Consider the following 72,089-nt stretch of genomic DNA (forward strand, 5'->3'; position numbering starts at 1 on the left):
ACGCGACCTATCTTTAACTTGAAGATTAAACCCCAACAAAGAGAGACATGGAAACATAAAAATATATGAAGAGCTCATGAGTAATGACATAGTCGGGCTTCATGATTGGAACAATTTGATTAGAGGTTTGACAATTACAGCAGAGAAAACATAGATGTAATAAGGTAGATAGATTTTTATGTGCTTCATGCGACATCAAAGGATCGTAGCCAAGGAACTTGTCAACGAAAATTCAGGAAATGAGGATTGGAATGCAAACTAATATCAACGAGATTATGACATTGCATGTGTTTAAAGACAATTTTGTTATGTTGTCTTGATCCAAAAACTTGCCGATAAAAGGTTTCAACCCTCCAACAAGTTCTAATTATTATGTTTAATAAGGACAAATTGCAAAAAAAACATTAGGTTTTTAGAAAAGTTGATTTTGATACTATGTTTCTTTTCAATTAAGTCACTTTATTTTATTTTAATTTTCACTTTTGACACTCTAAAAAATGTCAAATCATTATCTCATGTCAATACCACGTCATCAAAGACCGACACGTCACCGTGTCACGTTAGTTAGCAACTGGGTTGATCAGTCAAATTGTTAACATTGAAACACATTAGGCATATAGTGTCAAAATTATTATTTTTAAAAAATTTAGTGTCTTAATTTAAAAAAATACTAATAATGCAGTGTCAAAATCGAATTTTTATATAAACTTAATGTCTTTTATGCATTTTACTCTATATCTCGTAATAAAATCTTTGATGAGTTCTAGTGACAAAACATCTTTTTTAAAGAGACAAAAAAGCGAAGATTATCAATTTCATGTCATCAAGACAATAGCAGATCTACATAGTGAGCAATGGCACAAATGTGATTCATGTTTCTTAATTAACCGACCCATCTTTCATTATCAACTAGAAGGGAATCATGCGCGCCGTTGGCGCTGTGTTCGTTTTTTTTTTCTCTTGTTAGCAAAAAACCTCCTCTGATAACAGTCAAAACATTAGTCAACAGAAGGTTCTAATTGTGGAAAAATGTTTGAATTTTATTATTACCTTGAGTACCGGTTGGACTCAAAACGCGGTTCGAAACAACTTTTTTCCATCTTTATGATGTTTTAAAGGCTCTAAAACCACTAATGACCTATCTTCTCCAATGTAATCAATCACGTTCTTTGTGTAAGTTCTAAATGAAATGTAGGTCTAATCCTGCAGTAAACCCGAATGTTTCCTGAAAATTTAATGAAAATTTAAAGATTGTGGAAGGTAAAGACAACATTTTAGTAATGTTTAAATTCTCCCAGAATCATCTTCAGACCCACTTGAACAACACTCAATCAGGTTTTCATGTTTTGAAGTAAGAAGATATAAACTTTATCATAAGCCCAAAGTCTTTAAAAAAATAGTTAAGGGGTATTTGTGTAATTTACCGAATTTGGTAGACTGGGTTTTTGATATTCTGTTGGGCATTGAAAGATAAAAGGTACTTGAATGGCTTTACCAAAATCCACACCATGTTCTTGAACAGAGTTAGTGATTATTTGATGTAGACAAAAAGGGGTTAATTCCATTCTGGTTTGTGCAAACTGGGGTGGGACGTTCCCTTCTTCATCTTCCTCGTCTATGAAAGATTTTGAAAAATCTTTAAATTTATCTACGGTTTCAACTCGGTTCCAAAAGTGTTGCCAAAGAAGTAATTTTGCCATTCGGATTTCGGAATGGAATCCGTTGGTGAATTTTGTATTCCGAAATTACCCTTTATCACTGAAAAAGAAACGAAAATGTATTGCTTAAATTGTTAAAACTTGCTCAAATTTATAAACAATAGAAAAAATATTATACCTGTAGTGGTTGGAAGATGAATGGTTTGTATGAATTGCTTCGTCCTTTACCATAAAATCCTACATATAAATCCTTTTTTATAGAAAATTAAAAAATAAAAAAAATTAATCATTATAAATTTACAAAATATAGTCTCACCTGAGTTGCAAGGCTATAGGTTTTAGCATTTGTCTTGGTTTGCATAGTTCTTTATCACAAGGCGTTTGTTCAATTCTGTGCAATGGTGTTTTTAGTGTTTTTCCATGAAATTGGGGTGAATTCCATGGCCTATGTCTGCTGAAACTGCAATAAAATAAAACAAAAAACTTTTAGAATATACAAATTATTTTTGACACAAAAGCTTTAAAATTTATGCAAACCAAGAAATCGTTGACGAATTGCATGCTGAAAAACACCCTCTCTGACATATTTATTAGCCAAACAATCAATTATCGCCTCATAGCATCAACATAAGATGAATATGAGACCATGTGTTTTAGCGTATACGATTGCCACTAAAAGTCAAAGAGCGTTGCACAATCAATCAATTTTTCTTTCTACGACAAAAATATGAACCTAAAAAACAACATAAAATTAAAAACGTTGAAAAAAACTTTTAAATGACCAGGGGCATAATATAATTAGTTTTTTTTTGCTACTAAAGCTCATTTCTAATTTCGTCAATTTACTTAAAAAATACTTCTTACCTGCTGAAAAGTTGCAACTCAAACCTTCATCTCAAATAGTTGCAAAAAGAAGGCAAATAATGTATAAAGTATAAACATAAAAACATCTATTCATCTGATGCATAAAAAAAATTCACGTTTTCCATCTTTTCCTTAACATCAAAAAGAAAAAAGAAAAAAAATGCAATATTTACAAATGATAAATATCAAAAAAAAAAAAAAAAGAAGGAAAAACTCATGTTTGACCTGCATAACAATGTATGTGGAAGCCTCGTTCACATCCACCTATAACCAAGGGTTGTAAGATGAATTCAAGGTTATTAATTTCATAGTCATCCGATTAATTTCATAAAGTCATCCTGTCTGGATAAGCATATCCAAGAATTCACCCACTTAAATTTTTCACAGGGTAGAAACAAATATAAGTTTAATGTAAAAGAAGAGATAGATGATACAGTTTACCAAGTAGAAACACAATCTTGACCAGATTTTTCATTGAGGAGTTTTGTCAAGCAGTTGGTGTTCAAAACTTAAAAACCCATCACAACCATCCTTTTATTATCTTACACGTATCTTCAAGCATCTTCTTTCAATATGCTGAAGAAATAGTTCGTTTCACAAACGAATCTGAATATAGATAATGTTCAGGGGAGATGTAAGCTGATTTGGGGAACCAAGCAATGAAATAACGCACACCATTACAACCCTATTTTGTTAGTTTTGTTGTTGCAAAATGGATTTAAACTTCAAAACTCAAACTGTTTATACTATATATGTATATATATATATATATATATATATATATATATATATATATATATATATATATTAAAATGTTTTGATAATCAAATTGTAACTTGGTTTGGTTCAAATCGGAATGGAATTTGGTTGACTGATTTAACCATTCATAAATCAATTTGAACAGCAAAAAAACTGTAATGAGGATCGAGGATAGATAGAGGAGTGATTTGATTTGAGGAAACATCATATTCATATACTTGTGTACAAAAAAGACCAAAATATAGTAGCTTTTATGTATTTTGCCATCAAAATAGATTGTTATTTCTTGTGTCCAAAAGTAATTTGGAATGTTTATTTTGAAAGAAGCAGAAACCATGATTTTATAGAAACAATTGCAGTCCCTTGTCATCATGGATAATCATTTTTTCATTGTTTCTTCGGGTTTTGTTGCATGATGAATCGTAAAACCTGCAGAAGGAAATAGTAACATACTTTCATTAGTAACATATTATGTGATATCAATAAGAAAAAATACGTAAAAACGTGATGAAAAGCTGAAAAGGTATCCAAAAAAACACAATTATAAAAATAATATCAAATAGTAGTAAGCAACAGATAACAATGCAGCTTATAAATTCTACATAAGTATATAACATTAGTCAGATCAGGAATAACCTATTAAGTTGAACTTATGAGATAAACTATCAAAGAAATGAAGAATAAACAAATCATAATGTGCCAAAAAGCATACTGTTAGATAAGTATATAATTGACAGCCTAAACAATAGAGTGACAACATTATATAACAAAGGTAAGACAAAAATTAGAAATTGTGCCAACAGAGTAAAAACCATTTAATGATATAAATTACGGATTTACCTACCTGTCCAAATCAATATAAACAATAACAACCTGGTGAAAAAAGTTAGCCTTTAGAGACTTTGAGCATAAACTGAAATTAAACATTTCCAAAATAAATCTCACTTATATCATTCACTAACTTAACAAACAACTGATTGCCGATTCATTCGCATTTGCAGGGACTTTAAGTTTTTGTCCCCATAAAAGGTATTAACCTTGTTAAGCTCCTGAAGTATTTTATCCCCCCAAATTTCATGCCACTGGTAGAGCACTATACATAGAAGAAAGTGATTTTCCACAAAAAAAAAAGCAAGAAAGGAAATTTATGTAAATATAGTCTGGTTACAATACCTCACCGTCATTTTTAATGCTAAACATAGTGGTATATTGAAAAAAAACATAAGTTTCTCTTAAGCATTTCATCGAGCAGGTGGTAGACAAACTTCGAAGTAGAAATTCTGAAAAAAAATCACCTACATGTAATTTGTGTATAACACCATTACATAAAGATATACTTGAAGCAAAGAAATTTAAAAGGAAATTAGTATTTTGGTCTCAATTAGGCAAAGAAAGCTTATACAAAGAGGAGATTCATATATCAAATTCACAATGGCAGAGAAATTATGAAATTACACACAGATGTTGTTAGAAAGATATGATCAAAAGTGAAAAAAAATAAAGAAATAAACTTACTAAAGTATCTTACCAAGGCTTAGTGTTTGTTATGGGCGATGGCGAGAGAAGTGTGTTGGTATTGTGGAAGCTCTCTCATTTCTAATCATACAGTCTTTTTTCTGATCCTGAATTCACATGAACCTAATGATACTGCAACAATTACCAAATCAAAGACCGAAACAAATTGTAGAAGTGGTGAAATTGGAAATCTAAATCAAACCCAAATCGAAAGAAAATCACACCTATACGAGTGAAATTGAAAAGCAATTAGGATTCGTGTAGTTGGTGGCATACCTGATGCTTCTCCCATAAACTGATGTGGTTGTGGACCGGTGGAACACTGGTAGTTCGATGCTGGCAAGCGATTTCTGGAGGTTTGGAAGAAAACATCGACAGCGGCGGAATAAATCCATCAACGACAGCACCACGTCTTCCGGTTCCCAAATTGATGATACATGGCATGCGTTATGGTGAATTCGCAGATGCAAGATAAGAAAGAGAGGGCAGAAACAGAATACGTAAACGTTTTGTTGGTTATTGTGGAAGCGGTGGGTTTTGGAAGAATCGAGCCAGGAATACCCACCGATCGGTGGAAGAATGAAGCAGAAGAAGCCGATGAGGCGGCGGTACCGTCTAGGTGAGCAGGGGCCGTAATCGGTGGTGAGGAGGTGGGGCGATGAATCGGAGCACCAGTCGCTCATCGCAGGAAAGTTAAGGAAATAGAGAAAAACGAACGAATTTGTATTGAGGGGGCAAGGCGGAGAAGGAAAGGGAAGAAGAGAAGAATTGGGGGTTTTTTATGAAAAGGTAAAGTTCAGTGGCAGCAGAAGAAAGAGAAAAAAAGTCACTGCTCCCAACATTTTAAGCTTTTATGAAAGGTAAAGTTCAGTGGCAACAGAAAAAAGAGAAAAAAAGTCACTGCTCCCCAACATTTTAAGCTTTTATGTTATATATAATTTGATTGAGCCACATTTCTTACTCAACTCACCTTTCCTTAACATTTTAAACTTTTATGTTATATATAATTTGATTGAGCCACATTTCTTACTCGACTCACCTTTCCTTAGGTAGTATAATATTTGTTATGTTTGTTCCTCGGTACATAAGGAATAAATATAATGCATACAAAAGATTCAAAAAAGAATGCTAAATTATATCAAAAATATTAAATGATCAGAATCATGGTGACACGACTGTAAATTATAATATAACAAATGGACAATTGAATTCAGTGGCAAATTAGTCAAAAAAAGAACGTATACATATAATTAGATTCAATCTTCCTTAATACATGATAATACATTATATTTCGTTTTTTTTTCTTTTTTTAAACAACAAACGAATTAAAGGGAAGCCTACTCGCAATATTTCAACCAGCGACGGTCCTGAGGATTCAAATACTCAGGACGAGCCGGAAAAAAAGGCCCTTAAGCCCTAACGTGTAACAAATTAAATTATAAACTAAAGCTTTTTTTTAAACGACGATAAACTTTTTAGAAACGATTTTTAAAGTCTAAGGACCAAAATAGAAATGAAGTGAAAGTATCTTACTATTTGTTGCAATTTGCCCTTGAGCTAGTCAGTGTAATACTCTGTCATATTTTCAACAAACAAAGCTCTTAGACTAGATGTTTTTCTATATATCCAATCATGATGACATAGAACAATTAAAAGTTGTTAAAGGTGTTGATATAGAGTTTAAAGACTAAAAAAAGAGTTTTTAGGCTGAAAAAATAGAAAGTTTAAAGGTTGATTTTAATGCTGAAAAAACAGATTAAATATTATAAAAAAAGGCTTAAAATGTTGTAAAAATCGGGTTTAAAATGGTGTCAAAATTTTGGCTTATACTGTAGTTAAAATTCTGTTACAGAATATAGCTTACTTTTGGTTCAATACATGTGTCTCAAGTGAGATTTATCTCCATTTAAAACAATTGTTTAATACCTTGATAGCCATGTTGGTAAGAATTCAACTGCCAAAAACAATTACAACCGAAGAGATCATTACATTGTACAGAAGTGCCATAATCAAAGAAATAGTACACACATAAACAACAATACATAAACAAATGTTACATAAGGCTTGATACATTACCAAGTACCAAAATTTAAAAACAATTGTAATTTCCATCATCATATCATCTTAATTATCTAAACACAAATATGTTAGCATTAAATCTACATATACTCTTTCCCCCGGAAAAAAAAAAACTGCAAATTATTCTTTAGGCTAATAGCTCCAAATCCATAACCAATTCAAACAATATTGATACAAATTTGATGTATCATCAATCACGATTTGATCCAAATATACAATCAACTTCTTATTTAATATTTTCATTATGAACCTGTGAAGATGGTTGAAAATCTCCCAGAACATATATCTCCCCACCAATCATCTCTTTTTCTTGTAAAATTATTGTTCTTCATTGTATTTTTAATTAAACCTAGTTTAAGGGAGCTACGGTTTAAAAAATTCCCAAATAAAATGTCTAGAAAAGACCTAGGGTTTAAAATTTCAAGAACCCTAACCTGATTATGCAGTGGTAATGGTGAATCAATGGTGGTGGTAGTCGATGATCGCTATAGAGCTTCTTTGTGGCGATGGTGATTTGGTGGGCGTGTACATAGATGGTGACGGTTGACATACGGAGGCCGTAATTTGCAAACGCATAGAAGGGCCTCTGAAAAAACAGGTCCTGTGCACATGCCCATATTGCCCCTGCCTATAACCGACCCTGATTTCAACGAACACCACGCATTCGAGCTCATTTACATGGCAAACCCAATTTCCATATAGATTTCCTTTATGTTATATTTCATTTATTCTATATTTTTTCAAAACTTTATTTTAATTAAATTATTTGGAAAATATCATTGTAGCACAATAAAGTTTTGACTTTGTCCCGCATTGGTCACTAATGTTTTTTTTTTCTTGCACAATAGGTCACTAAGGTGTTGTTTTACCTATTAAATAGAGGAATAATGCAATATTATTTCGGTTTAACGGTTAAACTTAGTCTATATGGCCTTTTTATTTTTATTTTAAAATTAAAACTAATACTTGGCATATGTGGCTTTTTTCCTTTATTAAAACCTAGATTAAAACAAAGTTTTTCTTCTTCTCAAAGGGAAAAAAAATTCGGTGAAAAGAAGACCTTGAAATAATGACGACGACATCTTCTTCGGCTACCCCCATTGGGGGGTTTTAGGCAATCCGCTCACCAATTTTTTAAATAAAGAAAATGAAAATTAAATGATTAATTGTGAACTAGGCCACCACTACAACCCCAACTCACACTTGCTCACTTCATTTCATTTCTTTTTTTCTTTTATATGTCATATTCTATTTTTTATTGATTTGTAATTTAGAGCATATAGTATGGGCAACAAGAAATGATATTTTTGCTGATGTGACATCTCATAACATGGTCATAACACCATGAACACCATTTCCCCCTTGGTGTTATGACATATCTTGTTGGCGTTATGACATATTGAAACGGGAACATTGATTGGCTGCACATTTATTCTCTCTTTATTTTTCTCCTCTTAACCTTCTCATAACATGGTCATAACACCATGAACATCATTTCCCCCTTGGTGTTATAAGGTGTTATAACACCACCTCAACGGGCTCATATATAATGTTCTTATATATTAAATATTATCTAAATAAAATTAGCAAAAAGTACTAAATTTTATAAAAAAAAGTTCTCTTTAAATAGAATATAATATCGATATATTTTCTATTTAATTTTAATTTTTTATTTATAATAAATAGTTGGTTTGGGTTGGATTGCTGAGGTGAAAATTTTGTTGGATTGAGTTGAATAGGTGCAAGGAAGAAAAAAAAAATTTAATAGAAAATTTGGGTTGGGTTGGGTTGATGATTGGGATAGTCTTCTAAAATTAAACTCTTTAAATAAACCCTAAAAATCCTCTGAGTTGTTGGTTTTCGAAGAAGCACCCTCGCCATAAGGAGGCTCGAAATTGTGGTCGAGCTCTTCCTACTGATCCTCTGGCATATGCAAAATCTATCGAGCTTGTTTCTGATCGTGGATTCAACAGTGTAGATCTTCCTTCAGTTTCATCTTCTTTAATTTGATGACCACATGATCACAGATTTCAGCCTCGAAAGTTTCAAGCTCTAGGGTTTGGAGGTCGACGGGGTTTACAACATCTAAGTCGTCACTCGTCCGAGATCATCAATCCAGGATAGGTGGTTGTTGAGATTTTATCGATGAAGTGAAGGGGAGGAGGGATGAAACGCAAGAGAGAGAGAGAGAGAGAGAGAGAGAGAGAGAGAGAGAGAACCATGGCTTCTTCTAGTTGGAGGCGGAACGCTAGGTCCAGGTCGGACACGAAGATTCGAGCCACCGCTAACTCCCGGTGTTGTTCAGTGGCGACTATGTTCAGTTCCACTTTTTCCTCGTCCATCTTCGTCGCCATTAAGAGCGAATTTTACTATCCGTAACTGGTATATGAAATTCTTTAGGGTTAATCACCAAATTATACCTTTTTCTCTAGTGAATCCTAGCAATACAAAATTTCCAATTGAAGCAACTGAAGATCTCTTTTTGCTTCGAAGGACCCCTTATTCCCCTCTATATCAACTTAAAGCTATTCGATTGCCCTGCTCTTCTAAAGCCTGCAATGTTGTATTCAACAGTGGTAATATACTGTCTTTTGGAAGATGGTGGTGTTGGTGGGAGGTGGAAGGTGGTTGTAATGGTGATGGTTGGGCTGGAGTGGACAATGGTTGTAATTGTGATGGTGGACCTGTGTCGCCGGAGATGGAGGTTATTGTTGGAGTTTGAGGCAATCGGGATGGTCGAAGTCATTGAGGGAGGGGTATTTTGACTTTATGTAAACATATTAAACATAAAAGCCACATGGATGCTATATGGCCCATGTTAGCACCACTTGGCTATGTTTTGTTGACCAACATGTCATGTGCAGTGCCATATGTTATCTTTGTTACTGGCTGACCGCTTCAATCTTTGCAAAATAAGTAAAACAACATTTTAGTGACTTATTGTGAAAAAAAACATTAGTTAGCAATCCTGAACAAAACCAAAACTTTATTGTGTTATAATGTCATTTCCCTTAAATTATATCAAAATGTATATTTTTCATATTATCAATCAATATCGATATCTCTATGTATAATTCTAATATTTTTTATTTTCTATTACAACTACTTGGTCATTTATTTATAAATGACTAATGTATCCTCTCATATTTATATTTCATTGTTTTGTTAATTTTTTTTTCAAAAGATATTAAATTATTAAGGATTAAAGCTATAAGATTGTTTATATATATATATATATATATATATATATATATATATATATATTCTTCTTTCCTTTTCACTTGGATATTCTCTCTGGCAACCACCCCTTTCTATCGTATCTCCTAATTTCATAGATTACGAAACATTTTCCCCTGCTGCATCAAGCTACTAGCTGGCCCACGTGATGATTGAAGTGTTCAAAGGCAAGGTTCAGCTACCGAGGATTTCAATTTCCACTATAGAGAAAAATTTTAAGAAAGGAGAGGAATCGTTGAAGAAGGCTAGCAGCAACAGTTAAAAAATCTAATTACTAAAGTGGGTGATTATACATGGGTTAAATTCTCAAGCCTCATTGGTGCAAATCATACACCTCTTTTTCTGCCCGCCAGGTGTTCGATAAAATGTCTAAAGGAATTTTTTCAAGTGTTGCAGCCATTTTAGGATCCAAAAAGATGTAGAGTCTCTTCGGGTGTGGTTTTTCATTGTGCACTCCAACCTTTTGTTGGAGTGTCACATTTTACTTTGGATTTCTTCTTCTCACTCCAAGCCTCCCCTTGAGGCTTTAATAAGATTTGTGTATGTGTTTATGGCGTATTCTCATACATATGCAAGCTGAACTTAGCCGTATCCTTTTCGGGGGTTTCATTGCTGCCCGAACGGTGAAGTGGGTGGTAAGGGGATATCTCGTATGATTTCTCATATCAAGAGCTTGCACCTCTCTATGGATGAGCGTAGAGTTGTGTTGCGAGAGGCAATTTCTTTAGACCTTGGACTGTTTATGTCAGTGGCAGCAACATTGAAGGAGTTTGCTCAATGAATATGTGGGGATTGTATGAGTTTACATGCCCTAAGCCGCTGGTGTCGTCACTTAGGTAGTCTTGTTAAATTTAATGGTGATGTTGATGACATGAGCGGACATATTGTTGGTATTTAAAAGCTGCCACCCAATGAACCGGATGCCAACCTCAATGAGGGGTTGGTGTTGGATGCTCAGCTCCTTGATCTTGTGTTTAAGCTACCTATCACCACAGTCAAAATCATCCCTCATAATTGTCGTATGGCTTTCTCTTAGGATTTGAAAGAAGCCCTCTCCAAGGTGGCTGCTCATCCTGGGTCCATTGAAGCGTGGGTTACATTGTGAATTCTTCCTAGGTGTACTCTTCAGGTGTTCAAGCCCAAGAATAGGCAAGAAAGCAGGTCTGGGAACAGGAAGTCATTGCAACATCGTAACATCTTAAGCGCATTAGCTACTTGGGGTACAGAAGATGGTATAGCCAAGCTTGTTAAAAACTTGGTTGACAATGCAAGGATGGAGCAACAAGGCAAAAAAGAAGAGTACATTCAGGAGGATAGAACACAGGGCAACACTAACATCAGACAATGTCTCCGTAAGGTTGCTGATGGGCATTTCACAGCAGCAGTGAAAGTATTATGTTCCTCGGGGTTTTCTCCATACGGGGATGCTACCACGAATGCATTGGAGGACAAGCATCCACACAAGTCACCACCATCCATGCCGAGTACCATATGTTTAGTACCTTCCCTTGTGGTTGATATTGACATTGTCCTTGGGCATTAAATCATTCCCTAAAGGAACCTTGTGTGGGAGAGATGAGTTGAGGGCTTGTCACACCCCCGAACCAGACGGCGGAAACGTTGGCCTTGTTCGACATTTTGTGATATTGACTATTTTTTTTGTATAAATGTGAGTTGGGCCTAGATTTGGGCTAGAGTAATAAGAATGAAATGATTTGGGCCTAACCTTGGCCTTGTTCGACATTTTGTGAAGCTCCAAGCATTTTTCGGCCCATTGGGCCCTTAAGAAGGTTCACGGCCCACTAGGGCAAATGGAACCATTTATGGCCCATCAAGACCTATTAGAGATAAAAATGGATTATTTTAGGCCTACATGGCCCGAAATGCTAAAGTTTTATGAATGTGGTCCATTTGGAATCCAATTAGGGTTCCTAGTACCAAAATAGTCAAATTGAAAATGTATTGGTCCATTAGGCCCAATAAGGGGATCCTAGTCCATAACAAACTTGAACCGGGATTTTTAGGGTTTACAATCCATATGAGATGTATTGTATTAGGTTTTGACTTTAAATCAAGAGTTTTGAATTCAAACGAATGGTTTTGATTAAGCATAGAGTATGATATTCACTTAGAGTACAAACCTTACAATAGATGATGTTTTCATGAGAGTAGAATTTCCTAGCAAAAATGCCAGTTGTGACATCATCCCCCCGTTAGAGGGAATTTCGTCCCGAAATTCTTTCGAAAGGTAGAATCATGAATGAGAGAATAGGTGAGGGTACTTCTACTTCATCTGATCTTCGCGTTCCCATGTGAATTCCGATCTACGCTTGGCGTTCCATCGAACCTTCACAATCAGAATGCGGCTTTGTTTTGTACACTTTACTTCCCTATCCAATACCTCGACTGGTTCTTCGACGAACAGGAGATTCTCGTTTATTTCGATCTCTTCTAAAGGTATGACGAGAGTTTCATCAGATCAGCACTTTTTCAAATTTGGAATGTGGAACACGGGGTGTACGTTGCTGAGCTCTACAGGCAGTTGCAGCCTATAAGTCTTTGGACCAATTCGGGCAAGAATCTCGAACGGTCCAATGTATTGCGGGTTCAGTTTTCCTGTTTCCTAAAACGAATCATTCCTTTCGAGGAAAGACTTTCGATAGTACCCGGCCTCCGACTTGGAATTCCAGAGGTTTTCGTCATTTGTCAGCATAACTCTTCTGTCTGTCTCGTGATGTTTGAAGTCGAGTTCCGATTTGGATTATCTTCTCTGTCGTTTCGCGAATGGTTTCTGGTCTCGTGAGAGTACTGGCGAGTGATCTGTATTTTCGACCATAAGAGTCTCGAAAAGAGCATCCTTGATGCTCGTGCGATGCCTGTTATTGCGTGAGAATTCAATCGGGGTCGGGGTGTCGGGTGGTGCTGAAGCCGTATTACATAGTGCTAACAGGGTGTTGAGTGAACGCCACAATGATGGGTCTCTTTCCATGCTTACTGTGGACTTCTCCAATGCCTTTAACCTTGTTGACAGATCTGCATTACTTCATGAGGTCAGATTGAGGTGCCCTTCTATATGCTTGTGGGTAGAGTTTCTATATGGTCAAGCAGCGAGGTTATATCTACGAGACACACATATTTGGTCTACTACTGGAGTTCAACAAGGAGACCCCTTGGGACCACTTCTCTTTGCCCTTGTGTTGCACCCGCTCTTGCATAATATTATAGACAATTACAAGCTTCTTCTCCATGCATGGTACCTGGATGATGGCACACTTATTGGAGATTCCGACGAGGTGGCCAAAGCCTTAGACATCATTAAGGCTATTGGCCCAAAATTGGGCCTTTAGTTATCAAGAAAACCGAGCTCTTTTGGCCCTTGTGTGATGGAAAGAAGTTGTGTGAGGGGATATTCCCAGTTGGCATCGGGAGGCCGCCATTGGGGGTGAAACTTCTCGGGGGAGCTGTTAGCAGAGATGCTAGTTTCATTAGCAACTTAGCCATAAAGAGAGCTGAAAGCGTTGTGAATTTGATGCGCCTTATTCCACTATTGTCCGACCCGCAGAGTGAGCTCCTTCTACTTCGGTCTTGTATGGGTATTGCTAAACTTTTCTTTAGGCTGAGACGTGCCAACCCGTTCACATGGAGGATGCGGCGTTGTTCTTCGATAATGGGTTACGCAGGGCGATTGAGGACATTATGGTTTGTGGCGGCCCCTTCTTTGGCGACTTACAGTGGCGACTTGCTTCCCTACCCATTCGGTTTGGTGTTTTGGGTTTATACTCGGCAGTAGAGGCTACCTCATATGCTTTTGTTGCCTCAAGGGCCCAATCTTGGGTATTGCAAGACCACATCTTACGGGATAGTGACATTTATGGTATGGATTCTGATTATGCTGGTGCCTTAGATTCTCTTCGTAACAAGTTTCCTGACATTGACCTTACCAATTTTACTACTAAGGACACCGCCCCCCTAAATCCCAGAATACACTGGTGAGTGCCCTTTTTAGTAAAATTGTCCAAGATATGGAAGTGAATCTCAATATGACGGCTCGACAAAAAGCAGTTTTCCAGTGTTTACGTGCACCACATGCTCAAGATTTTTTTCTAGCTATCCCTATAGATAGGCTTGGCCAACATATCTCTCCTATGGAGTACCGTATCATCCTCAAATATCGATTCATGATTCCAATATTCTCAGCCGATGGGATATGTCTGGTGTCCCGCAAGGCATGTTTGGACTCTTTCGGTGAGCATGCAGTTCATTGCAAAGAACTCCTGGGGTTCAAATACAGACACGATATGGTTAGGGACGTTTTGGTCGACATATGTAAGCGTGTCGGGGTTTCCGTTAAGAAAGAGGCTCCTATAAATTTCCTGACTTACCCGACAGAAGGAAGGTCAACCCTTAGACCGGCTGGCGTTTCGATTTTTGGATGGATTGGAGGGAAACACGCATGTGTGGACCTTACACGGGTATCCCCTCTCGTAAGTTTGAGGGCCGGGGGTTTCACGGCGGGACAGGCTGCATTAAAAGCTGCTACGTGCAAGGTCACCAAACATGAGAAACCATGCATGGAAAATCACCACGCGTTCATACCATTTGCATTTGGTTTCTTTGCGCCGGATGCGGTGGAGCTTCTTAGTAGAGTACAACGGATCATGCATAGCAATGTTATATCCCCTAGATCTATGGATGTAGTCTTCAAAAGAATTGGCTTTATCGTACAAAAGGGCTTAGCGGCGCAACTTGTTGCCCGTTTGCCTTCTCATTCGTTGTACGATGATAACTAAAATGTTTTAATATGTATGTTGTATATATATATATATATATATATATATATATATATATATATATATATATATATATATATATATATATAGAGAGAGAGAGAGAGGTAGGTATGATTCATTGACATTATAAAAAAAAGATCTTGAGATTCAACATCAACCACATGTTTTTCATTTGGCTCTAACCATCTGGCGTACCGACACGATCAGAGAGTTTATAATAATAAATAATTATGCAGTGTCGTCGGTTCCTTTTTCCTCCACCGCCTTCCCCACCACCACAACCGCCACCGCCACCACCACCCTGCCTCTAACTAACCATACTACTGCCACCTCCGTCAACTATACCACCACCACATCGACCACTACCACTTCCTCCCCCACCAACCACCATAATCATATATGATTAAATACTTTCTGAACAGACATATATGTATAATCATTTATGATTAGACATACCTCGCTACTACCGGTACATTGGAGCTTTAGAGCGGTAAATGAAAAATACGTGGCTGAGGTTGAATTTCAAGATCTCTATTTTTTTTTAGAATCTCAAGTGAACCGTCCCATATATATATATATATATATATATATATATATATATATATATATATAATTTTAATGATATTCATAAAAATAGTTAACAATATCTTAGATGAGATCGGTATGTTTGGCAAAATTAGACGGTGGTTGGTTACTGGTAGCTAGTAGCTGAAAGCTGGTAACGAGTATTTGGTGTGATTAAATTAATCTTCCACGGTAGTTGTAAGTTGTTTTATTAATATACGAGTGTTTGTTAAAAGTAGTTGAATACTTTTGAAATGTATAAAATTACATAAAAGAACAACTGTTTAAAACATATAAGTATATAAATATATTTTGAAGGGAAATTTTGGAAATTAATCCAAAAACTCAATAACTTTTTTATTAAACGTTACGTGTGATAACTTTTATATTTGAAACGTTTTGTTTAAAGTAAATGCTAAAAACAATACTGACAAACAAAACATTTTTTTTAAATCGAGCTTTTAATTAAATGCTAAAATTTAAAAGCTCTGCCAAACAATTTTTTTGTTTAAATCGAGCTTTTAATTAATAACTAAAAATTAAAAGCTCTCGAAAATTCCTTTCGACAAATGTCATTCACATTTCTTTATTAACCGACCTATTTTCCGTTATCAATTTGATTGAGCTACCTTTCTTAATCAATCACCTTTCCCTTTCCTTAGGTATAAAACTTGTTATGTTTGTTCCTTAATGTAAAAGAAATAGTTAATATAAGGCATGCAAAAGATTCTAAGAAGTAATACTAAATCTTTCAAGCATGAATGTCAATCATCATATCAAAAATGTTAAATGATGAGAATCATGTTGACATGACTATAAGTTATATATACCATAACAAATAGACATTAGATAATCGATGTTGCATGAACTTGAGGACAAATCCATCAAAAAAAAGTATAAATGTTATTTCAATCTTCCATAATTTATGATTATATATATATATATATATATATATATATATATATATATATATATATATATGGTATATGTTTTTGGACATATGAAAATATTAGTTTCAATAGTTAGATGAATAGTTTGAAACTTGTAACAAAATAAATGTAATTGACTTTTGATGATTAAATGATAGAGATTATTTATAAGTTTGTTTATTGCCTTTTTCAATTGTTTATTCTTGTGTTTCATTTAGCATGTTTTATTTCCCAAATAATTTAATTATTTAAATTCCACAGTCACTCATACTTTGGGATGTAAGTAGTGAATTAAGACAGTCATGAATTGGATTGTAGATTGTCTAATAAGGTCAGACATAGCAGTTGTGTTGTTACAACATTCATGGGTACTTAAAAATGGAGATTTAAGTATTGGATAAACTCACGCTCAGAGAATTACTTCATGGATTATATCATGAGTAATTCTGAAACGATATTATCATATATTCTTGAAATAGAGATATATGAGTTGTAATTTACAAGTCAGTTATGCATTGGTGTTGCGAAAACACATCAGTAACATGATTTTATAAAACGCAGTGTCATGTATGATTTGGTGAGTAAAGGATACAAGCATATAAATCAAAGTTTATTCGTTCCTTTTGTCCTTACAGGAAAAGCGATATCTTTAGGCCCCTCAGTGATTTGGTGTTGACTTATAGTGTTGGGCCCAGCCAGGACTCAATTGATGTGTTCAATTTGAAGTCTTATGTCATCATCACAAATCAGGAAATCGGGAAACAAAACTTGGACAATGATATTGATTCTAATCCATGTCTCATGTCTGTATGATAGAACGGATGAATATTTGATCACTTGTCTTAGGACCAAATGTGTGTTTAGTTCAGAGTTCGACAGTTTCTATGGAAGCACTCTTTGTTGGGGTGCAAAATTTTCCATGTATGACTTTGTAATGTGTTGACTTTTGTAAAACCCACTTGCATGTTGTGCATTAGCCTTTTGACTCATGAGATAGAGAGTGAGAGAGAGACATGTAAAACACCTCTATATAAGGTGGGTTTAGTCCACTTGTAGAGGTGTGCTTGAGAGGTGTAAAAGTTGAGTGTGTGAGTGTGTGTTATTTATGTAGATGTAGATCTATGTCCCTTTTTGTAACACCATACATATTCAATACATCTCTTAAACACCCAAATCACCATGTTCATTGTGTATTCTTTAATTCCGCATGCCAAACCATGTTCATAATTCGCATCAATTGGTATCAGAGCGGGTCTTCGAAGATCAACGTGATTTTTTGAAGAACGATTCTCTGTTTGGCAAAATCTGTCACAATTGGAGCAATTTTGGTGAGTCTCTCTCTATGATCTCTCTTAATTTCATTGAATTCGTGCGTTGCGTTTTTGATTTGTGATCGTTTGACTCGTTGGATCAAATTTTTTCTTGAAAAACCCATTTGTTATGATCCAATAATTCTTTTGTCGATCAAGGTCCGATCCCATCAAGTTTTAATCAGATCATTATTCTTTTTCAAATGATTGAGCCCAAATCAAAAGAATTCGTTACTGTTCATCAGATCTAAGAGCCCAAATTCAACTTTGTACAAATCAAATCTAAATATCGATTTTCACTTTTCATATTCAATATCTTCATTGTTTTTGAGCCCATGGATCAATATCTTAACAGAACAAGCCCAAATAGTCATTAAATCAGATATGAGGCGTGTTTACTTTGTTGATTCAGTCATTCATAATCATACGTATAAAGTGATTGTACGATTCACTGTTCTTGACTCGTATTCGGTTTCATATTCTCGTGTCTTTTAAATCGTTTCTTCACTCATGCTTATAATTGATTTTTTTGTTTGTTCTAAACGATAATCAATCATATTCTATCACCGATTTGATTTATTTGGTCATTGTTGAGTCTGATTATGACTTAACAAGTGAAGAATTGGAAATTTTATTTGATTTTCAATGACGATGTTGATGAACAAATTGATGAACACAATGAGTATGTGCGGTGATTCTTTCTGCTAAATGGTCAAGAACTGATGAACGAATAGGGTGAATTTGTTGAATTAGTGAGTTTAATCCAAAAATTGATTTGACAAAAAGGATTTTGGTGTTTGTCGATAATCGATTTTGAAAGTCAACTGCCAGAAAGTCAAAATTGGGATTTTGATGAACTGATCGAATGTGTTGGAATCGAAAATCAACTGGAATGGGTTGGGTTCTATCGATTGAATTGGGTTCTTGAATGAAAAGCAAAGTTAATTTGGAGTCGATCGATCGAAGTCTTTGGTGTGATGATCGATAATTTTGATTTGGGAAGGCTAACGAATTCGATTTTGGAGGCGATAGTCTACATTATTTGTTGAAAGTGAATTTTCTGATTTCGAATGGTTGGAGTCAATTTTTGATGGTCGACGACTGATGTATAAGAAACGAAGGCTGTAAAATTCTTTGAAGAAAGTCGATTGATAAATGGAAAACGAAAGTTTGTGTTGGAGATTTTCGTATCTATGAGTTTGATTTTGGGACTAAAGCACGAATGTTCAAATTACTTGATGTTGAGTTGCTGTTGAACAAACGAAAAGTTTTTTTTATTTGGATCTTGATTCAGTGGTTGAATGATTCAGACAAGATTCAGAGGCTTCGTGTGCCTTCGTTTTCGTTAAAATGGCAGTGGAAAAATTTTCGTTGGTTTGGTGCTATGATTGAATCTAACGAAGAGGAGAGAGAAAAACTTTCGTTAAAATCGTGCTCAAAAGTTTCGTTCAGATGGGCAGATGATTTCGTACGAAGGGATGAAATTTCATACGTTTGCATGAAGTTTCGTACGTTGCTGTGAATTTTTTCGTTTGATTGGGGAAGATGAAGTTTTGTATGAATTGAAGAAAATTTCGACAAATTAATACAAAAGACAAATGATATGAAAATGGCCCCTAAACTTACGAAAGTTTAACATCTTTTACAACTCTTCGAATGTTGGGACAATTTTTCGTATGTTTGGAATGAAAAAGAAGAGTTTCGTAAGCAGTCCCTACACTTTTGAATGTTTGGCAGTTTTTGTCCAACTTCGTCAATTGGGGTATTTTTCGTATGTTTGGTGGGCAAAAGGCAGAATTTTCGAAATCAGTCATTGAAGCTTCGAAAGTTTGGCAGTTTTTGCCCAAATTCGAAAATGGACTGATTTTTTGAGAAATTGAAGATTGTGCATTTCAGGCCCTTACAGTTTATGTAAATTGACGCTTTCTACCCAGCTTTGGAAAAGGGGGAGAGTTTTGCATTTTTGGCTGTTTTGGGCGCACCGGGTCACTGCAGAATTTTGAAATTGACAATTTCTACCCATTTTTGAGAAATTTTGTCAAAGGCGGTCCGTGAACGAAGATAAAAATTGAAGATTTTTTGGGTTTTCCGGATTAAAGCACAAAGTTTAGGCCACATGTTAAGGGGGAGTTTTGACACGAAAAATTCCGAATAGAGCACGTTCTCTTTCCTTGAAGGTTTTATAATCAAATTTCGATTATAAAAAGGGGGAGAAATTTATATGGAAATTCGAACTTGAATTTTTCATATTACGCGGATTTGAAGACTAAAGTGACCTTGAATTTTTGAAGTACACGAAATGATGCAATTGGAAGTTTGGAACTGATTTCGTTTCGAAATGAGTTTGGTTTTATTGAAGATTTTCGGGGTGTGTTTTTATGCTCAACTTTTGGGTGATTATTTGGAGTTTGAGAAGCTATTGATCATTCGTTGATGCTTGGTTTGTATGGTCTCACATCCTAGAACCCAAATTGAAGAATCATGGAAGAATTGAATATTTGAAGTTAATTTCGACATGTGTCACCCTTGAGGCTCGGATCGCGTAGTTGCTCGATTTTGGAAGAATTGAAGTGAGTCATCCATTCCTAACTTTGAGGGGAGAATGTTGGGGTGCAAAGTTTTCCATGTATGACTTTGTAATGTGTTGACTTTTGTAAAACCCACTTGCATGTTATGCATTAGCCTTTTGACTCATGAGATAGAGAGTGAGAGAGAGACATGTAAACACCTCTATATAAGGTGGGTTTAGTCCACTTGTAGAGGTGTGCTTGAGAGGTGTAAAAGTTGAGTGTGTGAGTGTGTGTTATTTATGTAGATGTAGATCTATGTCCCTTTTTGTAACACCATACATATTCATTACATCTCTTAAACACCCAAATCACCATGTTCATTGTGTATTCTTTAATTTCGCATGCCAAACCATGTTCATAATTCACATCACTCTTTGCTGTCTAATTTATAAATTATATTGGTAATTGCAGTTATAGACTTATCCAAGTGGGAGACTATTGGATTATGTGTCTAAGCCAATAACTGAATTAGTATATACTTGAACTATTAGCAAAGTCCTTTTGGGTTGCCCTCAAACCTAGTATTCAAATAAGATTAGTTTTAGAGAGAGAGACTGATTTATTAAATTATTATATGACTAATAAATTAATTAGAAATAAAAGTAAGTAATTAATTAATATATTAAGAGAATAATATATTAATTTGAAATAGTATTATTTAATTATAAATTAATCAGTATTAATTTTGGGATTAATTGAAATAATTAAAAGCGGAAAGACTAAAGGTGACAATGTTAAAAGTTGAACATTGACCAATTCTAGAACCTCCCTAAGAGGAGGGACGAATTCTAGAAGGGTTCTAGGGTATCCTTGGCCATTAAGGGAGCCTTGGATACCTTAGGGAATAAGGAAAGGGGATAAGGTTTATCTAAGGAAACATGCATTATCCTGGTTCCCTTAGTCACCTATATAAATCCTCCATGGGGTTCATAATTTCGGCCATCTTATTCCCATAAGGCATAGCCGAAATTTCTCCATCCCCTCTCCTCTCTCTTTAAGCCTTCTTGTTGCTAGGGTTGGGTGTGAGCTATCAGAGACATGTGATTTCTGGTGCTAGCTTCCAAGTGACTACAAGAAGGATTTTGTTTGATTATTTACTAGCATAATCAAGAGGCATGTTTTTCTAAACCCTTTAATAATTTTTGAAAATACCAGGGTTCTTCTAGGGTTCTTGATGTTCAATTGGTTACTGCATTCAATAGTGAAAACATAGATCCTCTTAGGTTGAATGCAAACTTAGGGTTTAAGTTTTTCCGCCAAAATATGATTTTTGTAACTTATAAATCCCATCAATATATACCAAGAGACCCCAAGACAATAGAAACCAATACAGAGTGACCACCAATTGAAAGCATATTAGCTTTCCATCTAGACAACCTATTATTAAATTTCTCAATTATAGGATCCCAACTTTTGAGCCTCGACATATTATTGCTAACAGGGAGACCCAAGTAGAAATTGGAAGTTGATCCACCTTATATCCAGTAATTCCATCAAAAATTTTGACCTCTTCAAAATCTACACATACACCATACAAATTAGATTTATGCATATTAAGCTTTAGGCCAGAGACAAGTAGAAACATTGCAATAAATGAACATCTCACATATATTGGTGCGATCCCAATCACTCAAGAATAACACGTCATCATGTTTCTTTATAAACTGACCTATTTTTCATTATCAATTTGATTGAGCCACCTTTCGTAATCATTCGCCTTTCCTTAGGTATAAAACTTGTTATGTTTGTTCCTTAGTGTAAAAGAAATAGTTAATATACCGCATGCAAAAGATTCTAAGAAATAATACTAAATATTTCAAGCATGAATGTCAATCATCATATCAAAAATGTTAAATGATGAGAATCATGTTGTCATGACTATAAATTATATATAAGATAACAAATAGATATTATATAATCGAGATTATGCATGAACTTGAGGACAAATCCGTCACAAAAAAAGTATAAATGTTATTTCAATATATATATATATATATATATATATATATATTTGGACATTTTATTTTAATCAAAGAGAAATTAAATATCCTCATACTTTTGTTTCTACAAATCCTCATACTCAATTACATAGTGATATGTGTAACATTTAATGTTAATTTAATGATATTTTAGTATACTAATATGACACATGTTATCATTTAAATGGGTAGGAGGATTTGTAGGAACAAAAAATAGAGGAATATTTAATTTCTCTTAATCAAAATATACCACAATAAACATGTTTCATATTATCCATAAATAGAAACAAAATATATGTTTTTTTATGTATAATCCTATTTTTTTTTGTTTTATATCGTTTCTAGTCGATCATTCACCTATAAATAACAAATGTATCATGTTAGATTGCATTACGTTTAACATTTGCTATCGTAAGTGAATTAACATGACCGTTAGAGCTAGGTTGTTATTCCCATATAAATTACCATTTTATCTCATAAGCATTTTTTACAAAACTTCATTTTCTGCATTAGATAAAATAATCTAAATATTTTTTTAAAGTTCCATTTTAACACTGAATAAATTAATAAATATTTTTTTTACAAAAACATATAAGTTGTTATAAATTAACAATTTCAAACAACTTATACGATTAAAATTTATTGTTATATAAACTTGATTGTTAAAACAAGTAGGGAAAAATAACCTATCCTCTAGCAACTCAACATATAGGATGATATTATCAAAGTTGGTTAGCATAAACAATTACTTGTATTTAAATAATTTTCTTTGTTATATCTAATATCTTTATATATAATAAAATTATAAAATATATCTATTTTGAGTTATATTTTATTAAAAATATTGAATAATAATTAAACATATTAAATAGGTCTAAACGCATTCTTTCAACATTAACAAAAAAAATTATTAATATTAATAAAAAATAACACATGGTTTTTATGGATTATTTAAAACTAGAATAAAAAATTCTAGATGTCAAAATTCTATTTGTTTCTTGCGAAGGAGGCTCCATTTATTTTAAGCGGTTGCGACATAATAAATTAATATAAAAAGAATTAATGGTCCACTCGGTTTCCTTCTTCTGGAGGTTTTCATAGATGACGTCTTGCACTTCGTTTCTTCTCCTCATTAAGACTTTGCCTTCTTCTATTTATACTATTCCCAATTTCAACTTGCAGAATTCCGCCTTTGTAAATTCTATTTCCTTCATAACTTTTACATCAAATCATTACGAATGGATCAAACTGTTCAATATCAAGATCCAGACTACCTTATAGTAGAAGACAATGAAGTTACAAAGCCTGATAATGATTCCGATTCCGATTCTGGTTCAAATACCCAAGTGGTTGTTCCGAATTACTGGCAATCAGGGATTTTCAGAAAGAATAACAAATTGATGGTGCATAGAATTGAAGAAGGAACTAATGATTACGTGAATGTGAAGAGGAGTTTTGTAAATGGAATGAAGAATTTCGAGAAGAATGTCGAATTTGTTGGGATTCACAGGAAGAATTATGAATGGAGTGTGATCGATGAAGCTCGGGTGGACGCGTTTAGGGTTTTCGCAGCGGCAGTTGCGAGTAGAAACGGTGGAGATCCGAACATCAAGTATGGTTGGTATGGTGGTTCTCGTGAAGAGATTCGTGAGATTTTGTGTCATGGATTTCGTCGATTTGAAAATAGATCGTCATCGTATGGCCATGGTATTTACTTCTCTCCGGCGAACAATCCAATGGCGAGGTTAGTAAAAATTTCTCAACTCAACCAATATCGATTTATTTTGATCAATTCATATCTTCAATTTCCTGTTAATTTGTTCCGATTGTGTTCATTCGTGCTTCAATTTTCAAGTTCAAACCAACTACATTCCAAAGCTGTGGATTTTGCTACAGATTTTAACAGAAACAATCGTTGTAAAGATATATCTATTCAAGTTCTCGAATTGTTACTCATTTGATTTAATTAATTCCTTGCAGTGCAAGAACATCAATGGCTGATTCCGATGGCCTAATGCATATATTATTATGTCGATTGATTTTGGGAAAACCTGAAGCAATTCCTTTTGGTTCACGAATAGATCAACCGACTTCAACAGAATTCAACTCGGGTGTTGATGATATTTCATCACCCACAAAATACATCATTTGGGAACCTTACATGAACACTCTCGTTCTTCCAGTTTTCATCGTCACTTTCAAAGCAGATTCATCAAAAACAGGTGATCAGCAATCTGTAAGGATGAAAAGGAAACCCCATTTGAGATTCGATGTGCTCATGAAGCACCTTGCGAATTATTTAAGTTCTTCAAATATGGCCTTAATCAACAGACAACGTGAAGCGTTTTATGTAAGTTTTTCACTTGGATTTTTCTTCTTCATCGCTTATGCATCTTAGAGATTGATGAGTTTTAACTTGTTATTTGGCAGAAAAACAAAATTTCAAGACACGCATTTATAAGAAGCTTGAGGATGATTGCTGGAGATGAGGTTCTTAGGCCAATAATGAAGATGTTTTATGGCCCACAATGAAGTATAATTTATTCCTGTTAAATGATCTGAAGAATAGACGATTGTTTGCAAAATGTATACTTACATGGATTATTTAGTTGTATACGAAAGTAGTTTCTAGTGGATAATTTTTATTGTAATAGTATTTTTGAGTATACATGTTAATAGCAAAAAGGTTTACCAATTTGCATACCCATTACATGAACAATCGACTTTAGAGTTCAATAACGTTAAAACAATTGACAACATAGTTAAGCTAATTAAGGTCACGTATTATGATATTACAAAAGCATATATTGAAGCATTCATCGTAGTTGCAATGGGGAGCTTGATGTGGTGAACTAAATGGAATAATTTGGTTAAAATCAAGTTGAATGTGATGGTTTGGAGTAAGAGCGGGTGTTTGGACCATTAAACCGCTACAATACTTTGAGACCATTAAACTGGTACAATACTTTGACCGATACCGCTTTATAAGAAGAGGCCCGCTTATCGGTTCTTAGTAAACTTAATATTCATTTTCTTTTTTATTTATGTATTTTGTGGAAATTTTAAAACATATATATCCGATTCCGTTCAAATCGGATTGACAATGCGGTTTTTTCAGCACATGGTTTAGGATTTGTATATTTTTAGACAATAGTTTTGTCATTTTTGATTTCCTCAGGTTGGGATATCAAATATGAAAATATTTAACTTTTCAACAATTTTTTTGTATTTTGTATTCTGTCAAATTTTAAAACATGTACATCTAATTTGTTTGAAGTTTCAATGACATGTAGGATTTTTTTTTTTTTTTTACGACTTGTAGTTTGGAGTTCGTAAATGATTTTGGACTATAATTTTGTCATTTTCGATTTCATATTCAATGACTTATAGTCCCCGAAGTTGAGATAAGTATCCACAAATTTTTTTTATCTAAAACGAACAATTAAACAAAAAAATGTATTTTTAATATAAAACGAAAAATCAAACCAAAAAGCGTATTCATTTTAAGAAAAAAAAAACAATCTTTGGTATGGCTACAATGACTTGTACAATATAGATCTGACCCATTCCAATGGGTACAAGAACCGGAAAACCCATATCACGAACCGAAACCGGTAGATCTCAATAGGTCCAGTCCATAGTCTACCCACTTCTGCAAAACCGGTTCCAGTCGAGTCCGACCGGTTCTGTCCAAATGCTCAACCATAGCTTGGAGAATACATATGAACAAATTACCTCCAAAATAAATTTGGACGAAATTTGGACGAGCGGGGTACTGAGGTGGACTTGCTTTTATGCCAATCGTGCAATATTCATGTTGAGACTTCGAATCACCTTCTTTTTGAATGCCCGATTGTGACTTCTGTTTGGAGTTAGTTGGCAGTTTGTCGGATTTGAACACAGTGTTTGTTACCAATGTTGCAGACTTTTCCTATTGGAGAATCAAAATTTTTTCAATAACACTCACAAAAAATGTTTGTATGCATTTATCATCACTACTATTTGGACGAATTGGAATTTCGAAACAAGACAACTTTTGGAAGGGTTAAATCTAGAAAAACAATTTTGTTTGATAAGAAAGTGTTGTCTTTGTTTCTTTGGATGTTCAATAGAAGTAGAAAGGTTAAATTAAATCGGGTTTCTGGGTTTTAAAATCCAATCATTGCCATAATGCCATTTCTTCTCGTTAGTTCTTTAATGCCATTGTGAATTGTGATTCAACAAAAGTTGTTGCACACAATACTACATTTATAAGTATCTAATATATAGGTAATTTATGGTTTTTATAATTACCAAACAAAAATTAGACATCACTAATAATGGCTAACCTACAAGGCTGAACGGAGTCGTGCAGCTAATGCCGAACTCCACATCAGCAAAAAGGGGGAGAAGAAACTTGGAAGAAGAAGAGAGGGAGAAAGGAGGAGTGGGTTGCCGAGTGGAGGAGAAGAAAGGAGGAAGAAGAAAGAGACTCGGCACATCTCTACCGAGTTGCTGAACCGAGCTCGACATGCTGAGAAGTCGGCCCGGTGTTCACCGAGATCGTCGAACCTATTGTCGAAGCCACTCCATATGGCCTAAAAGATTTATTACTTTTGTCATGTTTTCAATAACTTTTATTTATTAAAAATCTATTATTATACATGTTTTTCCAATGACTAAAATTTTCAAAAGATTTAAAAAAATAATAATAATTAATTTACCTTATTTTTCTTATATTTTACATAAACTCCTCTTATATAAAATTTTAATTATAAGTGTACCATATATTTTTGAAAAATATTTTTCATTTAATAAATAAAAAACAATAAAATAATATGCTATGAGTTTCTATAATCTTTAGTATTTGTATTATTTTGAAAACTATTTTCTATATTGTATTTTTATAAAATATATTCAAATCTATTTTGTATATATATTTAAATAGATTAAGTAATAAAACAAATATCTAATATAAATAAGGTGTAAAATCTAAATATAAAAGCGTGTAAAATAAAATGATATGAACCATAGGGTCAAAAAGGACAAAACATACAAGTTGATTAAAATGTTAGAGTTTATAAATAATTGAACTGACATCTCATTTTAACTCACCTTTTAAGGGTAAGAACCTTTTTAAAAACTCTTTCAAATAGAAAAAAAAAAGATATGGTGAAAGATAAAACTTAAAGGTATTGGTAAATAAACTTTCAATGATTTGACATTTATGTATGGGTGTGTACGAGTATATATATATATATATATATATATATATATATATATATATATATATATATATATATATATATATATATATATATATATATATATACTAGGTAATTTTCAAGCCCCATGCTAAGCACGGCCGCACGGCCTGTGAAGGGTAATTGGTGTATTTTAAAAAAGAAGGTAGAATGTTATAATTAGATGATTTTTTCAAAGTGCAATGTCATAATCTTAGAGTAGTGAATACTCCAAATACAATATAGCACATGGAGAAAGTAGCGTTCAATTATTATCCTTTTGCAGATAGTCGGATACATAAAGTTCTAACATAAAGTAGGATGCCATAAAACTCATAAATAAAAATGTGCTGTTAATTCTTGAAGATGCATAATATTACTCCACTGTGTTGGTAAAACGTATTTATGTATTCAACGGACATTAAATTCAAAAGTTGCATTATTTTTGGGACATAAGTTAGACATCTAAATAAAAGATATTTCAAAATGCAAACAAAAATGTGTTTATTTTTTTTTCTCTCACTGATGCACCTGACATTGTAGAAAACCACTAAAATGTCATACAAAAAGAAATGAAAACATGATAAGTATTGTAACTAAATATGCATTAATCAAATACCCATCAAATTTTCCATGTTTTATTGCATTCTTAAAAGGTCAAACATTGACCTTGTTACAGGTTAGAACAAATTAGTTAAAAATGAATTCTACCTACATCTTGTTATCCAACAATAAAATTTTCCCTAATAGACAACTTTCCTTTTTGATTTACAAATATTTTCCTTATACTGAACCAAAGAGATAATGTTATGCAAAAATGAACATTCTTTGTTGTCCCAACCATGATGAAATATTAAAAAAAAAAAGATAATGTTATGCATAAAAACAATGATATTTTACATCCATGTGCTGTTTCCACCCGGACACTACACAAACGTCCTTCAGTTTAGCATATATATCACAGATTTAGCAAGAAAAACCTTACCTTCAAAATCTGATATCTATAGTCATCTATAGGATAGATACAACTGAATGTTTTGTAACAAGTAGTCAACATTTAAGAATGATGGACAGATTAATTGAAGAATAATCACGAAACAACAACAAAACTCAAACATAAGTAGTCACATAAATCCCCAATGTAATCGTGAAATGAGTCGAGAATCTAGGGAACGTAATAAAGACAAACCCAAATATGATGGGAGATCATTAAGAAACTAACTAAAGAGGCTTACAAAACTTAACTCTAATGGTCAATACACATACAAGGCATGAACTCACCAAAAAGGTAGGAAGCCTATAAAGAACCAACAACTAAGATCATAATTTTAAGAAACACGTCATTGACAAAGGGAGCTCGTGGATCATCCAATGAAATCATAACAATTTTCCAATCTACCTCCAAATTAGTGATCATGGATAAACAACCTAAATGCTTGACTTTCGTAAGTTAGATGCAATAAAGTGAATGAAGCACAATAATATCCATTGTCTATCATATTAAGAAACTATCATCATATTTAAAGCAAGGAACAGTGACAAAACAGACACTCTATCAACAATCGTCATTTTTAAGCTATAAAAACTTACAAACTGGGGAACCTCGATTTAAATTCACCTTCAAACATATACATATTCCTTGAAACATCTTAAGTACAACAAAAAAATAGTTTGATAATCTTCTTAAATGATAAGGTTTACTTAGGTGAGTTGCTATTAAATATTTATAGCACTATAAATAACTTGAACCATTAACAAAAAGCTTTCAAAATGCATAACATGACACTGAATCAATCACATTCAGAACCAAATATATATATATATATATATATATATATATATATATATATATATATATATATATATATATATATATATAGAAGTTTTCAAAGGTGAACTCAAGGAAATATGTACGACTTTGAACTTACAGTTGATAAATTTTTGAAAAGGACCCCTAAACCTTCTGTTTTTAACCTTGAGCAACCTTCTCAACAAGAACTTTAGCCTCCTGTCAAGAACATCGCAGCAAGTCAGATCTTCAATTTTAGCAACAAAATCAAGAAAACAAGAAATTACTGCACATATAAGTTCACCATGTTCATATGTTAGGATGAATTAATCCTGGAAGTAAATCATAAATGTTAATTCTAAGCACAATTATTAGCAGACGAAATAAACCAGTGTGCGATGGATGAAGGGAGACCCCAGAATCAACTAAGGTATACCAACAATTAACAAGGTATTACTATGAAGAAGTTCCTCTAAATCTTTCTGGTGATGCGGTTTTTTGCCATGGACGAAGAGCGGGGATGTGGAAAAGAAAATCAAGTGTGCGATGGATGAAGGGAAATCGATTTTAGGGGTTGCAACAACTTGAGACTTAGATGATGCTTACCTGGAACATAAGCGACCCACATCAATTTCTTACTCACCAATCATCGATTTCCCTGTTTTGATTTCAATAGCCCCATCAAACAAGACTTTCGAGTTTCCTATCAAGACTGGGGGGGGGGGGGGGAAAGAAGAAGAGGGGTCATTCGCCAGAAATTAGGGCTTTGTCCTTTGTTGTTGTGTGGAGGCAAGCAATCACGTGAAGAGAAAAGAGAAAAAGAGGGGTTACCTCTTCATTCCATCTCCAATTCGATGTCAAAATTGAACACATAGAAAAAGATTGTCGTTTTCTTCCATAATACACAGCTTCATTATCTTTTCTTTCAATTCGATTCTTGGAGGCTGTTGGAAAGATCGTGTTAGTTTATGCATCGTTTTTTGAAGCGGTGGTGTAGTCAGGTATCACGAAGGGAAAGAAAGGCGAAGAGACACGTCGGTTTGCGCTGCCAATTTTGTATCCGCCATATATTAATCTTTAAAGTCATCACACGCGCCGTACGCGCTTCATAAAAAATAAGGTTTTTATATATAACTAGGTGAAAACCCGTGGAACCCACGGGTGTTAATGTTAAATAGAATTTAAAATTTAATTATGTAATAAATAATATACCATTAAGTTAGAAAACTTATATTGTATTTTTTTAATAAGTTTTTGATTTGTAAGCATTTAATTACACAATAAATGATAAGTATTTAACTACAAATGAATTTTAAAATTAATTAAATAATAAAATAAAATTTCATTAATTTTGACAACTTATGAATTGTAATATTGAATTTTTCAAAAACTTTTTGATTTGTAAGTAATTAATTACAAACTAAATCATAAGTATTTAATTAGAAATGAAGTTTTTTGAAAATCCTTATTTTTAGTGCATGATTCTTGTTGGACATACGCAGATGATGCATTACCGGTGTGTGTAATGAAATTAACATAAAATAAACAAAACATAATTATAAATAAATAAAGTAATATGATGGATTAAGTGTGATTTGCTAAAAATGAATAAAATATGCTACAAAAAAGTTGGCTACAAATTTTGAAAAACTTCCTTATAAACAACATTGGAAGTTTTATTTGTGACTTTGCCATCTTTATCTAAAATTAATAATTTTAATCATTCTCTGCTTTGAACTCTAGATAAGGCAACATATAATTGTCCATGTGAAAAAACTGGATCTTTGAGAAACAAACCAACCTTTGATAACGATTGTCCTTGACTTTTATTAATAGTCATTGCAAAACATATGGCCAAAGGAAACTGTCTTCTTGTGAATTTGAAGGGAATCTTTTTTTCTGATGGAGTTAAAGATATTCTTGGAATAAAAGTCCGGTTTCCAATATTAGTTCCAGTTATTATACGTGCCTCAATAACACGTTTGCCCAATTATAACACCTGTAGTCGTGTGCCATTACATAAGCCGTTTTTCTGATCAATATTTCTCAGTAACATTACTGGAACACCAATTTTTAAAACTAACTTATGATTTGGTAAACCGAATACTTTGAGACCATTTAATACATCAGGAGAGTATAAATTTGAATCAAACTGATCATGGACAAATTCGGATTCACATATGCTGTCTGAACTTAAATATTCAACTTCATCTCCTAGAAACTTGTTAAGCAAACGGTCGTTTATTTCCTGAACAACTTCATTTTTTGGAGCAAGTATCGCTCTTTCTTGGAAATAATTTGTGTTAATGAAGTTCTCCAAAATTGACGGATATACAAACTCAATTAAGGAACCTATAGGATCATGTGAATCATTAATGAGAATATCATCAGGAATATCGATAATCGTTTCACCATCATTCGGGCCACCAAGTTTGCCTTCTCCTATATCCAATAGCCAATTTGCAAAATCTCTTATTTTTCGTATATCAGATTGATCCCTTCCAACAGTTAGCCTCATGTTTTTTGTTAATCTATGGACTTTGCAATGTTGCCATAAATATGAAGAACTCAAAGAAGCATTTACAATGTTCTGTCTACTGCCACCCGGAACAACAGGTAGAATCTGTCTAAAATCTCCTCTAAAGACAATAACTTTCCCTCCAAATGGAATATTTGAGATGGTTAAATTTCCACACCTTAATAAATCCTTCGAAGTTCGATCTAAAGCTTCAAATGCATGCTTATGGACCATAGGTGCTTCATCCCAAATTATTAAAGAGGTTTTTCTTATTAAGCTAGCCAACTCACCATCTGGATTTATTTTACAAAAAGAATCCTCTGTAAGTTCAAATGGAATTATAAATCGAGAGTGTGCTGTTCTACCACCGGGTAATAATAAGGAAGCAATACCACTTGAAGCAACATTTAAGACAATATTACCATCAGATCTAATTGCTGCTGATATTGTATTCCATAAAAATTTTTTACCCGTTCCACCATAACCGTAAACGAAAAAGACATCTCCTTTATTTTCTTGAATAGCACTCATGATGTTTAGGAAAATGTTACCTTGCTCATTTGTTAATGCAAGAAACATACGATCATAATCATTCTTTAAAACAGGAATGTCGTAATCTAGCTCCTCGGTGATAAGTCGATTGTTTGAAGAAGAAACGGATTCAACATCTGGGTATGACATATTTTTGAAGTTTTTGAGAGTAGAGTTGTTTCGAAGTAAAATTTGTTCTATTTCGAACAAAGTTAAGTTTTTAAGTTCATCTACTCCGAGTGACAATTCTGCATGAAAATATTAAATAATTTAGAAAATATGTGGTCGATATTTAATAATTTTATTACTAATTATACAATAGCTGTTGAATAAAAAAAAGAAATTAAATAAAGTAAAAAATAAGAAAAAAAATGTAATACCTGCAGACTTAAATCTTTGTCGTTGGTTATATAGAATTCCATCTGCCAAATATTCCCATGTATTTTCCCAAACGACCTCTGGTTTAGACATACTATTACACATCAACAATGTAGCAAATAAGAAGCGTAGATAAAAACCAGATCCATAATGACTTGCTTCTTTAATTGCATCAATGTATTCCTTGTCATCATCTAATAGCCCGAGTGCATAACAAGCATCTCTGAAAGAAGAGTGTCTTTGACCATTTACCGTGAGAATTTCATCAAATGATGTCGGACCTTTTACTTTATTTAAAAGAATCCTTAAGAAATATGCTTCACCTAGTTTAGGTGAAACCGAATGAATTCTACCGATGGCTTTTCCTACTTTCCTTCGCTTCCAAAACCGACCATTTAATATCCAAACAAACTTTGTAGGAAATTCAACATATGTAAGTTTTCGTGCTTCACTGTCGATTGCATTACACTCCATCCAAGATGTGAACTTTGAAGCCGCAACAGAAGGTTTGTCAAGAACATCATCAATATCATCGTCTTCGCCATATACAATCTGTTGTTGATTAGGTAGATGAAAAGGTAGTCTGACAACAGAAGGATACCTGCAATGAACATCGTATTTAAAAATTCGCCATGATGCTTCACATGCAGATAAATATCTACAATTGTAATATTCAACTATTTCATCGACCACATCATTATTTTCACATTCATTGTTTGTTGGTACAACAGCAACCGTAGCTCTATCAGGATCCTTGTTTATGTATTTGAACAGATACTTTATAGAAGATCCTTGATTGCACCATTCAACATTAATATGTGCCTGATATCTTTTTAATAGATATTTGTTGTATGGAACAACATTTCTATTATCCAACTTCACACCCGATTTTTCTACAAAATGACCATCGTTTCTTCTCCTATATAACGGAAAACCATTTCCATCAACAGACGAATGATCACAGAATTGTTTTGGAAAGTTTTTTTAGCACTTTTTATCCACCATGCATGGACAATTGATATTTTCAGCTCCACATGGACCATGAATCATGAACTCATTGACAAGTGAATACAATTCCGGATCTTCAATTTTGTCTGGTATCTCGGCAGAAATTATCAGATCGATAAATTCAACAGTGGGTAACTTGTTGTCAGAATGCATAAATAAACATATATGACTATGCGACAAACCTCTCTTTTGAAATTCAATGGTATAAACATCTGCAAAATATTTGGCAAAAAAAACAAAATATGATTAGACAATAAAAACATATAAAAAATATACTATAATAAGAGTAATGTTTTATCAATAATGAAAAAATATAATTTTAATTACATGCTTGAACTGTGCCGAAAATTTTATTCTCCCTTAAGTCTTTAATAAATGCATCGAGCTTGATCTTGAACAACCTACATAATATATCATGCCTGTCTTCTGGTTGAAGTGAAGTATCCTTAAGAAATCTTTTAATCTCTGTCCATTTTGGATTACACGTAAAGGTTATGAAAAAATCTGGATATCCAAACCATTTACATAGTGACATGGCATCCAAATAGTTTTGCAGCATATATCGTGCGCCACCAGTAAAGGATGAAGGTAATATGACACGTTGTCCGACATTGGAGATATTCGTTGTTCCTTGAGCTTTTTGGTTACGTAAATTTTCATAAGACTCACATCTAAGAACATATTGTTGCCTACGTATGTAATGCAATCTCTCCGTTTCCATCATAGTATATGCATCTACCAGAAACTGCTGAAACAACCTTTTTGAATTAAGAATGAGGGAGAACGAATGATCTCTATCTTGAATTCTAAAAGCGAAATATTCTCTCATTGTACATTTCGCCCGCTTGCTGTTGGTTGTAAATGAAACACCTCTATGAAGAATGTCAACACTGTAACCATCATCTCCATATGGAAATAGCAGTGGATATTGAAGAGGAAGGTATGAAGGATGCAATTCACTGATACGTTGTAGAAATCCAGTTTTTGTTTCAACAACAATATCCCTCTTTTCAATTGAATCACAAATGTCCCCGACAATTAAAGCGGCAACCTCTGAAGCAGTCGGTAGGTTATATGTTCTTCCATCTCGCTGCCTTCTCCTGATAAGTCATAGTTTCATATCAACTTGAGGGTTTTTCTGAAAAGTATCTCTTGCCATCCTATAAGATCTAACCAACACATTATTTGAATCCAACATCACCTTTATATCTTCAATAATATCACTATCAATTGAATTTGATTGATCTTTTACCCCACTAAAATAAATGAAATTATACATAATATTAGTAATATATATATATATATATATATATATATATATATATATGTGTGTGTGTGTGTGTGTATAATCAATAATTATGAATAAGAAGGATGAAAAAAATACCCAATGCATCTTTGTCTATTTGAAATTTCGTTCTCAGTATCATAAATGTATAACTGAGAGAATTTTGGTTCCGATCCTTTTGCTGGTAAAAGGCTTCCAATACTATGATAATTTTGACCACCCAGTCTGAAAATGTATGGAGCGTTTCCTCTATTGATTGAAGTATCAATTTTACCACCCATCGACGTAAAAGAAAACATTGAATTGTAACGTCTAATGTTTTTCATGAAGTGTTTGCTTTTAGAATCCCCATTTCGAAACATTCTTTCGTAACTTGGCAGTGCTTTCTTTAAATCTGGAATTTGAACTTTGCCGTAACCACAACATAAAGAATAATTTGTGTTCCCTTTTTCTTTACCTCTAATGGATTCATTTCTCCATAACTTTGCATGACATGTTTGACATACAACATTTTGATCACCATGATCCAAATATTCTGTAAATTAAAAGGCGATGAAAAAAATATCAGTGAAATTTATAAGTATATACATCGTAGTATTTGAAATGTAAAAAAAAATGAAAATGAATATTATTTTTTTATTACCATTTGAGATACCAACTATAACGTTTTCATTTATGACTTGATGTATATTTTCTACATTATCTGTCAAATCAATCAAAGGGATAGGGGATCGGCTTCCTTTTTAATTTATGACATCCTGGATTCAACTTGATTGAAGATGAAGAAGCAGTTATTGTAGATGCATTTTTCGATGTCATATCATTTGAAAGTACATACTATCTGGTAAGTTGGAAGTGACATATTTACCGAAACCGATGTTATCTGAACAAAAAAATGAAATAAGTATACATATACTTATATCCGGATTATAAAGAAAATTAATAATTGTATATTTTAAAAACAATAAATTATTACCATTTGTAATGTTAGATAACGGATTTCTAACATTTGTAATGTTAGATAACGGAGTTCTAACATTTGTAAAGAAAGGAGAGTATTGTACGGTTGTATTTTGGATTCCTGGTGAATTAAATGAACTGACAATTTGAGTTTGATCAACAATGTTGGTTGATTGATCTGCAAATAACAAAAATTTATGACAACTAAAGAGATATGTATACAACATAATAATAACCTGCAATCATATAATATTACAAGATAATTAAAAAAATATGAGAAATCATTTATTGTAAATAAATGTAAAATAAGCATAAAACATTGAATAAAAAAATAATAGGATTATAATTAATTATATTTTTTAAGAGATGAGGTATTGATGTACTTGGAACGTTGGATGTTGTATTCATTTTCTTTGATCTTTTATTTTGCAAATATATTTTTCTTTGTCTTCTTTTCTCTCTGGCTTGCAAGTGACACATGTTATTGTTGTTTTCTGCATAACATATAATATGACAGGATATGAAATGTATAATTACGTAAATAATATGTTTATAAAATAATGTTGAATAAATAAACGTACCTTTGTAAGCATCGGTTACCAATTTCGAAGAATATTGAGTTGCAGCGGACGAAGATTTTGACAAATTATCTATTTTTTTATGTTAATAAATATTTATGTTATTCAAATAAATATTATGTGAATTAAAAAATAATAAATAACAATAATAGAATTTGTATATGAAAAAACTTACCTTTGTAAATCGAAGTTTTAACAGTAGTAGTTGTTGAGGCTAGATTTGTTGATGTAGTACCCAAATTTTTATTTTTGTATTATCTAAATAGAAACTATTTACCTTTATAGACTTTTTAGAAGAAAGTGAATGCATTGTATGTCTGCAACATTCATAGTTAAGATAAATAAAATTAGTTATAAATTAACATGCTTAACAAATAAGAATTAAGTAGTTCATATAATAATTATCTAGCGAATAAATGGGTATAAAGCCAATGTTTTGTCATTTTTAAGTATTCTTGGTAAGTAGTTGGAAAAACAATACAATTTAATTGTGTCGTTTTTTTGAAATTGTTTATTAAAATGTACATATAAATTATAAATTAGTTTATTAATGTATTATTTATTTATAAAAAGTATGTCAATTGAATAGGTTGTATTTCAAAACTATAGAGTCGAATAGTAACAGAAGGGCAATTCTGATTTTTCAGTTAGACATTTAAAGATTGTATAGGGTCTAAGCAAATGTCCGGTTGCAATTTTATACTTATTTCTTTATTTATTTATAAAATTTATTTTTTTTATTTATTAGTATTAGGATATGGGATTATTTAAGGCCTTATAAATACACATGTTGTGATTCAATTTCTAACATTTTACACATTACTGGATGTCATTGGGAGGCATTTTATTCTGCATTTTCATATTCGAACCTAGTAACAACCAAAATGTATCACTTTAAAAGGTTCATAACAATGTTGTTGATTAATTAATTAATTACTTAGGTCAAGAAATGGCAATACTGTCCTCACCAACTCTATCTGACAACGTCTTCTTCATTACTACGTTTTCTCAGCATCCTCCCAAGCAGATGTACGCATCTCAATGGCAGTTTTACCCGATTTTTCAGATTTCAAAGAAGAAGATTCATCTTTATCTTCTACCTTGCTAGCCCAGGCAGCAATATTCGTCTTCTCCAACTGAGTTCCAAGAGCTTTGATCTCTCTTCCAGGTTTCATGAAATGGCAATACTTTTTACAACCAACTCTATATGTCGTCATCTTCTTCATTACTCCGTCTCTCTATCATTCTCTCTCTGTGAGTGTTGCTACCAAAAAAACTAAAACCCACTTCGTCACCGGTTAACCATCGGTCACTGTCCTCGATTCCGGCACAATCGATTGGGTTCAACAACGCATCAAACGGAATGGGAAGATTTCATCGACGATGACCGCTGCTTGTGCGACATAGTCTCCATCAGTTGAGAAAAGAAAATCAATCCTCACACCGAGTCTCCTTCTTCCACTGCCGACATCAATTCCTTGCGAATGGAAATTACCACTCATCATCCTCATTTCAAAATTAGGGCTTCTTCAAGTTCCATTTGTTCTTTCCCCAATCTCACACAATTGTTCATTCGGATGATCCTAGAGGGTAAAACCCTAGTTCTCGATGGAAACCTGATAACATTGTGTCAGTGTGGAATCGATAACAACTACGGGTTGCATTTAGTTTCCGACATGTGAAGCTGCTTCAAGGCGAAAGAGGAGTTTGCATATAGTCTGTCAAATACTGGATTATCAGGTTTGTCAATCTAAGATTAAACCCCAAAATTCCCTTTTCGTTCCTTGAATAATTGATCGAATAAGATTCAGTTTCAAGTAATCCAGGTTATATATAACTTATAACCCGATGTAGGTTCATGTTTTCCATATTAATGTTTTACAACAGAGGTTTTAAGTTAACTGTTTCATGTTTGAAGCAGCTAAGGTGTATTTGATCGAGAAATTTTGTTACAGGAATATATGTCTGTTGAAATCTAATTGATATTTTGAATAATTTATGGTTTATTTTATTGAGTTTAACAACAGGTAAAACATTTTGGTTGATGATTTGTACATATTGTTAGAGATGAAGAGATACAAAAACGTTGTAATGTAATTTGAACATACATACAGATACCATTTTAATATAATTTCAAAACACTAACCTGATGTGAATAAGAAAATCTTCCAGGAATTAAGAGACTTTTAAATCAAAAGCAGTTTACGTCTTCTTCAGAATGTGGAATAGAACTTGTATTCCAAATCTTGATGTAAATTTCCCGAAAGAAGAGTCTTAGATGCAATTGAAAGAAAAAGAAGACGAATCAGGAATTTAAAAATTATATGTTAACGTTCTGAGCTATATTTATAGATATAAAATAATTTTTTTAATATTTTTCAAAATATAATCCAGATTTTATGGAATTATTGTTGTTGATATTATATTGGATAATATTGAGTTACCGATTTTATTGGATTTACTACATTAGAAATGAATTTAATTTTAATATAGGATCTGGATTTAATATTTGATTACAAAAAATTAGGAAACAATCATTGACATAAACGAAAAGTATCATATATTGATATCTTTGACTTAGAAATCAATATATGAATATTCCTGAATTATTAATTTTTTAATGCAGAGATTTATTTTAAAATGGAAAATTTCTTTGTCCGTGATTCAAAATCAACCAGTGACTTTAATGGAGGTAATTGCATGCTTTTGGGGATTATGGATTTGATTAATACACTTATGCAATTGAAAGACATAGAACTCCTTATGATGTAGTAATCCATTATTGTATGTTTGGTTAGGTTTGTATGTATAGCTCAGTTCATGTTAAATCTAAAAGCCACTTTAGTTTGTATGTATATACAATTGGTGATTACTATATCCATAATCTATCCATCAGTATGTTCATGGTCTAACATAAGATTATATGACTATTTAACGAATGTGTTACAGGCTGTTAAATCTTATTTTATCTTGTGAATTTCTCAATATGTTGGTACAATCTGATAATTTTGTTGTATAGGTTCCTTTTATCCTTGTTGATGGAAGAAAATGGCGACAATCTTATGATCTAAGAGTAAAATTGGCTGGGTCAAAGCATCATTTAGCTCTTACAACTGTATACCACAATCTGCAGCCTATAAACTAAAGAGTCTTGGCAAATAGCCCGTTGCTGTCAAAAGTGGTCAATTTATTGTTGAAGTCAAGCCCCAGGTATATATTGTCAAAATATTTTCATTTATTTTAAATGTCTAAATTGTAAGTTAGAGCTTATTAGCTCTTTGATGCATTACAGGTTTGCCCCAAGGAGAATGTACTCAAAAACCATTAATACGACCCCAAATCATCTACTTTCACAGAATTGGTTATATATCCCAAACCATTTAGAGGTACCCTTTTCCCCTCTTATCTATTTAGCTTTAATTGGTTATATATCACAAGTTTTTTTTAGGGAAATTAATATTTTTAACCGAATGTGCATAATGTTATAATGAATATATGGCTATTTGACCTAAATGAATCATTTATGTGATAACGAACGACTGAAAAAATGAATGGTGTACCTAATGAAAAAAATGATGTACTAAGTTATTAAATATAACATCTAGATAACAAAAATCTTAATATTAAAAGCAGGATATTAATGTAAATCAACCAAAATCCAAAAAAATAAAACGAACCATAGCCTTAAAATTTGTTACCTAAGTTCCTAAATTTCTAACAACCATTCTACCAAATCACCAAACATTATTTAAAACTTAACCAACACGAACCAAATTATTTTGTTTGTTAAACCAAAATAAAATCACTTTTCCACTTTTGGAACTAAAAGTGGATTTCCATCTCCCATTGATTTTCTTTTGGATTTAGTTGAACTGAAATCAATTCCACTATCAACATCATAAATGTCATGGAGGTTGCGCTTCAAATCAGATGATATTTTCATTGGACTTGTTGCCGATGATTTATCAACTGTTGCGAGAGTAAAACTCTCATCTGTTTGTGATATGACATCCTGAATTAAAAATACATAAGTTGACAATTGGAATCATTAAATATAAAAGTCATTACTTTAATATAAAATACCTTTTCAACAGTTTGAACAACATCATCTGATTGCAGTGGTACTTCATTTAAGGAGACTGATTGAACACTCTACAAAATAAAATGTTAATATGTAAAATGTTTTGTATGTAAATAAAAAACAAATATAAATGTTGAACATTTAAACATTATGTACTATAACTTCTAGTTTACTTTCCAAGTCCGAAACAATGGAGACATCTTCTGTAAGTTTGACAACAGTGTAGATATTGTTATAGTTGATCACATTGTATGATGTAATATCCACAAGAAAGGCAAACTTCCTGTTTTTCAAAACGTTCATTTGATTTGGAAATAGGTGCAAACTGTCACCGGCCTGTTAGAAGATTGTTGGATATATTAATTCTAATAAAATTTTGTATATGATAAAAAAAATATGAAAAAAATATTATACCGCTTCATGTATTTTTTTCAACTCGAATGCACTTATATCCAACAACCTTTTTGCTTCTCTATCAAAAAGAGTTAGTCCAATGGTGCCAGTATGATCTTGTACATTGACTGGAATTATATACCAAAAAAAATTAGATTAATAGTTATTTTGATGAAAAATTGAAATGATTAATTAATATAAATAGATATGTGTGTACTTGATAACAGTATGAAAATTCGAATCGTTGCAAGCTGCATTTTTACACTTAATAACAACACTATCTTCCATCTTGTCGGGGGCGGTATAGGAAAGATTGGTTTTGGGCACATTGTTTACCCTGCTTCCACATTTGTAACACGCTTCGTAATACCAAGGTAGATTTTGTCTTATATTCACAATTGAACCAACTAATAGAAATTTCATTTCCTATTTCAAAAAACCTCTGTTAAATTAAATAAAAAAATGTTTAAATAAAGTTTAAAGATATAAACTCAATAAAATATACCTTTAGTGGTTTTGTGATTTCACAAACAGTTTTTAAAGGGAACTTCCCTTTGAAATCATCCATATAAGAAGAAGAGTAGCTTGGAAGTGTAGTTATGCTTTTTTCCAACATACCACCATTGTTATCTGCTTTCAACCTGTAATGTTAAAAATTATATTATTAAATATTAGTAAATATAAGAAATTGTATTCATTTAAATAATAATAGTAAGATAAATATGTTTAATTGAAAATGAAAAAACTAACTCTTTCTTAAAGTGATTAATCTCCACGATGTCAGAATTAATGAACATCTTCGTTACATCGAAGTGACTTTGAGATTGACCAATTCCTGTAAAAACAGATAAGTGAATAAAAGAAATATCGAAAACAGATTAGGTCACATCTCTACAAACCATTCCAAACGTTAAGTTTGACAAACTGCATCACTATAACAACACAAGTAACCGTGGTGTTGCTTTTCAGGTACTGTGACATTTGGTGTGCCTGACTTCCAAATATAGTGACATTGAGATGTACAGACCTAAATATAAAATTAATTTAATTAGTATGAAAAAACAGGATTCAAAATAATAAATAAATGAAATAAATATCAGCTCACTGTAAGTTGGTAATAGTCATGTTTATGTAATGTCTTGATGGGTTAGGATTGGTTGTCTCAAGAGGCCTAAATGAGACAATTTGCCCAATAACATCTACATAATATTTTTTATAAAAAATAGTATATAAGATTAAGGTAAATAATAACATACTTTAATTTATAATAAATTACACAAGTTATAAAAGTCAATGGAATAAAATAAAACAACTAACCAAAGAATGAGTCTCTTGTGCATTTCTGTTCGATGATAGAGTTAAAATCAGCAAACACAAAACCATTAACTGGACCCAAAAAATCATCACATTTTTTTACAATACTTTTACAATCCAAAGTTATTGTCTGTCTCTGACCGGTAACACTAAAACCATTTTTAACAGCCGCCATGTTTGGTTTTAAAATGATATAACTTTCACCTTCCTTTATAAGGTCACGAAATCTGGAAAAATTTTGGCTGAACACACGTGATTGGTATTTGGTAGCCTGATAAAAGAAATAAAAAAATCATTCATTGAAACATATGAAATATTTAGTGGTTTTAAAAAAATTTAACTAACCTCCTCGCCCATGATGATCATTTCAATTGATAAAACTTGGTTATTTTTTATAAAATTCCAAATCTTTAACACCCGTACTTTGAGATGTGAATCATCAGTGATATGTTCAATGTCTTTTAGGTATATTTTACTGCCGATATTCATTTCCTGCAAATTATTCATAGCATATTTAAATTAAAAACAATTTAGTATGACCATGGGCAAAACGGTTGAGCAGTGAAGAAAATAAACAATTAAGGAGTGACTGTTAACAAAGCATACATATTTATATTAATATCAATTTTGTATGAAAACAATTAGGCAGTCACAGTGAAGAAAGCTAACATATTTAAATTAATATCAATTTTGTATGAGAATGGGCAAAACGGTCATTTATGTTATTTATGAGGTGATACATATATGAGCAGGGTCATGTCATCTTACGAAAGTAATGTTACTACCGTCCATTTGTTTGTACAATGTACAAAAACTATTGAATTTTAGTTAAAATAATGCAGTCAAAGTAAACAAAGACACATAAATAAAGTTGCTGCAACAGAAACAAATTAAAGCCATATTGGTATAGTTATTCAAAAGTACAATGCTATACTTGGTTTATTATTACAGTTTTACCCTTTGAAAGTATAATAGCTCCTGTATGAAACTTTAGCTCAGAAAACCATAAAAACTTGAAGTAATCTAAACAAAATATATACTATATATCTATGAAAGTAGGATGCTATTCATAAAAGAAAATATATGTATCATGCTATATTTATGAAGTTTTACAAATTATAAGAATGTACTTTGAAATTATAGCAGCATCATTTATAGTTTTTATTTATGTGTATTATTTATAGCAGCAAACTTTCATTTTATATGTTCAGTTTTGACAATTATAGCATCATTTTCTGTACATTTACAAAAGAGGTCCTCAATACACTAACATACAGAAGTTGTCCATGTAAATTTAAAAAAAAAAATCCCTATGTTATAACTTTTTATCACACAGATGATGCTCCTGTTCATTGTTGCTGCTGATGATAGATACAACTTACAGTAAGAGATACACAATGTAAGAGATACAAAAACGGATTGATAACAGTGACAAATAGAATTAGATAGATTAATAGTAATGAAGCAGATACAAAAGTATATATCGATAATAATGAAGCAGATACATAGATCATACACACACAACGTGACAGATAAACGAACGGGTTGATAACAATGACAAATCGATTGAGAAAGAAGAAGATAGAAGTCGACTTAAAGAAAAAAACAATGAATAATAATAACAGCACATCAATTTTAAAAGCATACCTTAAAGCAAAAACAGTAGGCGACTTGAAGATATTCAAGAAATTTTTCTTCTTCTCTGAATTTTGGAATCTCTGTGAATGAAAATAACCGTGAGCATGTATTTAAGATTAATCGATTAGGTAAATTACGGGTTTTTAGGAATTGATAAGCATCATATATTCAAAAGATACGTTTATCTTTTGAAATTAAATATTGATTATTTACTTTCCATTTTTTTTAATGTTGCAGAAAGAAGTCAATTTCACGTCCAGATTTTTAGGCATCGATTGGTTACTTGAAGGGCAATATCGGAAATTAACATTATGACAAAGAGTGGGAAAAATCGAATGGGGGTGGCTATTTGACTGACATGTGGACAATTTCTACCTATTTATTAGAATAGGGGACTAGATTATGACCCGCCTTAAACGCGTGGAACATAAATTAAATACATATCACATTAATTGGTGGCTTTGTCTTAGGTGGAATTTTAATAAAAAAAATGTTTGTTAGATTCATTTTTAGAGTTTTTGAACCAAACTTTTTAAATAAAAATATTTAATATTTATATTAGAGCAATTTGGTTTTTTAATACAGTAATTTTTAACAAAAATGATCTACGTGATCTTTGTTTTATCACAACAAAAATGCAACTTCTTCATTAAAACAGGTTGTGTAGTAACTTTATGAATTGACTTTGTTCGGTGTTCCAACTCTCATGGAGGCTCATATGGCTCTTTTCATATTGGTCCTATAAAACTAAAAGTAACAATAAGTTGTTATATGTACCAACAACGTTAAATTCCACAAAGAAATTAGATAAACATTACAAATAAAGTGTATTGCCATACCCATAAACATCAAATTCAGACATTGTAATTTGGTCAATTTCTAAAGTATTTTTTCCTTATAAGAATTAAAATATGATTTTTCAGGTTACACCCAATCACATATACATATCTTCTAATCAAAGAAATCATTACAAAAAAAACATATTATGAACAAAAATATAATATTAGTTTCATAATTTGTCAAAGGTTAACACTAATAAATAATAATAAACTTTCACAAATCTTGCATTTTGGTCACCACATCCAACTAACAAATGAAATTCAGTTTAGAGGATTGATTCAAGAAGTGCATCCATGACTTTTGTAGCTGAATTTAGGGAAATGCTACGATCTACTAAGATATGAGGGAACGGTTCGTGAAACTACGGTTGGTTTCTAAAGGGCAATACAAATTCAAAATCGTTAGCATATATCTTTCCTACCTGCTTCAATTATCAAATTAGATTAAACTTGTCAAAATCAAATTAAAAAAAAAAACTGATATGTTACCTAGCAATCAATCAACATATTTTTCATAGAAACAATATCACAAATCTACAATTTACACTTCATATAATATTCTTAAATTATACATTACATTTTCATATTTAATGGTCACTAACACCTCTTTCTGCCTTATTGTTGTGACATGCATCTATATCGAAAATAAGAGAAAAAACTATAAAGAACGAACGTTGACAGAGTGATCCTTCATTTAAAACGCAGCAAAATTCTTCATAGAGCCATTAGGATTCTTCTATATATCGCTAGAAGGTCTCTATAGTCACAACCAGTGTGGTATCCATGAGAACGCACCACTTAAAGTAACAATTTTGATTAATGTAAGTGAAAAATCATTTAGAATGTTTATCAGATGTGATTGTTTCCACTTAGATGTGAACATTAACATTCGTGTAGAGAAATTGAACATCAAATGAACCCTGCATAGCCAAATTAACAAACATGACAACACAAAAAGAAGCCTAACTTGACATATAACGAAATTTCCAACAAATTTCAAAATTTTAAGGTTTCGCTGAACAATTTTTTCAATTTATCAAAATTTTATTTTATTACAACCTTATATGAGTAATCAAAAATCATGAAAATCATATATTATTTTTCTTTCTTTGGAATAAATAGTTTTTGCTTGCCTTCTCCAGAAGTATGATCTGTCATTGATGTTGATGATCGTTTGGTTGAGGAGATTGTTGCCAGATTATCGACATCGTAAACATCTTCCAGGTTGTGTTTTAATTATTCATGTCTAGACACTTTTTTAAAGGATGTCCACTTAGTTAGTGGACTTGCTGCAATACTTTTATCAAGATTTGAAGCGGGTGTCATGTTATCACCAGGAAACGAAACAACATCCTAAATATAGAAAATAAATTCATATTTCAATTTAAAAGTTAATAATATCTTAAAATATTTTAAAATATTAGATTTAGTTATATTATATTTAAAACCTTTAAATTTAATATGTCTTGAAATCCGAATTATGTCGATAAAACATTAAAAGAATTGGATTCTGGTGCATATATTTGTAGTACATAGAAATATGTTAGTTGATCAAATTGAAATATAAAAACAAAATTAAATAAGTGTGGTGTCTGTAGTATTTTTCGTAAAAGAATGTCACCTGTTCGATGTTAATTTTTTTTTTCAATTCAACAATGATTGTATTATCAACATTGAAGTTTGAGATTGCATAACCATCAACTTTGTTCTTCAAATTATAATGTGAAATTTGAATTTTGAACGCCAACTTTTTATCCAAAAGTAAATTCAAAGGAGATGGATAAATCTTCATATTACCCTCCTAAAAAATGAACGGTTATAAAATTAGATAGACAAAAAGTAAAAATTAGTTTTATGTAAATGAAGTTAATATCAATAACCTCATTAAGCTTTTGAAGCAAGTCTTGTGTGCTTTTTTCCAGAAGTTTCTTTGCGTCACGATCAAATAACGTAAGTGACACCATATCGGTAAAGTCTTGCACTCTAATGGTGATTTTGAAACTAAACCACTGATATAAACAAATTCAATAATATAAAATTAGAAAATTTAACCGAAGATTATAATAATGTGTAGAAAAGTGTTATTGAAAACCTTGGAACAAAAATATGTCTTTGTTAATGCAAGTTGAAGTGTAACAATAAAAGACTTCTTTATCTTGCTTTTGGTCCGTTCCACCAATTTTGTCATCATGCATTAAAACGGCTTTTATGGCTTTATCTTGACAAACATAGGTCAACACATTTAAAAAATCGATATAAATGATATAATTTTGTTTCTGTGACAAAATGAATGAAACTAATATGCTTAAAGCAGATTGATAAATTTTTTTCATGACCTATCAACAAGAACATAGTAATAACAGGTAATAAGAACAGAGTCAATGCAAGAAATTGGAAAATAATAAGGAGAACAGAGTAAAGAAAGAACCTGGAAAAAAGGAATTGGAGAAGAAGATCGCTGAAGAAGAACACTCACAAGAACACTCTTATATCTTCTCTCAAATTTTCAAGAATTTGAACATCTTCAAGAAGAGTTTCATCATCAAAATCATCAATTCTTGGTAAGTCCTACCACACTTAAGTTGTATAACTTCATCTTCATGTTAGATCACTCATTCTAAGTAAGTTTTTGGTGATCATACTCCTAGAAACCTACTAAGTTCGAGATCCATCCAAGAAAGCTTGCTAGGGCCGAAAATAGCATCAAACTCTTTCACTTCTTTTTCAAAACCGAACCCACAAACTCAAGGTGAGTTCATACCCCTCTCTTTTTGGTTTTCACAAGTTTTATGGGGGAGAATACAAGTAAAATGTGTAGATCTATGTGTATGTGTATGTTATGTATGATTTCATGTATGTATGTGTGATTTTATGTGTTTATGTGGTAAATATGTAACAAAAGGGAAGAAATCTCGAGATCTATGACACAAGAGAGGAAACAAACATGATATAATATACTTTTATTGAACAAGTCAAGAAAAGTTCCTAGCTTAAGTCATAATAAACAAAATGCAACATAAACTCATTTTTGGGCTAAATTTGTCAAACAACTAAAAGTTGAGTTAAGAGTTGCCATCCACGGATTTCTTAAGGACTAAAAGAGTCAAAACAGTAAAAATAAATGTTTTTATGAATATCATACTCTTTAAAGGGCTAGAAATGTAATTTGTAGCTTAATGGGCCAATTTTTGGGCTTTTCGGCCCATTGAGCCCAAAATTGCGAAAAACCAAATTTTCAAGGGATTGAAATGATAAACTTCTCAAAACAGGAGGTAAAAAGGGTAAACAAAACCAATTCAGGGGTTAAAATGATTTATTTTCCAAACAAGGATAAAAAATGTAAACTTTTTGGATTTTGGGCCAAAATTGTAAAAGTTGCGAAAAGTTTGGGTTTTAACTGAAAAATTCCTTACTGGAAGGGCTGAAACTGCCAAAGAGTAAATTTTGAACAAAAATCACCTTTTAAACAAGTCTATGGGGAAAAAATGTCAAGAAAATAGTTTAAGGGACTAAAAAGTTTCTTTTTTTTTTAAAATGAGGGACTAAAATTGTTATTTTTATTAAAGAAGGGCTGAAAAGGTCAAACCAACATTTTGAACCAATTATTTTGTTTTAAGATATTTGAGTCAAAAATACCAAACTACAACTCATGAAAATAGAAAGATGAATATACGTATAATTCCAAATATCGTTATAAACAACCGACCGGCTTCGTGCCGATACGAAGATAACAATAGTTCAATCAAACTTTCCAACAATTATACTATACCTAAAACAAGTAAATATCCAAATAGTTGGGCTTGAAAGATCCTAATCATGCTTATTGGACCTTCGTGGCCCATTGTCATGACTTTTGGGCCTAACACTAATAATAAATGTTAATTGGGCCTCCGGTGACCCAATTACATGTTTAAGGGATCCTCAATGGCATATATATGCTATTGGGCCTTGGTGGCCCATTAGCATTGCTAGTAAGGTCCAAAATTAAATCAAATATGAAATGGGCCAATGCGTCCTTCGTATAACCCACAGCCTTAAATAACACACGTAATTAGCAGGACCTTGTAATCTTCTCCTCGTTTGTTAGGCTTACCTTCAATTCAAGTAAACAAATACAGGTCGTTAATCAATAGTAATCAATTTCGTTTGGATTAAGTGAGTAATAACGGGCGACTCCTCTGAGGGTCGTTCGTAGTCTGTAGTTATAATCAAAGTCTCCTGGAAGGAGAGCGAGAGTTTGTGTATAGATCTATACGGGGGTGACTCCCCCACACCTCAGCTGTTCGCTACAGTTAGACTCGGCCAGTCTAGGGTGACAAAATCTTAAGATCAATTCCGGCGTACATTAGGATGCCAAGACAGACGAACTAGTCATTATTATGCATGGTTATAACGACTCACGTAATTAAATAAATCCAATACCATCCGAGTAATCAAGGAAAAGTAATCAAAATCACTCGTGTAGCAGTATAACAATTTGAAAACAATTATATTTTATGTTATCGGAAAACATCGGGTTTTTCGAGGAAATCAGCACCACTCGCTTGTATCTTTCTATAACTATAATACAAAACTTCCCATTTATACACGTTTTGAAATCATTCATGCACTAACTTATGGATCTTCACACTTTGATAAACAAATGTCTTTTCAGAAAATATCGGATTTTCTGGGTTTTATAAACTACACAAATCATTTTCATCACAACCTTGCTTATGAACTCACCAACATTTCATATGTTGACGTTTTTCAAAATAACTTGTATTCGTAGGTAACAGGTAAGCTGAAGGGTAATATCAAGTATGTTAGGATGTTATGTTTTGAAAACTCTCAAACAATTGATGCTATGGATATGTAATATTTAAACAATGTAATGGATGTGAACAATGTCAATCGTTATGTATTAATGCATGGTGAAGTTTATGTTGTGTTTCATGTATAATCATTGTGATGATATTTAATTTAAGTCACGCGAGCCCTCAGACGTTTCCGCCGTCTGGTTCGGGGGTGTGACATAGTTGGACTCAATTTGATATGACAACTAGGGTCGGAATAACAATCATCTTCGTAGTCATTACCGAAACGATGGTAACGACATACTTGAATAAAACGAAATTGATTACTAGTTCCTTGGTAACCTTGTGACTTTCTCTGATCCAAGCGTGAGTCCTGTGCTTCTGGTAGTATAGGCCTCTACTACCATTCACACCTACTCATACTTGTCCCAAGTATTGTCTCGCAATTTTCCAAGTTATTATCATAAAAACAATTTTAACACATAAAAATGTGTCCAAACAATCATATAATTTTTCCTAGACTCTACTAGGACTTCTTCCATGCGTATCTTTGATCGTTAATTCTGCTTCAACTCGGTAGGTGATGGAAATGTCAGACGATGGGACAACTTCATGGATTATACAAAAAAAAATATATTTCTTTCTGCTAATCGAAAGTGTACTTCTCCCATACTAGGCATATTATTTCTTAGACGCGTTCTAAAGGCAAAATATCACTCTTAAAATATCTTCCGATAGGTATCATTCAATATCGTAAGCCTTCTCATTTCCTCCATTTGCTCAGTCTGCTATGAGTCCTTATCATGACATTCTATACACCAAAGCGGACGTTCGGTGTATCGAGACGAGAATATAGATAGAGGAAGATTTAGATGCGTATTCCTCCTTATTACTCCAAAAAGTTACATGCCAGTTCTAATATCATCATTAAACGTTTAGAAACCTAAGCACATAAAATTTCCAGATCTGGTCGGCAACAGACCATAGATCTGATCAAACGATATCATAAAGAATCACAAATCACTTAGCACATAAAAGCATGTTAGGAATTTTCCCTAAATAAGCTAGTGCTTGCATCTATTTAGGTGTACTAACTAAAATATATTAGACATACTCCTCACAATCATCGCTTAGCATTCTAAGTTTAAGTCTAGAAATAAATCCTTATTACTAATTCGCTTAAACTAATGCTTTGATACCAACTGTGACATCCCCATTTTTACGGCTAGAAAAGACCGATTTTGTTTATGCTTTATAAAAATCAGAGTACTTCTTTTGATAAAAATGTTGCGGAATTTGTTCCCAGTAAAACATGATAAATACGTTATCAAAGCATTTCCGAAGAAATGTATTTTTATTCATTTTAAAACATTTGGGATGTCATTGTCAATATAGAAACATAAGCATAAACAGAACTTACATTCATTTACACTAGTGATCTACACCTCTTTAATCTCTCAGTGTAATGTAACTTTGTATCGGCACCTGTGATTCAAATAAGCTTGAGTGGGTCAGGTTGGGAAACCTGGTGAGTACATAGGGTTTTCAACCTACAATAATATAATTATTATGTTTAAACATCAAACAATCAACCCAATTACCCATCCCCATTATCTTCCTCACTCTTAAGGGTCTACCCTAAGAGTCGTCTATCCTGCATTCATTCATTCCGAAGTCCCTTGCTTCCAGGGTTTATAAGACAGACACTAAGTCCATAGCTGCCAATGCTCATTCGTAAAGCACTAAATCCATAGCTGCTAAAGTTCATTCATCGGGTACTAAATCCATAGCTACCAGTGTTCATCTAATAGGTACTAAGTCCATAGCTACCCACGTTTCTCTATCAGGTACTAAGTCCATAGCTACCAATGTTTATCTATCAGGTACTAAGTCCATAGCTACCGACGTTTATCCAATAGGCACTAAGTCCATAGCTGCCGATGTTATTTATTAGGCACTAAGTCTATAGCTGCCAATGTTCACTCATATCATCTTTCATCTCTCATCATTCATCTACCCATGTTTTACCCAACATATTCGTAGATATAAAATACATATACAGTTTAAATTATTTAAAACATGTATAAAATCATTCATCCAGCATAGATAGCAAGTATACAGGTTATATGCACACATAGCACGTAATTTATATAAAATACTTCATATCTATGTGTAAGATGAAAGTAACTATGCACTCACTTGATAAGGTGGTGACTCGGTACTCGGACAACGCTTCGTTTATTTTAAAATAATTTCCTTCGACGAAACCTAGTATTATTACCACTAGATTTTAGTCTAATATTTACCGTGACTAATTATTAGTCTTATTATTATTATTATTATTATTATTATTATTATTATATAAGCGTTTAAACAATATTTTCCAACCACTATGTATAGACAGGGCCAGACATAAAACACCGGAGGGCGGGACCATTTTGGCATATAACACTTTTCAAATCCAACAACCCAGACGGCCCTTCAAACCGGATTCCCCGTACCGCGAGTGGTTAAAAAGATATTATAACGACACTTATATAACCCATAATAATAGCTCAAATAATTATTATAAGATCCTAATAACGTTACTATATTTAAATAAAAGCTATATTAAAAGTTAGGTAGGCGTATCTTACCTACGAGGAGGTTTGGCTAGAAGTCGTGCTCTGCAGGGGCAGAACTTCTGAGCCGAAAGCTCTTCTTCTCGGAGCCGTCGAGCGCTCCGGGGCTTTCTTCTAGCGCTAGGGGAGTTTTTGGGAGGTTTAGAGAGAGTGTAGAGAGAAGAAATAATGGGAAAGGTGTGAAGAAAATGAGGGTGGGAGAGGTTCTATTTATAGGGTGAAAAATGGCTGAACTTGGTGCCACATGTCACCATCTAGTGGCAAGACTTAGGGAGAAAGCAATAGCTAAGATTGTGTCACATCACCCATTTTCGTACAGTACACTTCCAACTTCTAAAATCCGTAACTTTAACATACGACCTCTGTTTTTTATGTTCTTTATATCCACGCGTAGGTAAAAATAAGATCTACAACTTTCATATTGACTCCGTCAGCTAATTCTCTACCGATCTTAAATTTAACAGTACGAGGAGATTATACTGTTAAATGCCCGCGTAAAATTCATAACTTCTACATACGGACTCTGTTTTCGTCTGTCTTTTTACCGTTGAGTTCCTATTAATGAGATCTTCAATTCTAATTTAGGTCACGTAGACCAAAAACCGCTCGATCTAAAATTCGAGTTTCGGGCTGTGCACTACTAAGCCAAATCTTAGAAAATTCATAACTTCCTCATACGAAGTCAGATTTGGGCGTTCTTTTTTTGTATGTTCTCGGTTTAACGTATACTACAACTTTTGTTTAGATTTATAAGGCTAAAAAGTCCTCCATCGTAAATTCACTATTTACGTCTCCCGGTGTCGTGCCGGTTTTGCCATAAAACTTCGACGAAACATAACTTCTTCGTTATAACTCGGATTTCAACGTTCTTTATATGTACGAAACCCTTGAGACGTATTCTACAACTTGGTTAAGATTATTTATTCTAAATAATCTTTTGTCAAAAAGTCGTTTTCGACCCCTATTATCTCTAAATTGACTAGCCCGGATCTACGGGCGTTACACATTGCACACCAATCAACTTCAAGTATGGCATGAATTCATCACATTTCCAACTTCAAACTTAGTTCATATGCCTTAGAATACACGAAAAAAGATCTATGATTAACTGGGACATTCTCAAGTATCATGGTACCCTGCAAAACTGTTAAAACTTTAAAATTCTGTAGCACCCATTGCAAGATTGCTATGATAATTTGTAAAAAGTTTACCTGAAATCACATATGCTTGATCTGTGTGTTTGAGAAGATTTATTTACCGAAAAGATCATACGCCGTCTAAGCATTTGTATCCCTTGATTATCCACCAAATCCAATAGTTGAAGATCTCTGAATGTTACTACATAAATTTCTGTTTGTATCTAGTTGTATATTTGCATTTTGAGAATGGTTACCTGTTTTCCTTGTTGACTGGTCATCACTAAACAATACTTTTTTGTTGTAGTCCATGTCATCAATAATTTTGAAAGAAACGGCATGTGAAACGATACAATTCTCAGAATGCTCAACGTCTAGCCAACGAACACAACTTTTAAAGTTTTAATAGAACAATTAAGAACCGCTCATACCAATTTCAAAATACCTAGAAAAGGATGGGAAACTTATCAGTGTGTACAATAGAAGAAAGAAAGAGAAATTATTTTTTGACATTTCAACGAACACCTGGAGTACCCCTGCTCCATGAAACCATAAGAATTGTAGGAAGATCTATGACACCTTTTCAAACGTGGTTTTTTAAACTATTGATCATTTTCAACCCTCTAATACCCAATAGGTCTATAAATCCCTAGAAATTTAAGATTCTACAATTAATATTTCAAAAATATCTTGGATAGGAATTTTCAGTCATTAAGAAAACTTACATGGATCAAGATAATCATCTGACTTTCTTGCCCCTCTCTTATTCCAAGTTGAAACCAACACCACTAAAAGTTAAAGAAAATATTAAGATGATGAAATAAATAAAATTATAAATACAATAAATGAGTAAAAACTTATCAAGAAATTAAGGTTAACAAACCTAAAGTTCGGCTTCCATGGCGTCGATTTTGATTTTGCTCCAACATTGAAAGAATTACCTCGATTGGGTTGTATATGATGAAGGAAATCCATTCTTAAAACAAAATCAACAATGAAAGATACATCACTAGAAGAAAATTAGGGATCAAGTGGTTCATGGAACTACATGCTTTCTAGCGAGAGAAATAGGAAGTCGATAGAGACCTTACCTGGTCAGATTGACTTATCCACCAAACTTAAAAAGTAGATAATGTTTATGACCTCATAAGAAAAAGAGATATGCACAACATTATCATCTGTAAAATCAAACAAAATCAGATTTTAGAAGGAGTCGATTGCATTTATTGCATGTTGATGTAACACACACCCTGTACAATCAATTTCTATAGAGAAATGAGGAGGAAAGCAGTGGCCACAGAGAGATGATGGAGGTAATAGTGTAAAGGGACATAAATGGTTTTGCAAAAGGTTTGAGGTCAAAGGTTGAACTCACCATGAACAATGAGACAACACGCTTCATAATTTTATCAGTGAGAATGGATAAAAAAAATAGCTAAGCGTAAACTGTCTTCAATTTATCTATGCTAAATCCTTTACCGAGCTTTTGGTTTTGGGTTCTCCATATTCTATTCCGTAGAATTACATGATTCTAAAATCAAAACCCCCATAAAACCAAATTAATTGGTAAGGCTTTAATAATCACAGAAAATGTAAATATCATTACTTACCACAACATCGATGATATATTCAATTGCAAGGATATTTTATCAAAGTGGAAAGAGGAGCGGTCTTGTTGGTGGTGTAAAGGCAGGTGTTTCCCCTTCTTCTTCAGAGGATGTTGATGTGGGGGTGGTGGTCGACGATAAAGGGACCAGCACTTTGACGTCTCCATCTCTGTTAATACCAAACCCACTAAAACAATATTTAGGGTTTCGATTTGGGGAGAATGTGGGGAGCGGTTCAAGAGGGATGAATCTTACCTGGAATTGCCTCAAGAAACAACACTGCCACTTGTTTGTGATAGTGTTCGTCAGAGAATTTAGAGAGAGAAAGTGAGTGTGTTTTAGAGAGAAAGAGGAATATGAGAGAGGAATGATGAAACGGGAGAGCGTATACAAGGGAGACGAAAAAGAGAGTAATGAAGTGATGGTACGGAAACCGGAGCAGGTGGGTTACTTGGTGGAGCACCTGTGTCCTTTTGGTCACAAGTGTCGTAAAGGAGAGAATACAACAAGATGAAACGTGTCTTTTCCTTAAAGATGAAGAGTAGATGGTTAACTTTAAAAGCTTTCCTTCTTCTACTAAAAATATTCAACCCCACGCGCACAAGATGAAGAAAAAAAAAATCCTGACGCGCCATAAAAGTTCTATGCGTGAAGAACACGAACTAACCTCAAGCTTAAAAGGTTTTTGTATATAATAATGATATATATATATATATATATATATATATATATATATATATATATATATATAGTCCAGTTCCGATGAGGACACTTTTTAAAATGAAGACTCTTAAGTACACCTTAAAAAAATTTTAAAAAAATCTAAAAAAAATACAAATCATAAAATCGAACATAATACTATATCCGGGAGAAAAAAATTGGAATTTTTTTTTGTATTATTAAAATTGAATCATGGATCATAAAAATGATCAATTCTTCAATTTTAATGATGCAAAATTTTTTTTCCAATTTTTTTCTCCCGGATATAATACTATTCTCGATTTTATGATTTGTATTTTTTTTCAATTTTTTTTAATATATCCTCACGAGTACTCACTTTAAAAAAAGTCATCACCCAATCTTTTATATATATATATATATATATATATATATATACTAGGTGTAAGACCCGTGTATTACACGAGTTTATTAAAAATAAAAATTTAATATGAATATATATACATTAAATATTTTATAAATTAATGTTTTTCCATAACAAAATGTAATCTTTTTGAGCATTTATGAAAGAAATCAAATCTCTTTGAGCATTTATGAGAATTTATTATCAAATTAATAAAATGATAACCTTACATATATATAACTCATTAGAATTTTTTGGAAATTTATTTTAAGAAAAATGAAATCCTCAAAAAATGACAAGTGGAAAATAACAATTTTAAAAATTCTATAAAATGACATTTGTCAAAATGAAAGAGAAGATGACAAGTGACAAAAGTATTTTCATTTATTAGGTAGGATATATATATATATATATATATATATATATATATATGTCACATCATTGGAGGTTCAAATAAAATACCATAAACTTAAAATTGAACATACTTGAACTTGAAGAATGGAGGCCTATAGTTAGTAATTTGTTAAAACATAATATTAACTAACACACCAAATGGATCGTGGCACAAGAGTGTAGGTGTTACGGAAATGTGTTTCCTAACTAAATGTTGAGGGTTTAAGTACCGTTTGATACAAAATTTATGAATGAAAGAGTAAAATAATGGTAAAACAACTGAGTGACATATATTATACTATGAAACACTTACATAGGTGATTATTTTAGGTTTTCTACTATTTTTATGAGTTGAATGTTTTTTTAATCTTTGTTTCAATTATGCGCCACAATATGGATTAACACAGATTATAATCACTTAGTCGTGTGACCACGTGCTGGATTCCCAATATGGATTTGTGTGTTTTTTTAGTTTACGAATACTTGTTGCAGTTGTTGGGGTAACCATGAGGGCCTACTACATTATATGCTTGAAAATTATAGTTGAACTAACAATATAATTTTTTTCTCGAACATTTGTTATTGGGCCTCTCGGCCCTTACCACTGTAGAACCCACCCATGTACTTGAAACCATTCGAAACGGACCAAGACAAACTTGTTATGAACGTATTGTTATACCGTTTATTCTATACATATATTAAATCTAAAGGAAGTTAGCAATGGTAACTTTTATGTTTTTAGGTTTTTGCCACAAATGTTTAGTGAATTTGACACTTTTAGTCCTTAAAGTGAAAACTTTTACAATTTTGTGTTTTGATTAAGTTTTGTGCTTTTAGGGTTTTGCCACAAATCTTTAGTAACTTTGACACTTTTCGTCCTTACAGTGAAAAGTTTTATATTATGGTGTTTTTGCCACAAATCTTTAATGTGAATTTGACACTTTTAGTCCTTAAAGTGAAAACTTTTACAATTTTGTGTTTTGATTAAGTTTTTGTGCTTTTAGGGTTTTGACACAAATCTTTAGTAACTTTGACACTTTTCGTCTTTGCAGTGAAAAGTTTTATATTATGGTGTTTTTGCCACAAATCTTTAATGAAATTGACACTTTTCGTCCTTATAGTCAAAACTTTTACATTTTGACATAAAAAACACAAAAAACCTCCTTTAGAATTTTGCCACCATATTTTTTCTCAACTTTGGCAACTTTCACATTATTGCCACAACATTTTTGGATTTTCTCCACTAGTGTCCCTTCTTTTGGTTGTCGTACACTTTGGACATCTAATTTTAGGGGTTGTCGACTTTCTCTCATATTTGCGGTGATTTACACTTTCAGCACGTATTTTTTAAAGTTTGCCGATTTTCCCCATATTACTCAAAAGCAGCGTAGCCGCGAGTTCTTTGCTAGTTATTATTATTATTATTATTATTATTATTATTATTATTATTATTGTTATTATTTTTTAAATAATCATGCATTTCACTTCCACCGTATTGTTATACCGATGTTGCCAGTAAGATAAAATTGGGTTATATAAACATATTATCAAACGAAGCTAGTCAAAGGACATTTTTTTTTGAAACGACAAACGACACATGGTTGTGTAACATACTTTTGGGCATCTGTACTATTTATTTTTAAAACCAATCCTGGTTAAGTAATTGTGTCATTAGATATAAATTTTGGGGTGTCGTTGTAAATCAGATTATATTACGGCCTCATATATGATTCCACTATATTAGAAAGTGTTGCAAAACATATAGCTTTTCAACCTAAGTTATATATGAAATCAACTACTATATTTTTAGCTTGTTGTAAGGATAACATTTTTTTCATCAAATCATATAAGTATATTTTTAGGTTGCTGTAAGAATAACATTTTTTCATAAAATCATATAAGTATAGTTTGTTCGACTTTAACCCATTCGATTTATTTGACTCGTTAAAGATAAATATACTTAAAACAACCTAGTCTTAGGTTATTGATGAGCAAAGGAACCAGCCCGAACCGGACCCGGCCCGGGAACCGAAGTCGGCCGAAATTAAAAACCGAACCGGACCGCCTGTTCTACCAGTTCTTGCAATGTCTTCAATGTTGGAACCGGTCCTCGATAAATAACAACAAACGGTTCCGGTTTTTTTCGGTTCTGCGGGGTCCAGTTCTACCGGTTCCCGGTTCCAAAAATCCACAAGAATATCATCACGGTCCCGGCCCGACCGGTTCCATTGGGTTCCGGTTCCGACCAGTTCCCCGGTCCATATGCTCATCCCTATCTTAGGTATATGGTTTGAATAACGATGTCGATTCCGATGGAAGTTAGGAACCTAACAATCACATTATGAACCATGAATAATAATTAAGACACTTATATATTTTGGCCCAATGTGCAACAAGAAGAGAAATTGTCAGAAAAGTCCTAATATTTTCAGGAAAGTTACACTTTAGTCCCAAGATATTTTTTTTGAACAAAAAAGTCCCGATTATTTAATTTTGGCTCAAGTTTACAAAAAAGTCTTTTTTTTTCTTTTAACAGGAAATGACATATTATCGTGTTTTTAAAAATAATCGGGACTTTAATGTTCAAAAAAAAAATCTTGGGACTAACGTGTAACTTTCCTGAAAATATTGAGACTTTTCTGACAATTTCCCCAACAAGAATGACGAAAAATAGTTTTTTCCTCCTCCACATTCAAAAAAAATTTGCATCATATGATCCCTAACGAGACACCTATCAATATGGTTTATAATGAAATGAAAATATACATAAAAACCATTTGTTTTTTTTTTCTAATTAGTTTTAAGATATGTTACTTAATAAAAAATTAACCAATTAATTATCATTCATACATTAAACTCATGATCAAACACAATAATTATATAAATGTTCAAGTAGAAAATGTAATCATAAAATACAATAAAAAACTATACAAAATTACTCATAATCAACCAATTGTTCCATTGATTCATCCAATATTGCAAATAATAATAATAATAATAATAATAATAATAATAATAATAATGATAATAATAGAAAGTTATATTAAAACCCATTACAAAACCAAAATGATAAGTCTTTTGAAATTGTCATTTATTGTTGCTCTAAAAAACTCCACCCTTGATCAAAATGATACAAAATTCAACCTAATCTAATCTAAAAGAAATGAATTACCTGATAATATTAATTTGTTCCGAAAGTAAGGAAGAGCAAAAGAAAGGAGAGACATCAAGAACCCTCTCCCTCTTTCTCATGTGATGCTTCCAAATGCCATACATTTTGATTTCGTTTTTGTGGAAGATGATTTATACACAACAATTTGTGATTTAAAGATATATATTGTGCAACTATACAAAGCATAAATTGCTAAGTATAAAGAAAAATTGTTCCGTACGAATGATTTTATATATGTTGCGTTTTTCTTCATTTTATATATGTTGCGTTTTTCTTTACTACATAGTAACACAAAAAAATGGGCTTTTACTTTATATATTGAGCTGCTCTATTAAATTTTTTTTAGGCTGCAAAGATTATTCATTTGTGGGCTTCAGCAAATTACAAAATGGGCTGTATATTGGGCTTCCGGAAATTAAGAAATGGGTTGTAGATTAGGCTACTATAACATCATGTTCAACATCATTCTGTCCAACTGTTCGCCAGACCAAAAACCGGACCAAACGTCATCTGAATCCTCTTATTTTTGGTCAAGTCAATGAGTTGGGAAGACACTAAAAATCAAGTTATAACCACTCACCCACCTAAAAATGATTTCAACATCCTTATATTACGTTATATTTAATTAAAATGAAACATATTGTTTGTTTAAAAAGATAAGTGACATCACATAAATAAAAACAAAAGAAAATACATAAATAAAAATAAAAAATATTATATATATATATATATATATATATATATATATATATATATATATATATATATATATATATATATATATATATATATAGGTATGTATGTATTTTTTCCGGATCATCTTTTGCACCGCTAACATAGTCTCGAGGTCTTCACTTTGAACATTATCGGGTGACACTTTCAAAATTTGCATATCAGTGATAAGTTAACATCTGATGCTCACGTCTCAAAGTAATCTTCTCTTTTTTGTACTTCATTGTGTTGTTTGAGGAAATTGTGTATTTATACATATACTGGTTAGTAAAAAAGAAATAGTTATTTTTCTATAGAAAAAAAAATAAAAATAAAAACCATAAAAATTTGAATGGAATGTGGCTTTGGCAACGAATCACCACATCACGTCTATAGGGTTTGAAATTTGCACGTTATAACACATACCATGTAGGCATAACACACCTTTTGTGCTTCCAATACCATACAACCTAATACGGTTCCGATATTTGACTTATATAGTTATGCTAATTAAGGGTGTGCATCAAACCGTACAAACCGCATAAACCGCCCGCACCGCACCACACCGTACCGCATAATGCGGTTTTGGACGCTCGTGGTGCGGTTTTCGGTTTGTAGTTTTCATAAACCACACTATGCGGTGCGGTTTGCGGTTTATAGTTACCAAACCGCGGTTCAAACCGCACTGCAACATACCATATATATATATATATATATATATATATATATATATATATATATATATATATATATATATATATATATACACACACAACACGCTAGATGTTTACCACTTTTAATATCCTTAATAATGTTTATGAGATTTCGATTGATAAACATGAGTCAAAATGGGAAACAAACTATATCAAAAATATGTGTTTACAGTGTCACGCTTATTATGTTTAAAACTAAATTTAATATTTATGTTTATGAAACCGCATAAACCGCACAAAAACTGCAAAACCGCACCACATAACGCAGTTTATTACCTTTGCGGTGCGGTCTGCGGTTCCCGAAAATAACAAACCGCATATGCGGTGCGGTTTGCGGTTTTGAGGATAAACCGCACCAAACTGCGCCGCGAACACCCCTAATGCTAATAATTATCATTTCAAAAATAGTCATTTTAGATTTGAATCTCACAATCAACCAAAATAGGTCCATCATTCCAAAATAAACAATGATTCAATTTAAATTGTGTGCAATGTATGATAATAAAACTTGATTAAAAATAAAATGAATCAAATAAACCATGAACTAAACTTTGCCCAAGTTGAACTTGTACCCTACTGTTTTAAATAGTTTTCCTTGGAAGACTTTTAGATTTCATCAAATATAACTATTTTTGAAACCTATTAAGGATGACATTGGCAAAATTGGTTAACCTTTTAAGCACCAAATTAATGCTATGTTTCATGATGTAATAGCTTTGAAAGAGATTTACTTATCAATCAATTATTGATATTCAGTTAGTTTATTTTTTTAGCTACATCATTTCTTTTTAAATTTAACAAATTAATAATATGAGATGGTCAATTTGGAACAAAAGCAAAAGAAAACATCAATTTGTTGACCAAAATCATATGCAAGATTTATTTATGATTAATTAAATTTGAAATTGGACGTATATATCATCTCCATCTATCCATTTGCTTTTGTTTCTCTTTTTGTATTTAAATGTGAGAACATGATGTCAAACCATATATTACATGGTTTGTAACCAACCAAGCATTATTTGTCTTTTGATGCTTATAGTTGTAACTTGTAATTTTCTTACTAAAATGTCAATAGTTTTATTATTAGTATAAATGAATTACTTATTTAATCATTATTTTTTTTATATCTATTATAAAATTTTACTTTAAAAAATATTTGATATTTATATCTTCACATATAACTTTATTTTTAATCAACCCGTGTAGTACACGGGTCTCAAACCTAGTAACTATATAAACAAAAAAATGATAACCATTCTAGATATATGTGTTTCACTTCTAATTTATTTAAAAAGACAGTCGCCTCTAAAAATAATGTTTTAACTTAAATAAAGGATTAAAAAGCAAAATAGATTATTTATTAAAATTAGGGGGTGTTTGAGATTGCTTTTAAACATCAAAAGTCCTTTTTGTAGAAGGATTTTTTGTAAAAGAATTTCTTTAAAAAATGTTTCGATTAGTAAAAAGACTTTTAGTTTAACTTTTACATGTAAAATCACAAAAATTTGAAACCCCATATTTTACAATGCAAAAAATCATTTTGAAAAGAACTTTTATATTATCCGAACATTTTTTACTTTTTGAAAAAGTTAAAATAAAAAATGAATGCGATGAATATTAAACTTTATTTGTTTCTTGCTCTGTTTATTTAACCTCTTCATCTCCCCCGATTCCCACACCACTCCAATCAAAATTTCCACTTCGATTCTATTTTTGAGTATTCTGCATTTGTAATTCCTTCACAACTTACATCAATCAGCACGCATGGATCAACCTGTTCATAATCAAGATCAAGAATATATTACAATCGAAGACGATGAAATTACTAAGCCGGATTCCGATTCCGAATCAAATATCAAAGTAGCTGTTCCCAGTTACTGGCAATCTGGAATTTTCAGAAACAACAACCAGTTGATGTTGCGTAGAGTTGAGAAAGGAACCAGTGAATACGTGAATGTCGCGAGGAGTTTTATCAATGGGATGAGGAATTTCGAGAACCATGTTGACGTCGTTGCTATTCACCGGAAAAATTATAAATGGAGTGTGATGGATGAGGCTCGCGTGGAGGCGTTTAGGCGTTTTGCGACGGCAGTTGCCAATAGAAACGGCGGAGATCCGAACATAAGGTTTGGTTGGTACGGCGGTTTTCGTGAAGAGATTCGTGACATTTTGTGTTATGGATTTCGTCGATTGGAAAACAGTTCGTCATCTTATGGCCGCGGTGTTTACTTCTCTCCGGTGAATAATTCAAATGCGAGGTTAGTAACAGTTCCTCTCGATTCATATCTCCATTCTTTTTTATCAATTTGTTACAATTAAGTTCATTCTGTGTTTCGATTCGAATGCGATTTTGTTTAATTCTATTCTTGGTGTTCATATCAACTGTTCTTCTTCTTCCAGTCAAAAATCGATAATAGCTGATTCAGATGGTGTGATGCATGTCTTACTATGTCGCTTGATTTTAGGGAAACTCGAACCAATTCCTTTTGGTTCACAAATCGATCAACCGACATCGGCAGAATTCAATTCGGGTGTCGATGATCTTTTATCACCCAAGAGATACATCATTTGGGAACCTTACATGAACACCTTCGTTCTTCCCCTTTTCATCGTCGCTTTCAAAGCAAATTCATTAATAGGTGAAAATTCTTAAACTCTATGACCCGATTTGTTACACAGAATTCGTTCCAAGATTGATAATCTCATTTTTGTAGGAGTAAGAAAGGAAAGGTGGCATGCTATGATGAAAATTCTGATGAAGAACTTCCCGAAGTATTTGAGTTCTTCAAAGATGGCTTATATTAAAAAGCAACATGATGATTTATATGTAAAGTTTTCCGATTGAATCTTTCTTTCTTTATATCATCGCTTACGATGAATAAGTTATTAAATCTAATGATTAATTAACATGTTATTTTGCAGAAAAAGAAGATTTCAGGAGAAAGATTCGTAAGAAACTTACGAATAATTGCTGGAGAAGATATTATAAGGGAGATAATTCGAGTTCATAATACATCTTAAAAGGCCATATTTGTTGATGATATTGATAGATATTATATCCTTTTTGGGTGAAATGTTTTTGTATTTGAAAGTATATTCTAGTTATGGAGACCCTTTTACTGTAATTGTCTTTATGATTACACTCAGATAGACAAAAATAAAATAAATAAAAAACACTTTGCATAACAATTTATTTTAGTTTGGGGTTAATCACTTAGAAGAGTAATAAAGTTTCTCGTTTGTCTATATTAGGTCCCTAATGTATTTTTTGTGCGTATTACACCAGTAAAGTTGTTATTACCGTTTAGAAATAGCCCTTTTTACCGGGTTCTTTCTGTTTAACCGGTTACATAGTGCATACATGGTATGAGTTAGTATGAGTTAGGTTCATATGTGGATGAACATTTATTGTGTGGCTGTAGGGACCAATGAGATTTCAAAAAAAATTTAAATCATTAAATTAATAAATAAGGGTAGTTTGGTCTTTTTATTTCTATAAACCAAAAATAAATTCAAATAAATTTGGAAAATCCCATAAATCACGTATGCATTTCTTCCAATCATTTATCTCTGTAACCCTAATTTGTTTTCACGTCTCTAGTTCTTCCATATGCACACAGAGCGATCGGCTTCCTCTCAATCAACGACACATGAATCGAACACCAAGAAATAGCTTATCGGTGGCAAGTTTCTTCCCTATTCTCATCTCTATCTCTAGCCAACATGGCTTAATGATAATCTTTTTTTTTTTTCCTTTTCCTCTCAATGAATGGTTGTATAACACCAAGAAGAAGTCCTTTTTGAATTCTCATAAAAGGCTCTGTTTTTTTCTTTGTTTTTTCTACCGAGAAATCAATTCACACAAAAGTAATACAGAACCAATTAAACTATGTTTTTTTTCCTTTGTCTCCGTAAAGATAGAGAAAATAAGAAAAAAAATAATGATTGTTCTTTTTTTCTTTTGTTTGACATTTTAAGGAAACAAAAACTGGAAATTGACTTCTTCCTTTTTTTTGTCCTTTACTTCAACATAAACAATAGGAGAAACAAACATCTTGTTCGTAAAAATAGTTTTATTAACCTACAAGAACAAAAGTAGCAACTCTTTTGGAAATTTATAAAAGACACATAGTAATTGAGTCTCATTGTTTTTCTTCTGTTTTTGCATAAACTAATTTTTCAATGCTTGTAAACTTGAATAACAAGATATCCATGTTCAACACATGCAATGGTAGTGATGCTAGAAGTACCTGACATCTTTTTCACTATTGATAAAAAAGGAGCCTCTTGAAAAATTAGCGGTTGCATCAATTTCTATAACTTTCATTTTAATTATAATTGCAGTATTGGGTATGTTATGTTATTTTAATGCTCTTAAGAAATTCATATGTTTGTGTATGAAATATGAAGTTATTTATTATTATTGTCTTCTTATGCTACAGCTGGTCGAAAGCCTAGCAGAGTGAGATTAATTGCTTCTAATATCGAACTAAAGGCAAGCACACCTCTTCCTGGTTTGCTTAACTGGAAACAGATAAGTTTGATCTATTTGAAGATAGTTTTTTATTTTTCATTTGCTAATGTATTATTGAGTTCTAATCTATAGTTGGATTTGGTTTCACAGATGCTTGAAGAACGGACTGTAAAATTGAAAGTGATTCTTAGCAACAATATTCTTTTAGATTGTATTAGTGTATTTGTTAGATTTTGATGCTTTTTTTTTCAATTTTTAACCGTTCTTAGTTTTATTCTTTAACAATAAATGTAATTCTTACCGATTATTACTCATATTCTATAAGAATTAGTGTAAGTTTTGTTTTTATTCTTCAATTGATGGTTCAATAATTTGTTATTCTTCAAGAAGTTCATTCCATCAAAATATGTATTCTATCAGAATATTTATTATTTTATGGTTCAAGAATGTTTCAAAATACTCATAAACATATTCTTTTAGAATGATCCGAAATAAAAGAATTATTATCTATTAAAATCAGATTTTTAAAATTAAGGAAATTAATTATCCCTAAAAATACGAAATTTTCCTTTTTTAAATGTAGTTTAATTGACTAAAATACTCATATACTAAAATTTATGTGATTATATCGTACATGATATCCCATAGTAATTCCATAGGCCCTCAAATCATGACCATTCATTATATTCATCTATTGGTCCAGAATTATCCTTACGACCACACAATAGATGTCATCCATATTATAATCTAGCCCTACATGGTATATACGAAAGTTACGTGGTTATCAGGCCATTACGTGGATGGTTAGGTGGCATTTAAGTGTTGCGTGTATATTTGATCTCCATAAATTAGGGCAAGACAAATCCCCTATCTCTATCTCTTCACTCTCACTCAATCGTCCCCATTGTTCTTTCTTCGAGCAACCCACGATCAGATGGCTGAAGATGATACATTGGTCATTGAAGTCCAGTACAACGGGAACTTCTTCCCGAGACCATTTATGTATCTTGATCCGGATAAAAAGGAGATAAGGTACGCCGATTTCAGGGACAAAAGGGTATTTTGAATTCATTGCTCACCTAGTGTTGATTACTAGAAGGATGTGCAAATATGTATACTATTGTCCAGACGGCCAAACATTGTGTCAAGGATTGGCCACATTGCAAAATGATTGTGATTATCATGAATTTCTTGAGTATCTTCATGAGAAAAAGAAAGTAACTGTGTATGTGGACCATATCCATGAACCCTTGTTTGACTGGATTGAAATGGAGGAGCCTGAACTTGAAGATGATACCAACTCCAACGAAGATGAAGTTGATGTAATAGATAAAGAGGGTTAGGAACACGAGGTGGATGATGAGGACTTTTCTATGAAAAGGGCTAGAGCAAGTATTCAGAAGAAATACAACTTTTTGAACAAACTTTGCCAAAATGATGATGAGGAAGAAGATCCTAATGCTGAGCAACTACCTCCTATATACCCTGTGCACAATTCTGAGCAACAATGGGATCAAATGGCTCCTATGTTAGGTATGAAATTCACCAATCCTAGTGAGCTCAAACATTGTCTTACCAACTATGCTGTTAAGCATGGTTATGATTTGTGGTATGAAAAGAATGATAGAAACAGACTTCTAGTGAAGTGTTGCAAAGGTAAAGAACCTACATGTCCTTTTAAGTTATGGGCTTCTTGTGGATGCAGGAGATGACAGTTGACTGACATACCCTGTGTACATGGAGTGGCTGCAATTTCATCAATGAACTTGAACTCAGAGGACTATGTAGCTAGTTGTTACAGTAAGGCAACTTATCTCAACTGCTATAAATATATTATTCATCCTTTGAATGATAGCTCACTATAGACACAAAGCCTTTACCCCCAAAGAGTAGAAGGCTACCTGGTAGGGCATCTACTAAGAGGAGAAAAAGTGCAGCAAAAAGGGAGATATCAAGCCCACATACAATATCAAGAGTAAAGCAGGTGCAAAAGTGTTCAATCTGCTATGTTAGTGGTCATACCAAAAAAGGGTGCCCAACAAAAAAATTTCTAACCACAGGTGATCCGGTTCCTAGATCTTCAACTCCAACTCCAACTCCAACTCCAATTCCAACTCCAACTCCAATTCTAACTCCAAGATCCACTCCAATTCCAACTCCAGCTCCAAATCCAACTCCAAGATCCACTTCAGCAAATCCGAATCCAACTCCAAGATCCACTTCAACAAATCCGAATCCAACTCCAAGATCCACTCCTTCAACTCCACATCCAAGTCAAATGTCCACTTATGGAACTGCAAGTCGAAGGTCCACTTCTGCAAATCCACATCCAACTCCAAGATCCACTCCTACAACTCCACAACAAAGGCACAGATCTACTTCTGCAAGACCATTTCGAAGTGCAGTTCAAGTGAGGAAGAGTAAAGCTTCAGAAAGAATCATCAAGCAGTGCCTGAGGAAAAAAGTGGTGTCCAAGGATGGTAGTGGTTGTAGCTTAAGGAAACCTGTAGATTTAGGTTGATTGCAAGTTTTATGTTGAAATCTTTTGTTTTCTTATGTATGAATGTGGGGTGTAAGTGTTAGGTAAGCATGTGATGGTGGAATCTTTTGATATTAAATGTGATGGTGTAATAAACTAAGGGACAAAACTATCCAGCTTTTTGATGCTCTTTTGATAGTGAATGGGAAACACCTTTTTAAGGGTGTTTGTTTGTTGACAATATTACCCTTTTATATATTTTTTGTTTAAATCTTTTAACTGCTTCTTGGTTGTTGAATCATACACTTTGCAAATGTATTTTGACTTTAATTTGCTTGTTCATTATAATTATTGTTGACAATATTACCCTTTAATATAATTAACTGCTTCTTGGTTGTTGAATCATACACTTTGCACATGTATTCTGCCTTCAATGTTGAATCATACACTTTTTAAGGGTGTTTGTATTACAATGACATATTTCATGAACAAAAGCTTCATTAACATTCATACATACGATTTCATTACATTATGGGTACCTTTACAATAAAAAAAACAAAATTATGGGTACCCTTATATTCAAAAGATGTCTACTGCATCACAATTCAATTCAAAATAACTTAACAAACAACAAGACAAACAAGACAATCAATGCTACTTTATGGTGATGCATCCTCTTCTTTATTTCATTCAAAACATGCCTAAGACTCAAAACCTCCTCTGTGACCGGATCTTCATCAACCCATTCCCAAAATCCACATCTTCTCCCTGCTCTCTATGAAAAATGAAAAAAAAAAACAAAGCTTTAGCATAAATGCCATAGTTTACACACTTATAACAGAGATTTAAAGAGAAAAGTTTCAATCTTCAAAATTGGCCATTACCAACGAATTAGGGCATGTTCTGAATCTTTTCCCCGAATTTTGTGGTGTAGTGGAGACTCGAATCCGACTTGGGAGCCCATAGCAGCACATGATTCGGTTGTTTGAGGTGGAGGAAAAAGAGGCTTGCGGCATCTTCTTCTCTTCTTCTTCAACTCTTCAATTTAGGGCACAAGAAATACGAGACCTTATGCGAATCTGGGGGTTATAGGCATGCCTCCGGACATGTAAGATGCCAACTAAGCTAAACAGGAAGAAACTGGTAAAATGGACTATTTCTAAACGATAATAACAACCTTACTGGTGTAATACGCATAAAAAATATGTTAGGGACCTAATATGGACAAACAGGAAACCTTATTACTCTCCTAAGTCATTAACCCTTTAGTTTGTTTGCTATTCAAGTCAACAAATTCTAGGTAAGGATAGTGTAAAAAACCAAAATAAATAAACAAGAAATAGTTTTAGGTTAAGAACGTAACGTATCTATAGTTTTCTAACCATATATCCATAAATTTTAATTTTTCAACAATAATAGCAATGTACTTTATATTTTTACGAATAAGGCGATAAAGCAACATTTATTTTGCTACCAATATGGACAATGTTGTTTATTTGCTTTTATTGTTATATAGATATATGTATAAAATTATAAGTACGCTTTTAATGTGTGTAAAATAACCAAGAACATTACTATTATAAGTAAAGAATTGTAAGTATGCTGGTGTAAAAAAAATCTAAGGTGGTTGAGTTGAGTTACACATTATCGGTAAAAGAAAATATAAGTATATTGTTATTGTGGGTAAAGAAATAAAAAGACATTGCCAATGTGGGTCAAGAATAAAATGCATTGCCTATATTGAATTATTGATAAAATAGTAAAGTTCATTGTTATGTTATGCAATATACCCTTAAATATCGAAAAAAAAGTTGAAAAACTAATGTAACACCTGCAAGTTTGGGCTGGATGTTTAAGATATAATAATACTACCTATGTCCTATATTTATCGTCCACTTTTGACTTTTGAAGTCTTTATTTTTCAACTTTGACCTTAAATATTTTTGTTTTTGATATACAATACTTGATGCAAATATATGAATGGACTGTGTTTTAAATGTCTTTTCATTGTTATAAGTTTTATCAAATACTTTATGACATAAATAAAAAATATTTAACGTCAAAGTTGAAGAAAAACTACTTCAAAAGTTAAAAGTTGACAATAAATATAGGATAAAGAGAGTAATAATTATATATTTTATCGAACAATTAAAATCATTGCATAAGGTAATTGTTCTTTATACGCGTTATGAGCTAATAAATATTTATCGTATACACGATATGTAAATAAACATTATTAGTATTATAATGTTGGTAGAAAAACTTAATATAAAATTTATCGTTAAACGATAAAATAACATAAAAAATAAAAGATTATTTAGGTTAAATAATCTAAATGAAAGTCGTAGAAACCGTAATCACGAGCATGTGGATATAAAGATTGCTTAAATTTGAATTCGTATGAGAAAGTTATGATTTTTCGAAGTTCCGCGTTCGACACGATATAATGTATGTGTCATAAAATGTGAGATAGAGTTTGGTTGCTCGTTAAATAAATTTTTTTAAATGAAAGTTGTAGTACTATTTGATACGAAATAGGCGATATAAATAACGTTGAAAATGAAGCTCGTGTACGGAATATACGAAGGAAACTTGGTACCTAATCTTGATATGCAACATCTTTTAGTAGTGTATTTTTTACAGAATTGTAAATTTGAAATAGAATGAGAATTAACCGACAGAGTTTAAATGAAAGTTGTAGTATTATTTGATATGAAATCGAAGATATAAAGAACGTTGAAAAAAGAGCTCGTGTGTGAAAGATACAAACGAAACTTGGTCCCTAAGCTTAATATTCGTCGTCTTTCGCAGTGTAATCTTTACAGATTTGTAAATTCAAAACAAAACGAGAATTAGTCGACAGAGTCTAAATGAAAGTTGTAGTACTCGTCGATACGAAGTCAGGGATATAAAGAACATAAAAAATGGAGCTCGTAAGCGAAAGATACAAAGCAAACTTAGCGCCTAAGCTTGTGGCGCGATGCTTATAAATACAAGTCCGATTTTGGTTCATTCTTGCTCAAATTTTCTCCAAATTCTCGCTAGAATTTCTTTCATTTCATGTCCGATTCTTCTTGGTTCCTAGATTACTTTATCAAGGTTATGCGACGTCGAAGAGCCCGACGAAAAGAAGTTTTCAGAATGGAAGTTCTACCCATGACTTTCCAAGTTTTCGCTAAACAACCTGGTTATGTTTATCGTACTTTAAGTATACCTATATTTATGTTCATAGTCGTTATTATGAACTTATAAATAAGACTTATCAGTAAACCAGTCGTTATATTAATCAATCTACTTACGTGAGTGATGTCTAGGCTAGATCTGTGAGGTGTTTAAAGTGGATTTTCCAAAGAGTGTATCTCTATATACCAAACGGATCCTACGTCTGAGGAAACTAAGGCTTAGTAATATTCGTGTTTAGGTCGTTTATAATTGAAAACTAAAGCGTCAGTCAAAAATCTGACTTTTCCACGAGTCTTTCAGCTTAGTCAGGTGAGTGCATAGTTACTTTCATAAACATGATTTTAATACAAAGTATATATTAAAATGTATTAGATATCTGATGAAAGTTTTGATGGGTTTTATAGGTTATAAGAAGTGTACAATACGGAAAATCACTTAACAATTAGGAAGGCACATGCAACCTATAAATATCTATGTCTGATACTTTGAAGGCAACATACTATGAACAAAAAAACTAGATAAACCCTAATATAATCGAAATCATCAAGTTAGGGTTACATACCTTTGATTTGTTATAGTAAACAAATCACTTCAATCCCTTGTAGTTGTTGGTCTTGGAAAGCTTAACACCAAAATGATGATGCCTCTGATGGCTCCACCCAAACCCTAGAACTCGAAGACAAGAGTGGAGAGAGGAGAGATGTTTAATTTTCGTTCATATGCTTCTTGGAAAGAGTATGCACGAAATTTGGCTCCCAAGTGGTCATATTTATAGTTTAGGTAACTTGCAGACAAAACTAAAATTGAATTGATTAAATAATATATTTAATATCAGTTCAAATCATTTCCTTATATGAAACCACAAGGCTTCCAGAAAGCCTAGAATCCTTGCAAAAACCATCCACCCCTATATTGGTTTTAGAATTTTACTT

At 32.5% G+C, this 72,089-nt stretch overlaps 3 protein-coding genes and 2 long non-coding RNA genes across 6 annotated transcripts; 2 read left to right on the top strand and 3 right to left on the bottom strand.

Annotated features, from left to right (window-relative positions):
- Positions 1-730: 730 nt before the first annotated feature.
- On the bottom strand, positions 731-3,208 carry LOC145134083 (uncharacterized). Its single transcript, XR_013718891.1, has 6 exons — positions 2,748-3,208; positions 1,975-2,118; positions 1,837-1,895; positions 1,425-1,758; positions 1,051-1,225; positions 731-980 (listed from the first exon to the last, which is right to left on the bottom strand). It is a non-coding gene; the product is annotated as an uncharacterized LOC145134083 (long non-coding RNA).
- Positions 3,209-3,341: 133 nt separating this feature from the next.
- LOC145134410 (uncharacterized) lies at positions 3,342-5,560 on the bottom strand. Of its 2 annotated transcripts, XR_013719136.1 has the most exons (4): positions 5,073-5,560; positions 4,810-4,928; positions 4,455-4,561; positions 3,342-3,710 (listed from the first exon to the last, which is right to left on the bottom strand). It is a non-coding gene; the product is annotated as an uncharacterized LOC145134410 (long non-coding RNA). The 2 variants fall into 2 exon arrangements; XR_013719135.1 differs by lacking the exon at positions 4,455-4,561.
- A 17,803-nt stretch (positions 5,561-23,363) lies between these two features.
- LOC145129244 (putative inactive poly [ADP-ribose] polymerase SRO2) lies at positions 23,364-24,933 on the top strand. The gene is made up of 3 exons (XM_079063950.1): positions 23,364-23,998; positions 24,235-24,604; positions 24,685-24,933. The coding sequence occupies exons 1-3, from the start codon at positions 23,493-23,495 to the stop codon at positions 24,784-24,786; spliced, it is 978 nt and encodes a 325-aa protein (XP_078920076.1). The 5' UTR covers positions 23,364-23,492; the 3' UTR covers positions 24,787-24,933.
- A 6,322-nt stretch (positions 24,934-31,255) lies between these two features.
- Positions 31,256-37,519, bottom strand: LOC145131886 (uncharacterized). The gene is made up of 11 exons (XM_079066529.1): positions 37,483-37,519; positions 36,527-36,595; positions 36,329-36,439; positions 35,962-36,123; positions 35,854-35,868; positions 35,085-35,520; positions 34,879-34,956; positions 34,028-34,800; positions 33,765-33,912; positions 32,695-33,611; positions 31,256-32,562 (listed from the first exon to the last, which is right to left on the bottom strand). Exons 1-11 carry the CDS (start codon positions 37,517-37,519, stop codon positions 31,256-31,258), a joined length of 4,053 nt encoding a protein of 1,350 aa, XP_078922655.1.
- Positions 37,520-62,713: 25,194 nt separating this feature from the next.
- Positions 62,714-64,042, top strand: LOC145131887 (putative inactive poly [ADP-ribose] polymerase SRO3). Its single transcript, XM_079066530.1, has 4 exons — positions 62,714-63,279; positions 63,422-63,660; positions 63,736-63,848; positions 63,944-64,042. The coding sequence occupies exons 1-4, from the start codon at positions 62,786-62,788 to the stop codon at positions 64,040-64,042; spliced, it is 945 nt and encodes a 314-aa protein (XP_078922656.1). The 5' UTR covers positions 62,714-62,785.
- Positions 64,043-72,089: the final 8,047 nt, after the last annotated feature.

The sequence above is a fragment of the Lactuca virosa genome, chromosome 8 (genome assembly GCF_052849685.1).
Source record: "Lactuca virosa cultivar CGN04683 chromosome 8, Lactuca_virosa_CGN04683_v6, whole genome shotgun sequence".
Lineage (NCBI taxonomy): Eukaryota > Viridiplantae > Streptophyta > Magnoliopsida > Asterales > Asteraceae > Lactuca > Lactuca virosa.

Excerpts from the sequence above, each read along its gene's own strand:
- LOC145131886 (XM_079066529.1), bottom strand. The coding sequence starts at position 37,519 with ATGAAGAAGACGTTGTCAGATAGAGTTGGTGAGGACA. Across the intron at positions 33,913-34,027 it reads TTTCGGCACAGTTCAAGCAT|ATGTTTATACCATTGAATTT; the intron begins GTAATTAAAATT and ends AATATTTTGCAG. Across the intron at positions 33,612-33,764 it reads AAAATTGAAGATCCGGAATT|GAGAAGAAACGATGGTCATT; the intron begins GTATTCACTTGT and ends TCCGTTATATAG.
- LOC145129244 (XM_079063950.1), top strand. The coding sequence starts at position 23,493 with ATGGATCAAACTGTTCAATATCAAGATCCAGACTACCTTATAGTAGAA. Across the intron at positions 23,999-24,234 it reads GCGAACAATCCAATGGCGAG|TGCAAGAACATCAATGGCTG; the intron begins GTTAGTAAAAAT and ends AATTCCTTGCAG. Across the intron at positions 24,605-24,684 it reads GACAACGTGAAGCGTTTTAT|AAAAACAAAATTTCAAGACA; the intron begins GTAAGTTTTTCA and ends GTTATTTGGCAG.
- LOC145131887 (XM_079066530.1), top strand. The coding sequence starts at position 62,786 with ATGGATCAACCTGTTCATAATCAAGATCAAGAATATATTACAATCGAA. Across the intron at positions 63,280-63,421 it reads GTGAATAATTCAAATGCGAG|TCAAAAATCGATAATAGCTG; the intron begins GTTAGTAACAGT and ends TTCTTCTTCCAG. Across the intron at positions 63,661-63,735 it reads CAAAGCAAATTCATTAATAG|GAGTAAGAAAGGAAAGGTGG; the intron begins GTGAAAATTCTT and ends TCATTTTTGTAG.